Source organism: Eriocheir sinensis, unplaced genomic scaffold (genome assembly GCF_024679095.1).
Source record: "Eriocheir sinensis breed Jianghai 21 unplaced genomic scaffold, ASM2467909v1 Scaffold1382, whole genome shotgun sequence".
Classification (NCBI taxonomy): domain Eukaryota; kingdom Metazoa; phylum Arthropoda; class Malacostraca; order Decapoda; family Varunidae; genus Eriocheir; species Eriocheir sinensis.
The window spans coordinates 1-72,089 of NW_026110720.1; the positions used below are offsets into that span (position 1 = coordinate 1).

The window sequence follows — 72,089 nt, forward strand, 5'->3', positions numbered from 1 at the left end:
ACGGTGAGATCATTTATGGAGTAATTAATGAGTGAGAAAAGAGTTGTTTTAATACAAGTTGATGCAAATAAAATAAAAAGTAGGAATTAACTGCAAGAAAAGAAGGATCCAAAACAACTGCTAACCCCGGCAGTCTCATCCGAGGTAGCTCACTCTCCTGAGGACGCAAGGACTCATCACTTGTCGTGAGCTAACCAGGATTCACCAAGGGGTCTGACACACACTTACATACACATCTATTCACATACCCATTCTCACGTGTATATATATATTTGTGTTCCTTATGTGTAATTCTAACTCTCAACTTAACACCTCAGTGAACTAATATTTCGTTCCACAATTGTAATTCATATTTGGTTCCTCAAAGTCAATTCTCGTACTTGGTTCCTCATTTATAATTGTAACTCTAACTAACCACTTCAGTGAACCAAACCACTTACTCTTTTCATTATAGCATTGCCTATTTTGTCATATGTTCTCATTTGATGCCAAGTAATTATTTGTCTTATTAGGTTAAGTAAAATTACCATTTACGTTCACTTAACCTTACAATTATGTTATGTCACAGTTATTTTTTTTTTTTTTTTTTTTTTTTTTTTTTACGTTGTTGCCTATTGCGCCGGTAGGCATCTTCCTGGTGGGGCCTGATGGTCGGCCCAAGGCGTCTTCCAGGTGGGGCCTGATGGTCGGCCCAGCCCGTTCTGGCGCAGGCGAGTGTTTATAGTGGCGCCATCTTGCATTGGCTCATGCTGCCCCCCGGAACTCGTTCTTGATTCGCTTGGACGGCTTCCTCTAGAGTCCGGGTTGATGGGTGGTCTTCAGGACAGCATGTGGGTAGTTTTAAGCCACTCGGCGGTGACTGAAAAATCCGAGTGGTAGCGTGGGGATTCGAACCCGCGTCGTCCATCACGCGGAGAATGTGAGCCCATTACGCTACCACCTACGCCACCGCCTACCCTAGTTAGCTATCTTTTCAACACAAATCAACCCCTAGACGTCAGTTAACTGTATTCATAACATTTGGGGGCCTGTCCGGGATGATTTACACATAACTTACACTTTGCAGCCTATTCCATAACAACCGAGGGCTACTGACAAGCCTTCCGCAAGATGTCTAAATCTCCTCACTAGACCTATTTGGAGTTTGCATCTGAAAAGCTTCGGGTTCTTCGCCGTTGGCTCAAATCAGCCGCTATAACAACTTTTGACGAGCTTGTTAATATTTTAGCGCTGGAAGAATTCAAAAGGAAGTTACCATATTCTATAATGCTCAACATCACCAACAAGGAGGAAACAGACTTAATCAAAGCCGCCCAGTTAGCAGACGTTTTTTCCCTGATTAATCGTCCTGCCTCCTCGGGAGAGAGAAGAGCCGAGGCTGCATCAACCGTAAAGTCAGGCGCAGGTGGTTCAGGGTCGGTTAAGCCAGTAGGTAGTGGTTCCCAGACAGCTCTCTTCTGCTCATTTTGCAAACAACCGGGCCACCTCATAAAGAACTGTCCTAATCCCAAATGCAAAGCAGCTAAAGCCCAATTTTCAAAACCAGTGGCTTCTCTTCAAGTTCCCCTCATAGCCACTCCACCTAACGATCCCTTTAAGCCTTTTAGATCAACAGGGACTGTTCACCTTGACCCCAATAATGTTCATAAGGTCAGAATCGTAAGAGACACTGCCTCCGCTCAATCAATCATATTGAAGTCAGCATTTCCAGATATAGAGCAGTGTTATACAGGTGACAAGGTAAAAGTGATAGTGGGAGTAAGTGACGACTCATCCTTGCCAATTCCCAATTTTGAATTCCTACTTGCCAATGACTTAGCCGGAGGTTCAGTCCTTCCACCAGTGGAACGCCAGCACTCCTCGGGCGTGCAGTCGGGTAGCCCTTCTACGGAGGCGAGGTGGACCCGTGCGGTCATCCTCGCTTTGGGCCACCCCTCCGCGGTCAAGTCGACCAGTCGGCTGCTCGCGCGAGTACCGCTACGGGTGTCTGCTGGGCGCCTGCCCAGAGAGCCCGTGCCTCCGTCGCTGCTCGCCGGCTATTACCCGTGGCTGTGGCGGCGGCGGAGGCTTCCCTACACCCGCCGCACGCCAGGGGCGGGTTCCCCCCTGCGACGGGCCGTCGTATGACAAGGGCCCGTTCCCCCTTTTTAGGGGGTAAATCCTTAGAAAAGAAGTCCTTCCACCCATTCCTGCTCCAACCTTGGTTGAGTACGGACCTCCGCTCGCTCCTCCTGCATTCTACCTGTGGTTCAAGTCTTCGAGACTTCACACACAGCTGTTGTCTGCTGGAGTCTGAACTGTGCCAGCAAGCCCTTGTTGCTGCACCCACCTTCTATCGAGGCATTGCCTGCCTCGATGGATAACTCCGAGTCCGGGGCTTCTACACTCGAGAACGACCTCGCCATGTCTGACGATGACGACTCACCCGCAGTGAACCACTGGCCCGAGCTGCCGAACCTTGTCTCCCACCTGTCGTCGCCCACTCCCAGCCATGGTAAACCGATCACCACCAAACGGCCCGCAGACGACTCACACGACGAAGCCACTGAGGACTGCCTCCGCCCTCTGGCCAAGACTGCAAAAAGTGCCCCCACGGGTGGTGACACGACTCCTCCTCTGCCTCCTCTGCCTCTTCCTTTTGCCTCGACCCCTGCCGCCTCCCGGACATCCGCCAACCTCCCAGCTTTCGCCCCACGAGACACGTATGTCAAGCTATCCTTCCCTGGCAACCCGTCCACCGACACGAAGCTCCGATGGTTGTCGGAGGTTACTAAAGCCTTCCACCTCCAGCGCGATATGGCCGAGGTCAAGATGGCTGCCGTCACCTCCAGGTTTGTTTACATCTCCCGGCAGCGAACTGACATCATCTCCCGCGTTCAGGCTGGGAAGTTCCTGTCGCTGCCTCTCACCCCCATGGACTCACCTGACAGGCCTCGCAAGTTCCCCAGCTACATCCTTACCCGTTACCCTGTTGACGTGGACCCGCGTCTTGCTGAGGATCACCAAGGCGTTTACTCGGCAAGACGCTTCACCCAAAACGGCTCCCCCATTAACAGGATTGTTGTCGTGTGGTGCCTTCCTGACCCGCCTCCACCCACTATGGCCTTCGATTTCCTTCCATGCCTGCCCCCCTGTGAGGTGCGTAAGCTCCAAAATGATCAGCCTTGGTGTTTCAGGTGCTGGGGCGTTGGCCATATCTCCAGGTACTGCTCTGCCTCACCGAAGTGTGCCTGGTGTGCTGCTGCTCACGACATGAGGACATGCCCGGTCAAGAACGAGAGTTCCCGCCCAGCTGCTTCCACCTCCTCCGACCTTCAACCACCAAAGGATGTGTCCCTCTGGAAGTGCCCACGGTGCCTTCGGCCGGGTGTTAACGTGTGGCACGGCTGTGCTCGGCGCCAGGCCCCGCTTCGTACCTCCTCGACAGCGTCACCACCACCACCTCTGCCAACGCTATCTAATAAGACTGCTAACCCCACTGACTCTGCCTCTCCACAGGATGTGGCACTTCGCAAGGCCATTTCTTCCCTCCAGGCTTGTGTCACTACTATGGAGGACCGTTTCTCCGCCCTCGACGCCAGGATCAATGAGCTGGTTGCCGCCCATGCAGCTACTGCCTCCAAGCTTAACACCATGGTCGAAGCTCAGGAGGCCGTCGTCACCGCAGTCTCCTCCCTCACAGAAAAAATGGATACCATCTGTGGTCGACTTGAGAAGCTCTACCAGACACCTCCTGCTTCTGCCATGTCTCCCTCAGGTTGCTCGTCTACCTCCACTCCTCACCGGTCTCACTTCTCAAAGGGTAAGATTCGACGCTAATTTCCAACTTGATATCATATCTTGGAATGTTTGTGGCATCACCAACCACGCCAAGCTTGCCCAGCTCAAGGCCTATGTGTATCAACACCATCCAAACGTCATTTTGCTACAGGAGGCATTTCCAGGTCGGCCGCTCCCCGCTGGGCAAGCTCCTCCTCTCACAGGGTACGTTCCGTACGTCCACATGGTAAGGAATGGCCTCCTGACGTACATTCATTGTTCCTTGCCTCACCGCCCTCTCCGCACATCTACAGATCCTGACACGACCTTTCAGCTCTTTGAAATCACGCTTGGGGGTGGCGTCCTTCAGATATGCAATGTGTACTCTGCCCCTGCTCGCCTCAACCTTGCAGCTCTTCCACCTCCTACGGTGCGCGGTATGATATATCTCGGGGACTTCAACGCGAGGCATCCCGACTCAGGTGATCGACCTGGGTGCACAAACTACCCTGGACTACGACTCCTGTCTTACATCCGAAGGCATCATCTGACGCGCTGGGACACCGGGGGCGCCACTCACTCCCGGGGTGGTACGCTGGATCACGTCCTCACCTCTGGCCTGGTAACATCTCAGGTCCAATGTTCCTCTGTGCCGGCTTTATTTTCTGACCACGTTGCTCTTCGGTTTTGTTATTCTCTACCTTCTCTGTCAACCAATTCTGCCTCTCGACTACGAATCAATGTGCCCCCTAAGTATTGCCCGACATTTATCGCCTATATAACCCACATGTTGCCTACCTTTAACGTTACTTCACCTGATCAGTTATATTCCGCTCTTGTCTCTGCCACCCATGATTTTCACAGGTTGTATATCTCACGGCCACACCTCCAGCGTCGCCCTGCTGCTCACCCCTGGACATTAGACTTGCGCATTCAAGAGGCAAGGGAAGAAGCTGAGCGTGCTGGTCTTCTGTTTCAAGCAAACCCTACTCCTGAGCTGCTCCGTCGATACCAAGAGTCAAGGGACGCTCTTGTGGCATTACAAGAGTGCGTCATTACAGAGTACTGGCGGAAGTTCACAGACAGCATTAACCAGCAGACGAGTGTGGCCTCCATGTGGCGCCTCATCCGTCGGGTGGTTAAGAAGACTCCCTCAACTGCCCTTCACCACACTCCCGCCGCCTACGCGCAGCAACTAGTCGACACATGGGCGGAACAGTCTAACCCTGCCAGCCTTCCCGCCCACATACAAGACGCCCTCTCCTCCCGTGCTACTGTCCGACGGCTCTGTCTCATGTCAGCCTTATTGCACCCGGATGACGACGAGTCCGTGTCGATCACTGCCGGTGAGCTGCGCCGTGCTCTCTCTAGAGGTAAAGCTTCGTCTCCTGGTGATGATGGTATCACTTACACAGTACTACGCCTGCTGCAACAAGTTCCCGGGAACCCTCTGCTTCTACTCTACAATCTTTGCTTTCGCGACGGTTGTGTACCACAAGCCTGGACCAGCAGCACCATCATACCCATCCCCAAGCCAGGTACAGCAAAGTTCAGACCCATTTTCCTCACTTCTTGTTTCTGCAAAGTTATGGAACGAATCTTACTTAACCGTCTTACGTACCGCCTCCAGGACCGCCTTTCGCCCCGACTGTTTGGCTTCCTTCCTCAGCGCAGCACACACCACTGCCTCGTCGACCTGTACTCTCGTCTCTCCCGGGACAGCGTGGTGGCTTTCGTCGACCTGAAGAGTGCCTTTGATGTCGCTAACAGGGACATCATTTTGGACCAGCTCGTTGACTTTGGTATTAAGGGTAATCTCTTACGGTGGATCAGGGGCTACCTTAGTAACAGGACCTCCCGAGTGTTCTTCAGTGGTGCATACAGTCACTCGAGAAGTTTTCTCCTTGATACGCCTCAAGGGGGTGTTCTAAGTCCGTTTTTGTTTAATATTTTAATGCATCGGCTACTCACTTCTCTACCTGACATTCCTGCAGCATTACGATTTCATGTTACGCTGACGACATATGTGTTCATTCTACCTCACCAAGGGACCTTCAACTTTTTCTTGCCTCCTTCTCCGTGTCGTCCTCTAACTGTGGTATCATTGTCTCTCCTGATAAGAGCAGAATATTCTCCTGCCGCCCTCCTGCCACTCTGCCAGACTTCTCCGTCGGTGGGACTGCCATTCCCTTGTGCTCCCAGTACTGCTACCTCGGCGCACCTGTCAAGATCTCGCCAGTCGTCCCCGCCGGGCGTCAAACCCATCCTCTCATTCGTGACTTGTTGGATCGCCTTCAGAGACGGCTTCAACCACTCCAGTGGCTCACAAACAACTCTTCGGGCATCTCCATTCCTGTGGCCAGGACCATATATATTACTTTTATTCGCTCTGTCGTTGATTACCTCTCCCCTGCCTTGGTACAACTTCCCCGAACGACTTTAGAGCCCTTGGAGAAATTTCAGAACAGAGCGCTGAGAGTTATTCTTGGGTGTCCCATGTCTACAAGGATTGTAAACATACAATGCGAGTTAAGTCTTCCACCCTTGGTCGAGAGAATTTATTCCAATGTTACTCGCCTCACTGTTAAGTGCCTCCATCTCCCACATCTCTCGCCCCACTACTCGCAGCTGATCAGGATGTCGCTTGGACCCGCTCGACCTGTTCCTCCTATCTTGCCCGCAGGTCGTACCCTTATTCGAGCTGTCTCTTCCTTGATTCGCAGTCTTGATTTGGATGTCCGTGCTGCTGACGTGCCCCCTGGCCCGCCCCCGTGGATGTTGCCAACGCCAGAGGTCAGCTTAACTCCTACATCCAAGTCGGACCCGCCTCCCCTACAGCTGCAGTTGGCCCTGAAACACGTAGTGACAGTGACGTCCTCCATCGCAGCTCCACGCCGTCTCTACACTGACGGGTCACTGCAATCGGACGGTGCAGCTGGTTGTGCGGTTTTCTCACCTGACTTGGAGCCGCCTCCTGGGGGTTGGGTTGGCCGTCGCCTCCATGACCACTCCAGCTCCACATTATGTGAGCTGTATGCCATACTAGATGCTGTAAGTCTCGTTTGTCGAAGGGGAGTAAATGCTGCTATTATTTGTGATTCAAAGCCTGCCCTTCAGTCCCTGTCTGCTGTCCATCCCACCCACCCTCAAGTCGTTCAACAGGTCCTGTCCTTTTTATCTCTAATGAATGCTCGTAAGTTGCACGTCAAATTTTTATGGGTGCCATCTCATGTGGGTTTATGCCATAATGCCACAGCTGACCGCCTTGCCAAGGAAGCCTGCTGCCTACCTCCACGTGGTGATGCCCGTCCTCTCTCCCTGCCCTGCTACCTCTCCAGAGTCCGCTCCGCCGCCTTTCTTCCTGCACGGCGTCGTAGGGATACAGAGAGGCCTCACAGCATCACCATCAACCACTATGAGGCCGTCTGCCGCCACAAGTACTCGTACCGTCGCCGGGGCCTCATGGTTCGGAGACACAATGTTGTTTCCGCACGTCTGCGGTTAGGCTACCGTCCACCGTGGCAGGTCGCCGGAGTGGAGGGGGAGCCTGTGTTCACCGAATGTCGCCTGTGCCGCTCACCGCTGTCAAACACCATCGAACACTACTGCCTGGCCTGCCCCACTGTTCGTGGATTGCTACCCCAGGGACAGCCGCTGGATGCTGTCTGCCGCCACCTCCTGAACCACGACACTCTTGATATAATCCTGGTGCGCCACCCTCGATTTGGGGGGTTTTCATAGTTGTGTGTATGTGTGTGTGTGTGTGTGTGTGTGTGTGTGTGTGTGTCCATTGGTTTAGTTAAAATCCGCCCTTGATCACAATTGTATTTAACTGATCTTGTACATAATGTCTGAGGCTATTGCCTAATAAATTTATCAAACATCAGGGAGGATGTCAAAAGTCATGTTAACTCGTGTCATACTTGCCAGGTTCCTTGCAAACCTAACCAAACCTTATCCCCTCCAGCCCATCGCTGTTCCCTCGGAACCCTTTCAAAAAATAGTCATTGACATTATTGGTCCTTTGCCGAAAACAAAAAAAAGGTGACCAATATATACTAACAATTCTTGATCCCACAACTAGGTATCCTGAGGCCTTTCCCATCAAAAACATCACTTCTAAAATTATTGTCTGAAAGCTCAGTCAATTGTTCACCACGTTCGGGATTCCTCAGGAGATCCAGAGTGACCGAGGCACTAATTTCACCAGCGATCTATTTAAAGCAGTCTTGAATGAGCTGGGCATCACCCAAACGCTGTCTACTGCTTACCACCCGCAATCACAGGGAGCTCTAGAGGTGCCATCAAACACTAAAAAATCTACGTAAATTTTGTCACGAACAAGACCTCGATTGGGATGACGCTCTTCCTTACCTGCTATTTGCCATCCGAGAAACACCTAATGAGTCTTTAGGAGTCTCCCCCTTCGAGTTGTTGTTCGGAAGGAAAGTGAGAGGGCCACGAAGGGTTGTTAAAGACAAGCTACTAGACTCAAACACTCATAAGCTTGTCTCTGTCACTAACTATCTAGATCACTTAAAAGCAACCCTATCTAAAGTTCAATCATTTGCCCGAAACAACTTAAATCGCGCTCAACAAACCATGAAAGTAAATTTTGACAAGAAGGCTAAAATCAGAACATTTAATGAGGGTGATCAAGTTCTTGCCTTCATTCCAGCCCCTAAATCGCCCTTTCAAATTAAGTATCATGGTCCCTATAACATCTTACAGAAAGTAGGACAACAATTATGTCATCAGCACCCCTGACCGTCGCAAGTCGACTCAGTGTATTCATGTAAACCTCTTGAAACTATATAAAAGTAAGCATCCAGCCCCTGCATCCCAGCCAAGCACTGGTGCCGGTTCACTAGACTCAACCGAGTCATCTGAACCTGGCTCCAAACCAAATCCTGCCCCTGACTACCGATCTGTTTGTTCATATAATATTCCGCGTGTATATCATGATCACACAGTTATCTCTTTGTGTATGTCAAATACCACCACAACACACCCTACAGACACGCAACAAAACTCTTATATCCTTCAACACTTGGAGAACACCTTGCTCATCTCTCCCCCTCACAAGCTCAGGACATTGCATCACTCATCAACCAATTCAGCGCCATCTTTGGCGACAACCCAAAACTTTGCAATGTTCTCTCTAATGATGTGCAGCTACTTTCCGGAAGGGGTCTGGCTCTCTCTGCCTGGACGTAAACAAGCCCTTGAGAAAGCTCTCCTGTTTTGAGGAAGTTTTGGGACTTTTTGCCAGCTGCTGTTTTCCAGCCTTGACAGAGAGTGACAGTAAGCACCAGTCGTCAGTTTTGTGGCGTAAGGGGTTTTGAGGGCTTTGGACTTAGCTTATATTTTGCCATAAGAAATTCCCTTCCCCGGCCATACCCCTCCTGTCGGAGTTTTCCCCGTCTGCGCATGCGCAGTTCGAGGAGTGTGACGTCATGCCTACGTCACTATACTCCCACTGCTGCTCGTCACTGACACCCTGACCTGTACTGTATTGCTGAAGCAATATGGAGTCCTCTGGCCCTGCCTCCATATCCGCCGTTGAAGCCGATCTTGCTCTCAGTGACGATGAGGACATCACAGACCAACACTGGCCCCCAATGGATTTAAATACGCAGTGTTTTGGCCCCACCCCCTGGCAGCCTCAAGTTGATGTCCCCCCCTCTGCCACCCAGCCCTCCACCTCCACCAAGCGGCCCATGGATCAGACTTCGAACACGAGCGACTCGTCATCTCCCGCTCCCAAGTCATCACGGCACATCGAGCCTCCTCCTCCCACGGCTCCTATCTCTTCCCCTTCCAGCCATGATCCTCACAATTCATCCCGTGCTGGGCTTGTCCCCCCTGCATTTGCTCCAAGGACTGATTATGTAAAGCTCATCTTCTGTGCCAGCCCGGCTGTGGATACGAAGCTTCGCTGGCTCTCTGACGTCACTAAGGCGTTCCACCTTGACAGAGAGTTGGCAGAGGTTAAAATGTCAGCTGTTACCTCGCGCTTTGTCTATATTTCACGAAGGCGTGTTGACATCATTGATAGCGCCGTAAAAGGAGCATTTACTAATTCTTCCCGTGACTTCTGGCATCTAGCCAAAAATATTTCCTCCAATTTTACTTCTTCCTCTTTCCCTCCTCTCCTTAACCTTGACGGCAGCACTGCCGTCTCATCTGTCTCTAAAGCCGAACTCTTCGCTCAAACTTTCTGTAAGAACTCCACCCTGGACGATTCTGGGCATATTCCTCCTACTCATCCCCCTCTGACTCCTTTATACCTGTTATTAAGATTCTTCTAAATGATGTTGTCTATGCCCTCTCTGGCCTCAACTCTCAGAAGGCTTATGGACCTGATGGAGTGCCTCCTATTGTCCTCAAAAACTGTGCTTCCGTGCTGACACCCACCCTGGTCAAACTCTTTCGTCTCTGCCTATCAACATCTACCTTTCCTTCCTGCTGGAAGTATGCCTTTGTACAGATTGTGCCTAAGAAGGAAGACCGTTCCAATCCCTCAAACAACCGCCCTATAGCTTTACTTTCCTGTCTATCTAAAGCTTTTGAATCAATCCTTAACCGGAAGATTCAAAAGAACCTTTCCACTTCTAACCTTCTATCTGATCGCTAGTATGGATTCCGCAAGGGGCGTTCTACTGGCGCTCTTCTTGCTCTCTTAACTGACTTTTGATCATCCTCTCTTAGCCGTTTCGGTGAAACTTTCTCTGTTGCGCTAGACATATCGAAAGCCTTCGATAGAGTCTGGGACCAGTCTTTGCTCTCTAAACTGCCCTCTTTCGGATTCTATCCCTCTCTCTGTTCCTTTATCTCCAGTTTCCTTTCCGGCCGTTCTATCTCTGCGGTGGTAGACGGTCACTGCTCTTCCCATAAACCTTTCAACAGTGGCGTTCCACAGGGCTCTGTCCTATCACACACTCTCTTCCTGTTATTAATCAATGATCTTCTTTCCATAACAAACGGTCCTGTCCACTCATACGCCGACGATTCCACTCTGCATTATTCAACTTCTTTCAGTAGAAGACCCTCTCAACAGGAAGTACACGACTCCAGACTGGAGGCTTCAGAACGCTTAACCTCAGACCTTGCTATCATTTCCGATTGGGGCAGAAGGAACCTTGTGTCCTTCAATGCCTCAAAAACTCAATTTATCCACCTATCAACTCGACACAATCTTTCAAACACCTATCCCCTATTCTTCAACAACACTCATCTGTCACTTCAATCTTCATCTTCAACACTAAACATCCTCGGTCTATCCTAACCTCAAAATCTCAACTGGAAACTTCATATCTCCTCTCTCGCTAAATCAGCTTCCTCGAGGTTGGGCGTTCTGTATCGTCTCCGCCAGTTCACTTAGTTATCTCTCTCAGGTTAATACAAATACCAAATGTATTTTAACTATATTAACAGTTGAATACAAGGTTTACAGTTTACGTGAGCGAGACGCACGAAATCAGAGACAGGCACACCGCTGCAGGGCGCGGAGCGGCAGAGCACCGCTCGCCTGCCCGTCACCAGTCTTCTCTGGGTAGTTCTAAGCCACTCGGCGGCGGCTGAAAAATCCCAGCATGGTGGCACCGGGCGGGGATTGAACTCGAGTCGTCCTGAACGCGGCGCCGTCACGCTATCCATTCAGCCACCGCCTCCCCTATTATATATATATATATATATATATATATATATATATATATATATATATATATATATATATATATATATATATATATATATCCATTCAGCCATCGCCTCCCATAATATATATATATATATATATATATATATATATATATATATATATATATATATATATATATATATATATATATATATATATATATATATATATATATATATATATATATATATATATATATATATATATATATATATATATATATATATATATATATATATATATAGGGGAGGTGGTGGCTGAATGATAACGTGACGACGTCGTTCAGGACAACGCGAGTTCAGTCCTGCCCGGCTGTGCCAACCACCTATCAACCAGGACTCTAGATTCTAGGATTAAAGATGAGCTCCGGGAGGGCAGCATGAGCCAATGCAAGATAAACACACTGCCTGCGCCAGAACGGCCTGGGCCGACCATCAGGCCCTACCGAAGAAGACAGGCCCAATAGGCCACGACGTAAAAAAATATATATATATATATATATATATATATATATATATATATATATATATATATATATATATATATATATATATATATATATATATATATATATATATATATATATATATATATATATATATATATATATATATATATATATATATATATATATATATATATATATATATATATATATATATATATATATATATATATATATATATATATATATATATATATATATATATATATATATATATATATATATATATACGTCGGTAAGGCCTGATGGTCGGCCCAGCCCGTTCTGGCGCAGGCGAGTGTTTAAAGTGGCGCCATCTTGCATTGAATCATGCTGCCCTGCCGGAGCTCATATTTAATACTAGAATCTAGAGTCCGGGTTGTTAGGTGTTCATCTGGGCAGCATGTGAGTAGTTTTAAGCCACTCGGCGGCGGCTGAAAAATCCCAGCATGGTGGCACCGGGCAGGGACTGAACTCGCGTCGTCCTGAACGCGGCGCCGTCACGCTATACATTCAGCCACCGCCTCCCCTAATATATATATATATATATATATATATATATATATATATATATATATATATATATATATATATATATATATATATATATATATATATATATATATATATATATATATATATATATATATATATATATATATATATATATTTTTTTTTTTTTACAACAAAGGAGGCAGCTCAAGGGCACACACAAAAAAGAAAACAATAATAAAAAAAAAGCCCGCTACTCGCTGCCCCTAAAGTAAAACAAAAGAGGTGCCCGAAAGGAAGATCAAATACAGGAGGAGAGGTGTCCTGATACCCTCCTCTTGAAAGAGTTCAAGTCGTAGGCAGGAGGAAATACAGATGAAGGAAGATTGTTCCAGAGTTTACCAGCGTGAGGGAAGAAAGAGTGAAGATGCTGGTTAACTCTTGCATAAGGGGTTTGGACAGTATAGGGATGAGCATGAGTAGAAAGTCGAGTGCAGCAGGGCTGCGGAGGGGGAGGCATGCAGTTAGCAAGTTCAGAAGAGCAGTCAGCGTGGAAATATCGATAGAAGATAGAAAGAGAGGCAACATTGCGGCGGAATTTAAGAGGTGAAGACTATCAGTATGAGGAGGAGAGCTGAGACGATGACGATGAGCCTTAGCCTCCACTCTGTCCAGAAGAGCTGCAGTGGAGCCCCCCACATGAGATGCATACTCATATATATATATATATATATATATATATATATATATATATATATATATATATATATATATATATATATATATATATATATATATATATATATATATATATATATATATATATATATATATATATATATATATATATATATATATATATATATATATATATATATATATATATATATATATATATATATATATATATATATATATATATATATATATATATATATATATATATATATATATATATATATATATATATATTATATATATATATATATATATATATATATATATATATATATATATATATATATATATATATATATATATATATATATATATATATATATATATATATATATATATATATATATATATATATATATATATATATATATATATATATATATATATATATATATATATATATATATATATATATATAGCCCGCCAAGCGCTGCTCCAGTGACAGAAAACAGAACAAGAGGCCAAAAAAGAGGTCAATTTAGGAACAAGAGGTGTCTTGACACTGCAGTCTTGAAAGACGTCATGTCATAGGCAGGAGGAAATACAGACAAAGGAAGGCTGTTCCAGAGTTTACCAGCAGAAGGGAAGCATGCAGTTAGCAATTTCAGAAGAGCAGTCAACGTGGAAATATCGATTGAAGATAGAAAGAGAGGCAACATTGCGGCGGAATTTAAGAGGTAAAAGACTATCAGTAGGAGGAGGAAAACTGATGAGACGAAGAGCCTTAGACTCCACTGTGTCCAGAAGAGCTGTGTGAGTGGAGCCTCCCCACACGTGAGATTCATACTCCATACGAGGGCGGACAAGGCCCCTGTATATAGATGGCAATTGCGCGGGGGAGAAGAACTGGCGGAGATGATACAGTACGCCCAACCTCGAGGAACCTGATTTAGCGAGAGAGGAGATATGAAGTTTCCAGATGAGATTTTGAGTTAAGGATAGACCGAGGATGTTTAGTGTTGAAGACGGTGACAGCTGAGTGTTGTTGAAGAATAGGGGACAGGTGTTTGGAAGATTGTGTCGGGTTGATAGGTGGAGAAATTGAGTTTTTGAGGCATTGAAGGACACAAGGTTCTTCTGCCCCAATCGGAAATGATAGCAAAGTCTAAGGTTAAGCGTTCTGCAGCCTCTAGTCTGGAGTCGTGTACTTCCTGTTGAGAGGGTCTTCTATTGAAAGAAGTTGAATAATGCAGAGTGGAGTCGTCGGCGTATGAGTGGACAGGACAGTTTGTTATGGAAAGAAGATCATTGATGAATAACAGGAAGAGAGTGGGTGATAGGACAAAGCCCTGTGGAACGCCACTGTTGATAGGTTTAAGGGAAGAGTAGTGACCGTCTACCACCGCAGAGATAGAACGGCCGGAAAGGAAACTGGAGATAAACGAACAGAGAGAGGGATATAATCCGAAAGAGGGCAGTTTAGAAAGCAAAGACTGGTGCCAGACTCTATCGAAGGCTTTCGATATGTCTAGCGCAACAAAGTTTCACCGAAACGGCTAAGAGAGTATGACCAAGAGTCAGTTAAGAGAGCAAGAAGATCGCCAATAGAACGCCCCTTACGGAACCTATACTAGCGATCAGATAGTAGGTTAGAAGTGGAAAGGTGCTTTTGAATCTTCCAGTTAAGGATTGATTCAAAAGCTTTAGATAGACAGGAAAGTAAAGCTATATGGCGGTAGTTTGAGGGATTGGAACGGTCACCCTTCTTAGGCACAGGCTGTATGAAGGCGTACTTCCAGCAGGAAGGAAAGATAGATGTTGACAGGCAGAGGCGAAAGAGTTTGACCAGGCAGCGTGTCAGCACGGAAGCTGTCTACTCGACTCGATCTTCTAAACACATATACACTATTCATCGATAACACTCAGCTGTCACCTTCTTCCACAATAAACATTCTCGGACTATCCTTAATTCAAAATCTGAACCGAAACATCATATTTCCTCTCTTGTTAAATCTGCTTCCTCAAGTTTAGGCGTTCTGTATCGTCTCCGCCAAGTAAATTCCGTCCCTCAGATGTTGTCCATATAACAAAGCCTTGTCCGTTCCCGTATGCCTCATATGGAGTATGCATCTCATGTGTGGCGGATCAGTCCGCTAGACAGACTAGAGCAATGGTTCCCAAATCTGGGGAGGTGCCCCCCTGGGGGGGTGTGAGCTGGATACAGGGGGGGACGTGATTCCGTCTGCAAAAAATTGCAGTTTTGCACCCCCCCCCCCCCCCCCCCACACACACACACACACATACGGAGTAACACTGTTTGAATCATCCTCACGCAGGGTTGTTTGATTTAAATCAATTTCATTTTAATCACTGATTTAATTCAAGATTTAAATCAAATGATTTTTTTAAAATCGTTGATCAAGATTTATATTATTATTTTTTTTTTAATGTCACTGATTTAAATCTTGATCTTATTGCTGAGCAACAACATAAAATGGAGAAATAAACAAGGGAAACACTAACTTTGATATCAATATTTTCCCTGTCAATTTTACAGTATTTTTCCTTAGCTGGTTAGTTATATATATATATATATATATATATATATATATATATATATATATATATATATATATATATATATATATATATATATATATATATACATATATCTTCCATCAGCCACACATGGACCGTCTAGTGTCCTGGAGCAGAACAAGACACCTTTCTGACGGTTTCTTGCCGAGGCAGTGTGATAGTTTCAAAACTATTTTACAACATGAACCACATGTTCTTCTATGTTACCAATTTCCAAATCATGAGCCAAAACATTTAGAATACGTTAAGTGTAACCATGGGTTAGCAACTACAGTCATTGTTCATTTGCTTGATGTAACTGTTTTCTCATCTTGTTGACATTGGCTGCATTAGATGCTAAAGTTCGTCCTTATATAGCAAAGTTTTTCACCCCTTGGATCTTTTTTTTATGCCTCCATGGTCTAGTGTAGAGAATATAGAGCTTTATTCATTTAATTTTAAATTTAAAAAATCAACAACCCTGTGACCTCACGTGAGTTTCAATATATATATATATATATATATATATATATATATATATATATATATATATATATATATATATATGTATATATATATATATATAGGTATATATATATATATATATATATATATATATATATATATTTTTTTTTACAACAAAGGAGGCAGCTCAAGGGCAACAAAAAAAGAAAACAATAATAAAAAAAAAGCCCGCTACTCGCTGCTCCTAAAGTAAAGCAAAAGAGGTGGCCGAAAGGAAGATCAAATACAGGAGGAGAGGTGTCCTGATACCCTCCTCTTGAAAGAGTTCAAGTCGTAGGCAGGAGGAAATACAGATGAAGGAAGATTGTTCCAGAGTTTACCAGCGTGAGGGATGAAAGAGTGAAGATGCTGGTTAACTCTTGCATAAGGGGTTTGGACAGTATAGGGATGAGCATGAGTAGAAAGTCGAGTGCAGCGGGGCCGCGGGAGGGGGGGGAGGCATGCAGTTAGCAAGTTCAGAAGAGCAGTCAGCGTGGAAATATCGATAGAAGATAGAAAGAGAGGCAACATTGCGGCGGAATTTAAGAGGTAGAAGACTATCAGTATGAGGAGGAGAGCTGATGAGACGAAGAGCCTTAGCCTCCACTCTGTCCAGAAGAGCTGTGAGTGGAGCCCCCACACATGAGATATATATATATATATATATATATATATATATATATATATATATATATATATATATATATATATATATATATATATATATATATATATATATATATATATATATATATATATATATATATATATATATATATATATATATATATATATAAAGGCGTGAGGATTTCTTAGAAATCCATAGGGGGCATCATGTAAAAAAGTTTGGGAACCACTGGACTAAAGCCAGAGGCTTTTCGTTTCAAACTCCCCTCATCTTACCGACAGTCTTCTACCTTTTTAAATTTCGCCGCAATGTTGTATCTCTTTCTATCTTCTATCAGTATTTTCATGCTTACTGTTTTGAACTTACTAACTGATGCCTACCCCCCTCCCGCGGCCCCGCTTCACACGACTATCTAATCTTGCTCATCTCTACTCTGTCCATATCCCTTATACAAAAGTTAAACAGCATCCCCGTTCTTTCATCACTTCCGCAGGTAAGCTTCAGAACAGTCCTCCTCACATTTCCTACTGGCTACGACTTGAACTCTTTCAAGATGATAGTATCAAGGCACTTCTCCATCCGAATTTGACCTCTATTCTGGCCCCTTACATTTTTTTTTTTATTGGAGCTGCCCCAGTGGGCGTTTTTGTTGTTTTTGTGTGTCCATGAGCTGCCTCCCTTGCTGTAAAGAAAACTCCTGGGGAGCTCAGAGGTGTATGGTTCGGCACTCGATGCCACACTGAGTCGGTTGGATGGATTTCAGAATGAATGTTTGTGTGCCTTGGGGCCCTACGGTGTGCACCTACAGCTCGACTTGAAGCGGAGGCAAATGTTCCAGTCACTGGCAACGTGGCCTGCGCTTCGTGGGTGAAATATATGTTTTTTTACAGTATCGAAAATAGCTAAAGGACAAAGACAAAAAGAAAGAACACAAAGCCCGCTAAGAGCTCTTCCTTTGAAGAGAAAAGAATTCCAGGCCAAGAAGAGAGGACAGTTTTGGATTGGGAGGTGTCTTGACACTCCTCTTGAAAAAGTTCAAGTCGTAGGCAAGAGGAAATACAGACGAAGGAAGGTTGTGAAAGTGAAAGAAATGAAAGAATAAAGATGCTAGTAAACTATTCAGAAAGGGATTTGGATAGCATAGGGGTGAGCACGAGTAGTTGGTCATGTGTCATACACACACACTCCTCCATCCTGGGCGGAAAGGGTGTGGTTGGCGCTCCCGAGCTGCCAAGGCCAGCTTGTTGACCTCATCTGCTTCCGCTTTCCCCTTCCCCTCAAGAGAGTGACCTGGTTTTCTAATGACTCCAAGCCCACGAAAAAGAAAATGACTCGACTACGTTACAGCAGAAGTGCATTACTTTCCTTTCCCGAATCTGACCTTGCTTTTGGCCACCTCTTCTGATTCTTTTATGGGAGCAGCGATTAGCGGGCTTTTTTTTATTATTGTTTTTTGTGTGCCCTTGAGCTGCCTCCTTTGTTGTAAAAAAAAAAAAATAATAAAAAATTGTTGATACTCTACCAGTAAAGTTATCCAAAAACTAAAGCTCCTGAAACTTTCACGCTCGTGGCAGCAAACGAGGGCGCCATGTTCATGGCATTATCACCGTCATTAAAACAAGAAAGATGAAAGCAGAAGCAAGATTTGACAAACCATACAAACACCGTGAAGATCCTTGTCTGTAGTACAGTCTCCCTAAGCTTCCTAAGTCCAACGTCACCTCCTTGAACAATGATCTGGAGGAACTACACCCCACAATCACTTCCATTTTCACCAGGTACTGTAGCCACCACAGAATCTTGGCAGATTCCCCAGATGCCATACAAATCCCTAACTACACTCTCTTTCACCACCTACGTACAAACAAGAGGGGCGGCGGAGTGGTTTTGACATGCCATAACGACCTCTCACCCTCTTCCGTCAACGTTCAAGTTCTGGAGGAGGAGCTGAAAGTGTTGTGAGTGCGAGTCATGCCGCACCGACACTCCAGCCACGTCGCCTCCATCATTTGCAGTGTTGTTTACCACCCTCCTCGAGCCCCCATCAAACAACTCCTGGTGAACCACCTCACCAACACTTCATACCCAGCCTCCAGGATTATCATCTGTGGTGACTTCAACGACCTCAATTCACACGACCTACAGACTGACCTCTATCTCACACAAGTTGTAGACTTTCCGACTTACGAGAACAACACCCTGGACATAATCCTAACAGATGTGCACGAGTGGTACCTTCCCCCACAACCCAGACGCACGTCAGTGCTGTGGCTGCCATCTCCGACAGTGTCCCTACCACTTCGTGGCTCCATCAGTAACTACAGGTCACTGAAGCAGTCCTCCATTATTCAGTTTGGACAATGGATCACCCACTACCCATGGATTGATGTCCTTACAGCGGTTGACGTGCAGGGGAAGTGGCAAAACCACCTCTCCACCATCACTACCACCTTTCAACATTTCTTCCCTGAAAAGTGCCTCAACACCCACTCATCAGACCTGCCATGGATCACGGGACGCATCAAACGCGTCATGCAAGAGCGAGACGTAGCATTCCGATCCCAAAACACAACCAAATATAGATCATCAATTCAGTAATGCAGAAATGTAGTTTTCCGGGAAATAAAGCAAACCAAAAAGTCATTTTACCCCAACAAACTGAAAAACCTCCATCCCAGTCAGTGGTTTGGTAAACTACGGGAATTATGTGGTTTGACCCTTCGACCAGGTTCGTTCCCATGCAGCAGCTTGAAACTTGAACCCGGGGGAAGCAGCCGAGGCCATTAACAACCACATCGCCTTGCACCCCCTGGACCCCACCCTCCTTCCCGCCTACCTGCCAGCACGCACCACACCACCAGTTGTTAACCAGTTAAAAGCAGAGGTGGGCAAGTGCGGTACTTAGTGCGGTAGTGCGGTAGTGCCGCATCACAAAAAAGTACCGCACTACCGCAAAATTTCTGAAAATACCGCACTACCGCGGACTGCACTAAAAAATTCTGCGGTACTTTTTTGCGGTACTTTGAAAACTATCGAAGACGACATTTGCAGCGCGGCATGCTCAAGGAAGTTTTTTTTTTTTTTTTTTTTTTTTACAGTGAATCGGACTCAATCAGTTAATCGGTATCAGTCATCAGAATCAATGAGGAGGAGTGCTGAGGTCTGAGGAAACTGGAGAATATTTTTCTATTATATATAAAATATGATAAATATTAAATAAATTGATTCCAAAAGTGCATTTGTAGCTGTTTGATTTATTATTGCTTTTATTTTGGGAAAATCTATTGTAAATTAAGGCAATTGTACTATTTTAATCATGTTTTCTTTGTTTGGATAGCCGGGATAGGTACTGAAGTATTTTTTATTTTGACTACCGCTACCCCAGTACCGCACACCACGTACCGCACTGAGAAAGAAAAAACTGGGACCGCACTACCGCAACCGCACTACTCCGGAAAAAGTATCGCACTACCGCAACCGCACTACTGATTTTTCAGTACAGCGCCCACCTCTGGTTAAAAAGGTACCGCAGACTACTAAATTTCAGAATTAGAAGATCAACCACCCCCACAGACCTACCAAAATTTACACCAGAACTGGCCACTCCTCTGACCTCCATAATCAACGCCTTACTCCAACAGTCCAAGTGCCCATCCACCTGGAAGTCATCTTACATCAGCCCCATTGCAAATAGGACCAACCCCCCCACCTTCAGCGACCTGCGCTCCATTGCCATCGCTCCACTGCCCAGCCCCCTGTGCGAGAGCTTCGTGGCTGACTGGGCGTACGAGGATCTGGCACCCGGGGTTGAAGCACGGCAGTTTGGCAACATAAGGGCTTCCTCCACCACACACTGCCTTATCAGCTTCCTAGATTTCATATACAAAAACTTAGACAAACGAAAAACATCTGCCGTCTGCACCGTCATTGACTTCCGTAAAGCATTAAATTTTCGATCTAGTGGACCACACAATAATCCTCTTCAAGGCAGCATCCACTAGCATCAGGGAGTGCCTCATCTCCTGGCTAGCCGATTTCCTCTCCGGTCGCCGCCAGGCAGTACGTGTGCAGGGAGAAGTGTCCATTTTCCTGCTTCTTACGTGCAGGGTGCCCCAGGGTACCAGGATGGGCCCTTCGTGCTTCCTTCTCATCAACGACGCTCTCTTTGACACCGAGCATCGTTGGAAGTACGTTTGAGGACTCAACCATCGCCACGGCCATCAACAACAACCACCCAAACTATAACCACATCCAGAACATCCTTGACAAGTTCCTGAACTGGACCACCAACAACAACGTCACCTTCAATCACCAGAAATCAGTTGCTATGTTGTTCTATTTTTCCAACACCCCCGCCCTGCGCCCACCGTCACTCTAGGCGACTCCACCTTGAACATGGTCCGCTCCACCAAACTCCTTGGAGTTACACTCGACGACAAGCTAACCTGGGACCCGCATGCCAATAGCGTAATGAGCTCTGCCTCATACAGGCTCCACATACTGCGGCGGCTGAAATTCCTCGGTGTTACAGCCCCTGAACTGGCAACCATTTTCAATATGTTCATGCTTCCAAAATTAACATATGCTTCCCCTGCCTGGTCTCCCTGCCTCACCGCCACCCAGCTCGGCTGCCTAGAGAGGACTCAGAAAAGGGACGTCAAGATCATCCTGGCACCTCCTACACAACCTATGACGCCGCCCTCGCAACTCTGCACATAACTACCCTCGCTGCCCAGTGCACCACCAGCCTTGAACAGTTTGACCTCAAACTCTTCAACAACCCCCGCCACCGCAACCTGCTGCCACCCGACACACCACCACCACAACGAGCCCTACGCAACTCTAACAAGCTAGTTCCCATTAGAGCCCGTACCGACCCTTATATGGACAGCACCGTACCCACTCTAGTCAGGGTTGTTAACCACCATTGATGCTGGTTTTACTAGTCATCTTATTTCATTGGTCACTTTTATATTTTTTTAACTATAATATCCCCCAATCTTATCACTAAGTATGTTTCCTATTGTATTTTATATTTTACCTTTTATCATACATTTTACAAACCCTTTTACATTGGTACTCTTTTACTGTTCTATTACTGTTTGTTTGTTTTTAATTCTAATGTATATTTTCAGCCGTTGGCTGCCTATGACCCTAAATAAACCGTTAATTATTATTATTACTATTATTATTATTATTATTATTATTATTATTATTATTATTATTATTATTATTATTATTATTATGTGCAGTGGTGCCGCGGGAGGGAGAGAGGCATGGAAGTTCAGAAGAGCAGTCGGCATGAGAATATCGATAGAGTATAGAGAGGCAACTCTTTTGACCTCTTTCGGCCACCTCTTTTGATTCTTTTTTTAGGAGCAGCGAGTAGCGGGCTTTTTTTTTTATTATTGTTTCCTTTTTTGTGTGCCCTTGAGCTGTCTCCTTTGTTGTAAAAAATAAAAAATAAAAAATCTGCGGCTGAATTTATGAGTGTGATTTATTACCAAGCCCCAAACCCACGACACCGGAAGTGGAATCCACCAACCCTTCCGTACTCTGCTCGCCAATCACCAAAATTTCAACCACTTGCACACTGACGGCTCCAAGGTGGATGATCGAAAGAATTTGCCTTAAAGTATCGGGTGCTGAACCACACGTTTGTCTTTCTCTCAGAGCTTTTTGCATTTGATAAACCCATAGATTATGCTATAACCTCTCACTAGAATCCATTCACTTCACTCAGTGTTTGTCCTTCAAGCCAGTGAGTCTTAAGAACGGACACAAATGAAACACGGGGTCACATTATTGATAAACTCCACTCATATCCCAAGTCCATATCGTTGATCTGGATGCCTGATCCCTGCAAGGCAATGAGCAGGCAGATGCTTAAGCTAAATCGACTGTCGAACTCGAGGGAACCTGGAAAGTACCTCGTGATCTTTAGACGTGAGTCTCTTTCGGGAAAACAACAGTACATCTTCTTTGGTAAAGTCAGTGGACCGACCTGGTATTATTAATTACAGTAAAAACAACTCTTGGCGAGTGGATCACCGCCAATCGTATCACTTGCCGTGAAGAAAAGGTCCTGAGTCGGGTGCATAACCTGATCTTATACGTTAATAGAACATTTTCACCCATTTGTCAGACATGTATTAATATTCTATTCGTCAGTCACCTCCTTTTGTATAAAATATTAAGGGAGTTTCCTCGAATCGTAAAAACTTTTTTATTATTGTCAGTAGAAACTTCTGTTCCAGTAGTGATGAGCATGGAAAGAAAGTTTTATTGATATCTGATTATTATTTTTAACATGGATTTTTTTTCAAATTTTAATTTCTATCTTATAAATATTTGCAGAACATTTTACTTATCATTTTGTAATTGGTATAGTTTCGAAAGTATGAATAAATAAGTAAAAATATCACATTTTTTTAAGAAACTTTATTTTCAATAGCATCTATTTTAAACAAGATCAACAAAAAATTCCAATTAAAACCATCCTTTATGTTCCACTAAATTAAAAAAAAACGTAAAGAAAGTAAGAAATTATATAAGTGGTGATGAGAAATATCCAATCAAATAGCAGTACTTCACTGAAATTCACATTTTAAGAAAATGGCGTTTAAAGGTTTACATGGAAATTTTACATAGTAATAATAATCCTACAGTCTTTTTGCACATATAATGATTTCTTCAGACTTTTATCAGGTACCCAATGCATTCATTGTTTTGTGTGCAAATAAAAAAATAAAGAAAGAAAAGTGGAAAATGTTCATGCCTCTAGAAGTCACCCTGCGTTTTCTCAAACTTACCCTCACCCATATCCCTCAACCTTTTCATCATGGCATGTCATTAGTCTTTTGCTCCTTGGAAGGGATATTTCCATTGACTTTTGTAGTCTTTTCTTTTCCTGTTTCACCTTCGTTCCACGTTCTGAAATCCCTCCAAGGATTTCATGGTGCAAGGAACTTTTAATGTATCCTGCGTTATATTCCAAGACGCTCATGTAAAACTCAAACATTGTTGTTAATCAATCAATCAATGGGGGCATACGCCGTGGGGCGCGTCGCCTCGCCCACCCTACGACGCCAAGCCCGGGGGTCCTTCCGGGCGAGTCTCCATGCAGGCTCCCATCCCAACCCGAGTACCTCCCGGCAGGATCTATCGACTTGCTCCAGCCACGAACTCAGTGGGCGTCCCCTTGGCCTCCTCCACTCAGGACAGAGACAACCCGATGAGCAGGATCAGCTTCCGGAAAACGTGCCACGTGCCAGTATAGCCGGAGTTGAAGTTGATAGACTATGCAGGTAATATAATGTCGAATCAGTCTCACGGAGTAGTCGCCGGTTTGACACAAAGTCATTCCAGGGTTATCCCATGATTCTGCGTAGACACTTATTACCAAAGGCATCAATCCGCCTCTCCAAGTCCCCATTTAATGTCCATGTCTCACAACCATAGAGTAAGACAGGGAGCACAAGGGACTTGAAGATCCGGACCTTTGTCCTTCTGCACAGGTACCGACAACGTCATATACTCGTGTTGAGCGAGTCCATAACACCGTGGGCCAGACCAATCCGCCGTAAGACTTCCTGGCCAGACTCACCGTTGTTATGAACTACGCTACCAAGATACTTGAAACTTTCTGAGATCTCAACGTCCTCGCCACACGCATGAACAAACTGTACTGTGTCCAGCAAGCCTCCAAACACCTGTACCTTGGTCTTGGCCAAGAAGACCTGGAGTCCCAAGGGCTTCGCCTCCTCATGCAGTGCCTCGAGAGCCATCACCAAAACCTCCAGCGACTCCACCAGGATTACTGCATCATCAGCAAAAACAAGGTCGGTGACCCTGGTATTGCCAATGACTCTGGCCCACAATTTTGCCCAGTACCCAGTCCATACAAGTGTTGAAAAGCGATGGGGCAAGGACACAGCCCTGCCTCACTCCCGCATTCACGGGAAAGAAGCTGGACAAGCACCCCCCCACACTTCACAGCACTCTCTGTCCCAGAATACAGGCCGCTCAGCAGACCAATAGTCCTCGCAGGAATCCCACGGAGTCGCAGAAGATCCCAGATTGCCTCACGATCCTATGATTTAAACGCCTTCTTGAGATCGACATAGGCTGCAAGCATCCCCTGTCGAAACTCACGTCGACCCTCCACCAGTACACGAAGCGCTAGGATACGGTCAGTTGTTGACTTGCCAGGCGTGAACCCAGACTGTTCAGGTCTCTGCAGCTTCAGCAACTGGCCGCGAATTCGCATCAGCAATAGGTGGGCAAGCACCTTGCAATGGCACACTGCTAGAGCACCATGCAACTTAGTTTTCAAACATCTTCTCCACAGTTTGCTATGGAATGATTCATTTTTGTTTTGTGTTCTCCCTTTCAAACATCGTGAGAGAAGAGTAGGCTCTGTCAAGTCGATATAGATAGATATATCACTTTTGTGCATAACGATTCCACATCGTTCACACATCACTGTGATGCAGCTGTTTATCATCAAGCGCTCAACAACAACTTCACGCACTACATTTTATTAGCTTTCCAAGTTTTCCAGCTCACTGTCACTAACTAGATTATTTTTCCTTTTCACACGTGTCTGGAGACATTTTTTCTGATAGCAGCTCCCTTCTGATTGATGCACAGCTGGGATTTGCCTCAAGAGGCGTGTGGTCGGCCTCAAGAGGCGTGTGGTCGGCCTCAAAAGGCGTGTGGTCGGCCTCAAGAGGCGTGTGGTCGGCCTCAGGAGGTGTGTGGTCGGCCTCAAGAGGCATGTGGTCGGCCTCAAGAGGCGTGTGGTCGATCCATCTGAGACGAGAATTCTCCCTCATCATTCTTTCCTCTTTCATTTCATTCGGCTTGGGCGTCCCATGCTTGCTGTTAGTGAAAACCAGAACAATAGATAATTAATAACACGTACATGTATACAGTATTGTTGTGCTGGAAGCTTCCCCCGGCGTCCATGTGGCTCTAGAAGGCTCCGGGAAGAGCGAGCAGGGGGGCGGGGAGCAAAGCCTCGTCCGCGCCCCGCGGGGCGCGGCCAGGCGCCAGACGGGAAGTGTTGCCAACTCGCACATACTTTTGCTACATGTTCTTGTATGCTCTAAAATATACTGTAACATTCTAGACTGTACTGTTCTGGATATATATAGGAGAAGAGGGAGAGAGGAGTCCAGTCCCAGTCATAGTAAGCTAGTGGTCAGTGAAGAGTCAGAGTGAAGTGTACTACTAAGGAAGAATATTAAACTACAGAAGCTGTGCAAAGTGCTTACATATCTCCCTCCCACGGAGTCTCCTGACGGCGACACGGAACCCAAGTAACACGTCCGGCATAACATTGGCGTCAGGAGTGTAGCCATTTGTTTTTTTCGCCATGGAGACTCGTTCCCAAGCTGCCCAGAGGGACGACATGTTGACTGAACTTTTGGAAGCCTTGAAACTACAGGGGGAGAAACAAGAAATAGCACTCCAAGAACTCAAAGAACAACAAGAAAATGCACACCAAGAACTCAAAGAACAACAAGAAAGAGCACAGCAACAACAAGAAGGAACACTCCAAGAACTCAAAGAACAACAAGAAAGAGCACAGCAACAACAAGAAGGAACACTCCAAGAAATCAAAGAACAGCTAGAAGATCGCTTCACAGGATTACAGCTACAGCTAAAAGCAGTACAAGATGGAAGTGAATCAGTGCGAAGAGAAATGACTGATGTGACCACGAACTTGGGACAACGCCTGATAGAAGTGGAGAAAGAACACACAAATCTTCAACAAGAGATGGAGGTGGTACGAGAGACGACACACAAAGAAATATTAGAAGTGCAGGGAAAGGTGAACCGTACTGAACAGGCAGTTTGTTATGTAAGTGACAGAGTGAAGGCCCTTGAAGACTGCTTGGCTGGAAACGGACAGCCAGTGCCTGCAGGGGCTAGTAGTACCCAAGATGCTTCTCTTACGCAAGTCCGGGGTAGTTTGAGCCCCTGCTTACGTGAGTGTTAACATTGCCTCCAGAGGGAAAGCGTCCAGAATATGTGCCGCCGCACTACAGTGGAACAGACAGCGGAGGTGCCATGGGAAGACTTGGGAAAACTGCAGCGGGAGGACCGAGATCTGAGACCAATTATGGAGTGGCTGAGTCAGTCGTCAACGCGACCTGGGTGGGAAGTAATCTCGAGAGAAAGCCCTACCACCAAGAATTACTGGACTCAGTGGGACACTCTTCGGATAAACGACGGGGTGTTGCAGCGACGCTGGGTCTCTCATGATGGTCTTGACCACTACTGGTCCACGGTGCTACCTGTGAAGTCCCGGGAAGGCGTCTTGAAAGAAATGCACAACAGCATCACCAGCGGACACCTTGGGGTAAAGAAGACACTGAGTCGCCTGCGCCAAAGGTTCTACTGGGTTGGCATGAGGAAGGACGTGGCAGAAAGGTGTCACGCGTGTGAGGTGTGCTGTGCAAAGAAGGGCCCCAAGAAGCGTCACCGTGCCCCATTGCAACTATACCAGGTTGGAGCCCCCATGGAACGGGTGGCAGTGGATATAGCAGGACCCTTGCCTCTAACGACGAAAGGAAATAGGTACATCTGCGTCACAATGGATTACTTCACCAAGTGGCCGGAAGCCTACGCCATCCCTGACCAGGAAGCCACTACCATCGCTAAGGTATTGGTGGAGGAGTTCTTCTGTCGCTTCGGTGTGCCTAACGAGCTCCATTCCGACCAGGGAAGGAATTTTGAGTCAACAGTCCTTGCTGAGTGCTGCAAGCTTCTGGGTAACAAGATGACCCGGACCACCCCTCTGCACCCACTATCAGATGGAATGGTGGAGAGGTTTAATTGGACGTTGGGCCAGGAGTTGGCCAAGCAGTGCAACAATGATCAGTCTTCATGGGATCAGAAGCTGCCTGCGCTTCTCATGGCCTACAGGTCTGCCGCCCACAAGACTACGGGGTATTCACCGGCAAAGCTGATGTTTGGACGTGAGCTGCGATTGCCGGTGGACCTACTGACAGGAAGGCCTCCTGGGGAAAGCCTTCCAAGGGACGCCTCCAGTTTTGCCCGTCAACTAGAGGAACGGCTGGAAGAGGTGCACCATCAAGCCCGTGGTGCCTTGAAGTTCTCCGGGGAGGCCATGAAGCGCGGTTACAATACAAGGGCAAGCCACGTTGACTTCAAGGAAGGAGACCTAGTCTGGCTTTACAACCCGCAGAGGAAGAAAGGACAGTCTCCGAAGTTACAGAGCCCCTGGGAAGGCCCTTTTACTGTGCTAGAACGCCTCTCCGACGTGACTTACCGAATCCGGAGAACGGAAAGGACCAAGCCGAAAGTTGTCCACGTCAACCGCCTATGGAGGTACCACGGTCCGGGAAACTACACCTGGAACAACTACAGACAACCAGCAGCCGACGAAAACGCAAGGGACTTCCAGGACCGAGAGGAGGTCGACGACGACATAGGCCTTCTGGACCTTTCAGCCGAGGGAGATAACCTCCCGGCTTCGGCAGATGTTCCAGGGACACCCCAAGAAGCGGACGACAACGAGGCTCACCAGGAGACAGACGCGCAGGAGACACCGAGCAGAAGACAGAGACAACGCAGGCGTCCACAGCGATACGACGATTATTATGTTTTTGATTAATTATCTTATGTTTGTATATAGTTAAGTGTGTGTTCGGGACGATCACAATTGTCCCGATCACAATTAAGAGGGGGGGATAGTGTTGTGCTGGAAGCTTCCCCCGGCGTCCATGGGGTTCTAGAAGGCTCCGGGAAGAGCGAGCAGGGGGGCGGGGAGCAAAGCCTCGTCCGCGCCCGCAAGTACCAGGCACCAGGCGGGAAGTGTTGCCAACTCGCACATACTTTTGCTACATGTTCTTGTATGATCTAAAATATACTGTAACATTCTAGACTGTACTGTTCTGGATATATATATAGGAGAAGAGCGCGAGAGAGTCCCAGTCCCAGTCATAGTAAGCTAGTGGTCAGTGAAGATTCAGACTGAAGTGTACTACTAAGGAAGAATATTAAACTACAGAAGTTGTGCAAAGTGTTTACACATCTCCGTATGTATGACATACAGAAAACAAAAGGACATTTCACATAAACCTGAAGAAAACAAACTGTCAAGGTTCAGAGTTGGGTGCTGCAATCGAAAGGGATAACAATAAACAAGATAAATGGTTAGACACCAGTTTACTTTAAATAAAGTAGAAACCCCAAAACAACCTCACAATACTGAAGTCTCCAACACGAAGGCTTCAGCACGCCAGACTCAGCAATGACCCGTTGCACGGCTTCTTCCTCCTCTTGGCGACTCGTCCTTTGAGTGGCAATCTAGCCAAAAATATCTCCTCCAATTTCACTTCTTCCTCTTTCCCTCCTCTCCTTAACCCTGACGGCAGCACCGCCGCCTCATCTGTCTCTAAGGCTGCAATCTTCGCTCAATTTCTGTAAGAAATCCACCTTGGACGATTCTTGGCATATTCCTCCTACTCATCCCCCCGCTGACTTCTTTATGGCTATTATTAAGATTCTTCCTAATTATGTTTTCTATGCCCTCAATGGCTTCAACTCTCAGAAGGCTTATGGACCTGATGGAGTGCCTCCTATTGTCCTTAAACACTGTGCTTCCGTGCTGACACCCTGCCTGGTCAAACTCGTCTCTGCCAACAAGAGAGGAGATAATGATGTTTCGGCTCAGATTTTGAATTAAGGATAGACCGAGAATGTTTATTGTGGAAGAAGGTGACAGCTGAGTGTTATCGATGAATAGGGGATAGGTGTTTCGAAGATCGTGTCGAGTAGACAGCTCCCGTGCTGACACGCTGCCTGGTCAAACTCTTTCGCCTCTGCCTGTCAACATCTACCTTTCCTTCCTGCTGGAAGTACGCCTTCATACAGCCTGTGCCTAAGAAGGGTGACCGATCCAATCCCTCAAACTACCGCCCTATAGCTTTACTTTCCTGTCTATCTAAAGCTTTTGAATCAATCCTTAACCGGAAGATTCAAAAGCACCTTTCCACTTCTAACCTACTCTGATCGCTAGTATAGGTTCCGTAAAGGGCGTTCTACTGGCGATCTTCTTGCTCTCTTAACTGACTCTTGGTCATCCTCTCTTAGCCGTTTCGGTGAAACTTTCTCTGTTGCGCTGGACATATCGGAAGCCTTCGATAGAGTCTGGCACCAGTCTTTGCTTTCTAAACTGCCCTCTTTCGGATTCTATCCCTCTCTCTGTTCCTTTATCTCCAGTTTCCTTTCCGGCCGTTCTATCTCTGCGGTGGTAGATGGTCACTGTTGTTCCCCTAAACCTATCAACAGGGTGTTTCATAGGGCTCTGTCCTATCACCCACTCTCTTCCTGTTATTCATCAATGATCTTCTTTCCATAACAAACTGTCCTGTCCACTCATACGCCGACGACTCCACTCTGCATTATTCAACTTCTTTCAATAGAAGACCATCCCAACAGGTAGTACATGAAACAGTGTGTGTGTTGTGTGTATGTAGTGTGGTGTGGAAAGAAAGAGGATCTGTCTTTAGAGAGCATGCTGAATTACTCTCTGGTGTTGATGAGACAATACGAAAACGGAAAATGAGGACACGGGAAGGGTCTTTGAAGGGCTTCATTACCCTCTTCGCTTCCCATATATACCTCACCGGGAGTGGCTTACGCCAGTTTCGGTAGGTGTCTTCCTACTTACTCTCTTCCTCACTTCTACCTGTCCTTCCTCCCTTCTACCAGTTATTCCCCCCTTCTACCAGTCCTCCCTCCCTTCTACCAGTCATTCCTCCCTTCTACCAGTCATTCCTCCCTTCTACCAGTCATTCCTCCCTTCTACCTGTCCTCCCTCTCTTCTACCAGTCCTCCCTCTCTCCTACCAGTCCTCCCTCTCTTCTACCAGTCCTTCCTTCCTTCTACCAGTCCTTCCTCCCTTCTACCAGTCATTCCTCCCTTTTCCGGTATGCGGGTGAAGTGTTTTCACCTCAGGGAACTAGACGTCCTTGCCCTGCATAGTATCAGGTCACCCTTGGACAAGGTGTAATACCTGATCTGTCTCCCGTGCCAGGGTCACGGTGAAACCTCTGGGCAGCAGCAGTGGTGGATTGGACGGCAGGCAGAGGATCTCTTTATGAGACAATGGCTGGAGTTTCAGGGTCCTAGTCAGCTGGACAGTGCCTAATTATTTAGGCCTGCGGTGTAGAGGAGTGTGGCGACCTCTACACTAAAAAGCCTCCCTGGGAACCAGTTGTCGGTGTGAGCTCCCCGTCCCTCCCCTCTATCGACGGTACTCCCATCCCTATTCTGCATAACAGCTGGTTCTTGTTTTCTCCTGAAAGAGATGTCTTCCGTGGGCCATTTGAGGTTGTACCTTCCGGCTTCTAGGTGGAGTTTCTGAGGGTTTTTCTTATACTCAAGGAATATTTCAGCTTTTTGGTCTCTCAGGAAGGGCGTCTGATACGCTCTAGAGTTGGTGGAGAACACCTGGTGACAGGTGCCACTGGCCAGGCCTCGAAAGGGTCGCAGAGTTGGGTTAAACGTTTCGGAAAGTGGGAACAAATTGCTGGTTCCTCTCTTCCCTTGCCAGCTCTGCTCTGTGTGACTACGCCGGCCCCGTTCTATGGGACAAAACTTCGAGGACAATAGCTGAAAAGCGCCGGGTTGTGAAAGTCTCTCTCGTGACCGAGGCTCAGGACAAGCGATTGGTCTTTGAGGCGTTTTCAAGACCCTGTGGGAGCGAACTCCCAGTGTTGGAGGCATCTAACACAGCAGTATCTAATTTCCATGCACAATTTTTATCCAACTCAATTTATGATCACAATTTAAGTTATTTCGAAAGCGCTTTTAATATTTGCCCAAACTGTAAACTCGCTTAAATTTCTAACAATGCCTTCGAACCTTAAGTGTGACGTCTGTCCCGGACGATTTGCAGCTCAGTTCTTCCAGCTGAGTAAAACTTGCCGCCTCTGCGTTCAAAGATTACAACTTCAGAAGGCTGTGACTGAATGGAAAGTCAAACATAATGATCTTGAAAAGAAATTCGAAGCCCTTCAGGAATTTGTTTCAAATAATGTGGCAGTGACTCCACCATCGATGGTGGAGAGGCCCTCCACCGAGACTGTGCCCTCTCCAGACGAATCTCCTGCTTCTCGGGAGGACGTGTTACCTGCCTCACAGGTTGACTCCCAGCCTGCCTAACAGGCTAACCCCCAGCCTGCCTCACAGGCTAACCCCCAGCCTGCCTCATATGCTAACCCCCAGCCTGCCTCACAGGCTAACCCTAGCCTGCCTCACAGGACAACCGCCAGCCTGCCTCACAGGCTGACCCCCAGCCTGCTTCACAGGCTAACCCCCAGCCTGCTTCACAGGCTAACTCCCAGCCTGCCTCACAGGACACCTTCCAGCCTGCCCCACTTAACGCTTCTCTTCCTGCATCACAGGATGTCGGGTTCCAACCTGTAAGGAATGGAGCCAAACCGAAGCAGGCAACCAAGAATTTACTAACCCCCACTACCTTCAATATGTTCCAGGTGCTGGCAGACACCATGAAGGATGAGTTTGAGACTCGCCTAGTTGGGGATTCCATGGTGCGTGGCCAGTGGTTGAGTTCTGTGGTCGTTCATCAAACGGCCGCAGAAAACGTTACTGCTATCCAGGTGCCAGACTGGACGACATCACCGCAGCGTGCGATGATGTCACGAGAAATGCCGACCGAAACACCCTCTTTGTCATTCACTCGGGGACGAATGACGTAAAGACAACCCTTTCTGAGGAACTGCTTGAGAAATACCGCCGCATGATCAAGCAGTATAAACGTAAAACGGATGCCAGTAACATCATAATCTCAGGAATCCTCCCGAGGGTCGGTGCCGAATCTAGCTTTTACAGTAAGGCCTTCAGCACAAACAATAGACTTCAGTCCCTTTGCTCACAAGAAAACGTCCAGTTCGTTAACTTGTGGAACAGTTTTTACTACGATTCAGACCTGTTCCTTGCTGATGGCATCCAATTAAACCCTGTTGGAGCAGCCTGTTTCGGGAGGCTGCTCTGTGACCAAGTGGATCTTCGAAAGCCAAAAAACGCGGAGGCGAGAACACCAGCAGGTCCAACGTAAGGGAGCACTCAACCTGCGAAACCCCCGACTCGAATCACATTAAAGCTTGCTATGTAAATGCTCGTAGCCTACGTAACAAATTTGAAGACTTAGAAGTCCTCGCAGCTACAAATCATTACCACATCATCGGAGTCACAGAATCTTGGATAGACACTTTAAATAGAGATTTCATTGCGGAATATAGATTACCGGGTTATACCATCTTTAGTCATGAAAGAGAGAACAGACAGGGTGGAGGCGTTATCTTTTATATCCACAACTCTCTCCACCCAGTATCTGTGAAAACAGATATTATAACTAATGTAGACACGGTCTTCATTGAAATTAAAAATAAATCTCGTAAAATAGTAATTGGACTTATCTACAGACCGCCAGGGCAGACTCTCGATATCGACCACGCATTAAGTGAATTATTATTAGAAACAAGTAGCAGTTGCGAGACAGTAATTGTTGGGGACTTTAACTTGCCAGTGAAAAGATGGGGTGAACCGTTGAACTGTCATACAGGGCTCGACCTGTACACAAATTTACTAGAAAGTGATTTACATCAACACGTTCAAGAACCGACTCGAGAAAATAATATACTTGACCTTATCTTTTCAACGACAGCTGATCTAGTTAACGAAGTAAATGTTGGTCCAATTTTCAGTTCTAGCGATCACCGAACAATCACATTCAGCATCAATATGAAAGAAAGTAAAGTAACTCCTAGTAAAGAAAAGGTGCCTGATTATCAGAGAGCGAATTTCGTAAGACTTCGATCAATTCTAAATAATTCTGACTCTGATTCTGAAATCTCGGCGGAAACAGATATTGATAATTCTTGGGGGCCTTCACCACAATATTGAACAATGCCATAAGCATATGCGTACCCTATCGTAACAAACGTTCAGCTTTTAAAAAGAAACCCAAATGGTTGAATAACGAAATTCAAAATAGCCTATCTCTTAAAAAACGCGTATACAGTAGATACATATCAACTCAGAGTGAGGCTGACAAACTAGAGTTGGACATAATTCGCCGCGAAACCGAGAAATTAATAAAACGAAGCAAGAAAAATCTTGAAGAATATATAGCGGAAACGAGTAAATCTAATCCTAATTTTTTTTTAGCAATGTAAATAATAAAAAGTCACTCACTTGTGGTATCGGACCGCTTGCTAATGATAACGGTAACCACACAAACGATGAAAATGAAATAGCTACAATCCTAAATAACTTTTTCGCATCCGTATTTACCGACGAAGATTGTTTATCACCTCAACCGCCGGAGGTTAGAAGGACCGAAAAGATGTTAAGTGGCGTGCACATCGTAGAAAGTGACATTTTACGCACAATTGAAAATATTAAAGTAAGCAAAGTTCCTGGTCCAGACAAAATTACCCCTAGGGTCTTAAAAGAAATCAAACATCAAATTTGTAAACCGCTCTCCATCATATTCAATAAATCTTTAACAGCTGGAAAAGTTCCGTCGGATTGGAAACTTGCAAATGTCACACTAATTTTCAAAAAGGGGGACAAGTCTCATCCAGGAAACTATCGACCAATTAGCCTGACATCGATTGTTTGTAAGTTAATGGAGACTATCATTCGCGACAATATGGTGAAATTCTTCGAAGAAAATAATATGATAAATAATTCGCAACATGGCTTCCGTTGTAAGCGTTCGTGTTTAACTAACTTACTTGATTTTTTTCATTATATTTTTGAGGTGTTCGATGAAAGCAGATCAGTAGATATCATATATCTGGATTTTCAAAAGGCATTTGATAAGGTCCCCCACCAACGATTGCTCAGCAAACTATTGGCGCACGGTATCTCGGGTAACATTCACAATTTTTTTTTTTTTTTTTTTTACAGCAAAGGAGACAGCTCAAGGGCACAAAAAAGTAAACATTCATAAAAAAAAAGCCCGCTACTCGCTGCTCCTAAAAAGAATCCAAAGAGGTGGCCGAAAGATAAGTCAGTTTCGGGAGGAGAGGTGTCCTGATACCCTCCTCTTGAAAGAGTTCAAGTCGTAGGCAGGAGGAAATACAGTTGAAGGAAGATTGTTCCAGAGTTTACCAGCGTGAGGGATGAAAGAGTGAAGATGCTGGTTAACTCTTGCATAAGGGGTTTGGACAGTATAGGGATGAGCATGAGTAGAAAGTCGAGTGCAGCGGGGCCGCGGGAGGGGGGGAGGCATGCAGTTAGCAAGTTCAGAAGAGCAGTCAGCGTGGAAATATCGATAGAAGATAGAAAGAGAGGCAACATTGCGGCGGAATTTAAGAGGTAGAAGACTATCAGTATGAGGAGGAGAGCTGATGAGACGAAGAGCCTTTGCCTCCACTCTGTCCAGAAGAGCTGTGTGAGTGGAGCCCCCCCACACATGAGATGCATACTCCATACGAGGGCGGACAAGGCCCTGTATATGGACAGCAACTGTGCAGGGAGAAGAACTGGCGGAGACGGTACAGAACGCCCAGCCTCGAGGAAGCTGATTTAGTAAGAGATGAGATATGAAGTTTCCAGTTGAGATTTTGAGTTAAGGATAGACCGAGGATGTTTAGTGTTGAGGAAGGTGATAGCTGGGTGTTGTCAAAGAATAGGGATAGTTGTTTGGAAGATTGTGTCAGTGGATAGGTGGAGAAACTGTTTTTGAGGCGTTGAAGGACACCAGGTTCTTCTTGCCCCAATCGGAAATAATAGTAAGGTCTGAGGCTAGGCGTTCTGCAGCCTCCAGCCTTGAGTCGTTAAGTTCCTGAAGGGTGGGTCTTCTATTAAAAGAAGTTGAATAATGCAGAGTGGAATCATCGGCGTAGGAATGGATAGGACAGTTCGTTTTGGAAAGAAGATCATCAATGAACAACAGAAAAAGAGTGGGAGATAGGACAGAACCCTGTGGGACACCACTGTTAATAGATTTAGGGGAAGAACAGTGACCGTCTACCACGGCAGAAATAGAACGGTCAGAAAGGAAACTGGAGATAAAGGTACAGAGAGAAGGATAAAAACCGTAGGAGGGTAGTTTAGAAAGCAAAGATTTGTGCCAGACCCTATCAAAAGCTTTTGATATGTCCAGCGCAATAGCAAAAGTTTCACCGAAACGGCTAAGAGAGGATGACCAAGAGTCAGTTAAGAAGGCTAGGAGATCACCAGTAGAACGACCCTTGCGGAACCCATACTGGCGATCAGATAGAAGGTCAGAAGTGGAAAGGTGCTTTTGAATCTTACGGTTAAGGATTGATTCAAAAGCTTTAGATAGACAAGAAAGTAAAGCAATAGGACGGTAGTTTGAGGGATTGGAGCGGTCACCCTTCTTAGGTACAGGCTGTGTGAAGGCATACTTCCAGCAAGAAGGAAAGGTAGATGTTGACAGGCAGAGGCGAAAGAGTTTGACCAGGCAGGGTGACAGCACGGAGGCACAGTTTTTAAGGACAATAGGAGGCACTCCATCAGGTCCATAAGCCTTCTGAGGATTGAGGCCAGAGAGGGCATAGAAACATCATTTTGAAGAATCTTTATAACAGGCATAAAGGAGTCAGAGGGGGGATGAGTAGGAGGAATATGCCCAGAATCGTCCAGAGTGGAGTTTTAAGAAAAAGTTTGAGAGAAGAGTTCAGCCTTAGAGATAGATGAGACGGCAGTGTTGCCGTCAGGACTGAGAGTGGAGGAAAGATGAAGAAGTGAAGTTGGAGGAGATGTTTTTGGCTAGATGCCAGAAGTCACGGGAAGAGTTAGAGAAAGCAAGGTTTTGACATTTTCTATTAATGAAAGAATTTTTGGTTAGTCGGAGAATAGATTTGGCACGATTTCGGGCAGAAATGTAAAGTTCATAATTAGCATTAGTTTGAAGGCTCTGGTATCTTTTGTGAGCTACCTCTCTATCATTGACAGCACGAGAACAAGCGTGATTAAACCAAGGCTTTTTAGCGTGAGGAGTAGAGAAAGAACGAGGAATGTATGCCTCCATTCCAGAGACAATCACCTCTGTGATGCGCTGAGCACACACAGAGGGTCTCTATCCTGGAAGCAATAATCATTCCACGGGAAATCGGAAAAGTACATCCTCAGGTCGTCCCACCGAGCTGAAGCAAAATGCCAGAAGCATCGCCTCTTCGGTGGGTCCAGAGGATGTACAGGAGCGATAGGACAGGATGCAGAAATAAGATTGTGATCGGAGGAGCCCAACGGAGAGAACAGTTTGACAGAATAAGCAGAAGGGTTTGAGGTAAGGAAGAGGTCTAGAATGTTGGGCCGATCTCCAAGACGGTCAGGAATACGTGTAGGGTGCTGGACCAACTGCTCTAGGTCGTTGAGGATAGCAAAGTTGTAGGCTTGTTCACCAGGATGGTCAGTGAAAGAGGATGAAAGCCAAAGCTGGTGGTGAACATTGAAATCTCCTAGGATGGAGCTTTCGGCGGAGGGAGAGTGGGTCAAGATGTGCTCCACTTTAGAATTCAAATAGTCAAAGAATTTTACATAGTTGGTAGAGTTAGGTGAGAGATAAACAGCACAGATGTATTTAGTAATAGAATGACAGTGAAGTCTTAACCAGATGGTGGAAAATTCAGAAGAGTCAAGGTCGTGGGCACGAGAGCAAGTGATGTCGTTGCGCACGTAGGCGCAACATCCAGCTTTGGATTGAAATTTAGGATAGAGATAGTAGGAGGGAACAGAGTAGAGATTGCTGTCAGTAGCCTCAGAAACCTGTGTTTCGGTAAGGAAGAGAAGGTGAAGTTTAGAGGAGGAGAGATGATGTTCCACAGAATGAAAATTAGAGCGAAGACTGGACTGGCTCTCTGAGCGGAAACAGAGAGTAGTTCTAAACGGTGTTACATCTAACTGGCTCGACGTCAGAAGCGGCATACCTCAAGGATCAGTGCTTGGCCCCATGCTCTTCTTAATTTATGTTAATGATATCGATGATGGGCTCACTTGCAAGGTATCAAAATTTGCTGATGACACAAAAATTGCTAGTAAAGTAACTGCGACACTCAACGAAGAAGCTTTACAATCAGATCTAGATCGACTTGCACGTTGGGCCAATCAATGGCAAATGAAATTTAACGTTGACAAATGTAAAGTGTTGCACATCGGAAAAAATAACAATCGCGTTCGGTACGTAATGAATGGCCAACAACTTTCTGCAGTAAGTAAAGAAAAGGATCTTGGAATCACTATATCAAGCGATTTAAAGGCCGGTCTGCATTGTTCAGAGGTAGTTAAAACTGCAAACAAATTGGTTGGCTTCATCGGACGAGTCTTTAAAAATAAATCGGAAAAAGTAATATTAAAACTGTATAATTCGTAGGTTCGACCCCGTCTAGAGTGCTGTGTACAGTTTTGGTCTCCCTATTACAGAAAAGACAGAAAAGTTGGAACGGGTTCAAAGAAGAGTAACAAAGATGATTCCTAGGTTGAGAAATTTATCATATGAACAAAGGCTTAATGAAGTAAATTTATTCAGCCTATCAAAACGAAGAATGCGAGGCGATCTAATAGAAGTGTTTAAAATGTTTAAAGGATTCAGTGATATTAATGCGAAAGATTACTTTACAATTGATCGATCAAATAGAACAAGAAGAAATCACAATTTGAAGATAAGTGGTAAAAGATTCCTGTCGCACGAAGCTAAACACTTCTTCTTCAGTCGAGTTGTTAATGTTTGGAACTCTCTACCCTGTGATGTCGTTGATAGTACAACAGTTACGGCCTTCGAGAATAGATTAGACAAGTGTTTTGAGTCCAACCAGCAACTAAGATATTACTCATTGTCGTAATAACGTTAAGTTCTTTCGAATACTGGTGTCCTTGTCCGCTTTTATCGCCCGGTTAGTGGTAGCAGTAATGGTAGTTCTTTCCTCTTTCCTACATAATTTCCATGCAGTTTTTCCATGCTGCATGGATCTTTTTCCTTTCCTGCCAGCTTTGGCTGGAGGGATGGGGGGTGGGGAGGAGCCTTCGCCTTTGCTGTCCTTCATCTTCCACCTTTGATTAGATAGTTAGTGTAGCTTGTCACAAACAGCCTCGTAAGGACCAGCAGGTCTGCTGTTGTTTGTTCTTCCTTTGTGTTTCTTTGTGTTACCAGTCATTCCTCTCTTCTACCAGTCATTCCTCCCTTCTACCAGTCATTCCTCCCTTCTACCAGTCATTCCTCCCTTCTACCAGTCATTCCTCCCTTCTACCAGTCATTCCTCCCTTCTACCAGTCCTCCCTTTCTTCTACCAGTCATTCCTCCCTTCTACCAGTCATTCCTCCCTTCTACCAATCATTCCTCCCTTCTACCAGTCATTCCTCCCTTCTATCAGTCCTCCCTCTCTTCTACCAGTCCTCCCTCTCTTCTACCAGTCATTCCTCCCTTCTACCAGCCATTCCTCCCTTCTACCAGTCCTCCCTCTCTTCTACCAGTCCTCCCTCTCTTCTACCAGTCATTCCTCCCTTCTACCAGTCCTCCCTCTCTTCTACCAGTCCTCCCTCTCTTCTACCAGTCCTTCCTCCCTTCTACCAGTCCTTCCTCCCTTTTACCAGTCATTCCTCCCTTCTACCAGTCCTTCCTTCCTTCTACCAGTCATTCCTCTCTTCTACCAGTCCTTCTTCCCTTCTACCAGTCATTCCTCCCTTCTACCAGTCATTCCTCCCTTCTTCCAGTCATTCCTCCCGTCTACCAGTCATTCCTCCCTTCTATCAGTCCTCTCTCTCTTCTACCAGTCCTCCCTCTCTTCTACCAGTCATTCCTCCCTTCTACCAGCCATTCCTCCCTTCTACCAGTCCTCCCTCTCTTCTACCAGTCCTCCCTCTCTTCTACCAGTCATTCCTCCCTTCTACCAGTCCTCCCTCTCTTCTACCAGTCCTCCCTCTCTTCTACCAGTCCTCCCTCTCTTCTACCAGTCATTCCTCCCTTCTACCAGTCCTCCCTCTCTTCTACCAGTCCTCCCTCTCTTCTACCAGTCCTTCCTCCCTTCTACCAGTCCTTCCTCCCTTTTACCAGTCATTCCTCCCTTCTACCAGTCATTCCTCCCTTTTATCAGTCCTCCCTCTCTTCTACCAGTCCTCCCTCTCTTCTACCAGTCCTCCCTCTCTTCTACCAGTCATTCCTCCCTTCTATCAGTCCTTCCTCCCTTCAACCAGTTATTCTCCCTTGTACCAGTCCTTCCTCCCTTCTACCAGTCATTCCTCCCTTTTACCAATCATTCCTCTCTTCTACCAGTCATTCCTCCCTTCCACCAGTCCCTCCACTTTAGAAGTCCTTCCTTCCTTTTACCATGCAGTCGCCCCACATTTCTTCCATTTCCCACTTTTTTCTACCATTCTCCTTTCTCTTCCCTTCTCCCTTTTTATACTGTCTTTCTAGAACGCCCTCCCTCACTCTCTCCTTTTACCACTGGCTCCCACGCAACACATCCATCCCTTCCTCCCCGACCTTCTTCCCTTCACTTTCCTTTCCATCTGTGTTTATTACGCACCTTTCTTTGAAATCTCTGTTGTCTCATTTAGGGATCCCAAGCCCCGAGAATATTAGAAGGACTTTTATACTAGTCTATTAAAAAGTTTTGTTGTTCTCCTCCTCTTTTTATACTCCTTCTCCTTCTCCTCTTCCTCCTCCTCCTCCTCCTCCTCCTCCTCCTCCTATTCATACTCATACTCTTTTTGTATTTCTCCTCCTTTACCTTTTTTTATGCTCCTCCTCTTCGTCTTCCTTTACCGCCTCTCTCTCGAGGTTGGGTAATTTGAAGCTATTCTAGGGGCTTTGTCCGATGCCTGACCACGTTTTTCCCATCCAAGTGATCACCTCCCCGAACAACATACACTAACGGGAAATGAGAGAAGCGGACGAGAGACGTCCTTTTTCCGCTCATTTTTCCCCCCATTTTTTTGGTGCCTGATATGTTGTATGCCAGCCTCTAGTGTTGAAAGATTTAAAAACAAATGGAGGTTATTCTTGGAAACTAATCATTCTTCTCTCTTTCTCTCCCTTCTTATTTTTTTTCTTTGTTACTTGCATACCTCCTTATTTTTGTCTCTTATCCTGAGCGTTCACTATCGCTGTCGTCCCACACATTTATAAATCATCAGGACTTCAACGTGTGCACTACAAATATCTTTGTAACACAAAATTGTGTTACTCACAATTTCTGTGTCACTCATTAATAAAGGATTCACAACACGGTTTCCGAAACAAGAGAACTTGTTTTCTAACACTTTGACCTATTACAACGACCTCTTCTCAATTTACGACTTAACCAAAACACTGAACGTAATTTATCTGGATATTAAGAGGCATTTCATTTTCATAAATTTCTACACCATTTTTTCTTACGTTCGGCTTATAGCGCAGCTATATATGACTTTCTTGATGGGCCCTGCTGATATTTATAACCAACACCCTTTTCCAGTCAAGAGGTATGACACCGGACTGCCACGCGGCAGACAGCACCGCATGCAACCAGCGGATTATGGCTTCACCCCCAGCTTTCAACATATCTTTGCTGATATTACAGATCCCAGCTGCCTTTCAACTTCCTCACAGCCTCTCTTACTTCCGCAAGAGAGGGTGGAGTCTTGTCTATTGGTAGATCAGCAGCCGCCATTTCCAACCCAGCCAGGGACAGGGTCCGTTTGGTGGCTCTGCCGTGTACAAATGCCCAACGTACTCTGCCTCACGATCCCGGTACCCATCAGCATCTGACACTATCTGCCCATCAGTCGTTCGGATAGTACTCATCTGAGATGTGGATTTGGAGCGGAGCTTCTTCAGAGCTCGAAAGGCAGGTCTAAGGTCGTTTGCATTTAGACGACCCTCGGCATCCTCAGCGAAACCTCAGACGTATCATTCCTTATCCCTCCTCAGAAGGGTTCTAGTCCTTCGTGACAGAGTCCTATATGGCTCCGATTCCCTCTTCCCAACCACTGCCACCCTTAAATTAATCTAGAAAATCAAACAACTTGGTATTGAAGTACGAATGGAACACGAATGGAAAGCAAACTGGCTGAGCAACAAACAACAACGGGCAATGATTAATCGAGCTGCCTCAGAGTGGGCACTTGTCATCATCGGTATCCCTCAGTGCTGAGTTCTTGGTCCCGGACTGTTCATAATTTACATAAATGACATCGACGTTGTTTGCCTCAATAAATTAATTACTAACTTTGCTGATGAGTCGGTCCTCGCAGAGCGAGCAAGACAGAGAAAGCCTTTAAAAAGATTTGTGTATTCAGCTTGGTCTAATAAATGGGAGTCCATTTAACTTAGGTAAAAGTCAAAGTTTTTAATCTAAAAAAAAAAAAAAAAGCGAGATTTGAATATGAAATGTGTGGTATGAAACTTAAAAGTGTACCCTGTGTTAAGGACCTGTGTGTCAAAATGGCGTCAAGTCTCAAATTTCCCCAGCGATTCGTTGATGCAGCGAATAAAGAGAACCGAATTTTCGGCTGCATAAAAAAAAAATCAAGAATAAAGGTGTAATACTGACACTATACAATACTGTAGTCAGACCTCACTTAAAAAATACGGTACAGTCTTGGTCTCCACACCATGCGAAGGACATAGCGAAATTCGGTATTCAGCGTAGGGCAACAAAGATGATATTTTCCGTAATCAAATGAGCTTATTATAATAAACTTTTACTTAACATGTTCTTTGGTGAGAAACATCGCCTCCGTGGGAAACTGATCATATGTTTTAAAATACTTAACAGCTTTACAAATGTATACGAAATCAAACTGTTTATATGACAAAACATCCCAAACAAGAAATAATGTCACAAAACAAGCAATTAAGATTGCATCATTTTTTTCTTCACCATTTTTTTTTTCACCAACGTTACATCATGAAAATGGAATAAAATCCTACCGTCAGTGACTCAATTCAAACTCGATTGCCATTTCCACATTGTAATGTTCGCTCAGAGAAAAATAAATGTATTGATGTCCATTCATTGAAGTTTCTTCTAAATTTAAAGACAGACCACTTAAACTGGGAATACGGTCTGTGTGGTCTGAAAATTTTTGTAAATCTATGAAAATTCTCTCTCTCTCTCTCTCTCTCTCTCTCTCTCTCTCTCTCTCTCTCTCTCTCTCTCTCTCTCTCTCTCTCTCTCTCTCTCTCTCTCTCTCTCTCTCTCTCTCTCTCTCTCTCTCTCTCTCTCTCTCTCTCTCTCTCTCTCTCTCTCTCACACCATCGATCTTTCTTCTTCCTAACCCTACCTCTTATCTAGTTCCCTGGATCGTGTTCTCGCTTCCTCTTTCCGCTTCCCTTCATCCCTCTCGTCGATATTTCCTTTCTTGCGTTGCCTTCACTTTTTCTCAGAATTATTTCGAAAAACGTACAGGCAGGTATTATTTGTATTAATCACTGCTTTTTGTGTAAGAATTCTGCTCCACGTTCCCTTAATGACGGAGAGAGGTCACGAACGGGAAGGGGAGAAAGAGATAGATATACATTGATCTACATAGATACCCAGACCTCATAGACCCTATGGTCCAGACTTAAATCTGAGCCAAATTGTATGAAATCAACTGCCACTAAGACTTTCCATTTTTACTTTGGCAAATATCAAGTTGAAGGAAGTGTTTGTCGAGCTTTGTTTTGAGTTAATCAATCGTGTTGCACTGGACCACTGAAAATGGAAGTTTATTCCATTCTCGTGCTATAACGTTTGTGAAGAAAAATTTGGTGTACTCTGAAATTATTTATTTACACTTAAATCTTGAGCCATTATTTCTTGTTTGAGATGCATCATTGATCATAAACAATTTGGGATTGTCTACATTCGTAAAGCCATTAAGTATTTTAAAACATTCCATCAGTTTTCCACGGAGGTGACGTTTCTCAAGGGAGAACAGATTATCAAGAGATGAGATTCTTTCATCGTAAGGTTTGTTGTGCAAAATGATCATCTTTGTTGCCCTACGTCGAACACCTAATTTAGCGGTTTCCTTCGCATGGTGTGGAGAGACCAAAACTGTGCCGCATATTCCAAGTATTCCAAGAGAGAGAGAGAGAGAGAGAGAGAGAGAGATTTACATAGATTTACATAGAAAATCAGACCACACAGACCCTATGGTCCAGACTAGGTGGCCTGTCCTTAAACCTAAATGATTCTACATTAATCAGATGGTTCCAAAATGTTGTATTTCTACTCTAGTTAATATTAAGTTCAAGGAAGTGACGGTCGAGCTTGTTTTTAAAGGAGTCAATCGTGTTACACTGGACCACTGAAGGTGGGAGCTTATTCCATTCTCGCACTACAACGTTGGTGAAGAAAAATTTGGTACAGTCTGAATTTACATGTCTACATTTGAGTTTTATGCCATTGTTCCTCGTTCGCAAAGTGTCATCGATCATAAACAGTTTTGATCTGTCTACATTCGTGAAACCATTAAGTATTTTAAGACATTCGATCAGTTTTCCTCGGAGGCGACGTTTCTCAAGAGAGAACATGTTAAGGGTGGAAAGCCTTTCTTCGTAGGATTTGTTGCGCAAGGAAGGGATCATTTTTGTTGCCCGACGCTGAACACCTTCTAATTTAGCAATGTCCTTTGCATGGTGGGGAGACCAAAACTGTACTGCATATTCCAAGTGGGGTCTGACTACACTATTGTAGAGCGAAAGTGTTACATCTTCATTCTTGAATAAAAAGTTTCTTTTAATGAAGCCCAACATTCTGTTCGCTTTAATTGCTGCATCGATGCATTGCTGTGAGAATTTGAGGTTTGACGCGATTTTGACCCCCGGGTCCTTAACGCATTGAACCCTTGTGAGTTTAACGCCGCGCATTTCGTAATCGAACTTCTTATTTCTTGTTCCAACTTGAAGGACCTGGCACTTGTCTACGTTAAAGGGCATCTCCCATCTATCCGACCAAGCTGAAATTTTGTGCAAATCCTCTTGGAGGCTTTGCCTGTCTTCGTCATTCAGAACCGAGTTACCAATCTTTGTGTCGTCTGCAAATTTACTAATACGATTATTGAGTCCAACATCCACATCGTTGATGTAAATAATGAAGAGTACTGGGCCAAGAACCGAGCCCTGAGGGACGGCACTAGTGACCGGCGCCCACTCTGAGTTAAATCCGTCAATCACCACTCTTTGTTGTCTGTTGCTCAACCAATTCGCGAGCCGTTGGTTTACTTGACCGTCAATACCTATTTGGTTTAATTTATAAAGCAATTTATGATGTGGGACTTTATCAAACGCTTTCTGGAAATCAAGATAGACTACGTCCAGTGATTTGGTTACGTCATAAACTAAGAAGAGGTCGTTATAAAAGATCAATAGGTTTGATAGGCAGGATCTTTTGTTACGGAAGAGAGAGAGAGAGAGAGAGAGAGAGAGAGAGAGAGAGAGAGAGAGAGAGAGAGAGAGAGAGAGAGAGAGAGAGAGAGAGAGAGAGAGAGAGAGAGAGAGAGAGAGAGAGAGAGAGAGACCTTTATCTACTAATATACATGTTGATACGCTATTATTTTGCTAATTAAGCTGTTATAAATCCCAGCTCTCATAACTTTCGTTTCTACCTTGGCCATGGCCTTGAGGTGCGCGTGGGCATCTCCCAGGCAGTCACTGATTGGCCACCTGCTGACCCAGTCAGTTTCACTGTTCCTGATCTGCCATTGGAAGCGTCCCTCTGAGGTCTGCTCCCCCATCGTCGCCTTGAAACGAGCTTTGGCCCGACCTATTGATTCACACTTTTTTTAATATATTTTATCACTGGTCTATTCTTATATGTTGGGGAGTCTTGGTCTCTGCTGACCACGAGATACCTCGCTTTCCATTGTGCCTTGAGTCACTTGCATGTTTTATTTATCTTGAAATATTCATTTACTTCTTCTTTTTACTGAATTCCCAGAGTAGCCTGTGAATTCTCTACATGCGTCAGTCTCCGTCTCTCGTGAGACCACATAATTATTTGATTGGCAGCATTTTCTGTTAACCAGTAGTCATCTTAAATCATTGTTGTTAGATATGTATTAACTACTTTTCAAAGTCTTTTTTAGAAATCTCATCCTTATTGTTAATAAGGAAAATATTCACATAACTCTTAGTGTTGCTTATGTTGATAATTAATTTATAACCATCTCACGTTTTGTTGCTGATTATTTACTATAGAGTATTCCATGAAAAGATATATTTTGTTTTTAAGCATTATATGGGACTCCCCAACACATGCCAAAGACACTCCCTCCACCACCGTCCTCACTGCTTCAGGATACCCCCTGAAAGTAAGATCTCCGGTAGATTAGATAAGAAAGTTAAGCTCCTTATCTTCCTCTTTCCCCTCCTTGTGAACGAGTCTTCCACTGAATCTTCTTAATACGCTGCCTCGCTCAAGAAGTGCTTGATGTAACACTCCCCTCACCTACTTCGTTTTCCGTATCCATCAAGCTCCCACCAACTTTTGCTAATTTCTTATATTTGGTCCGATTGTTACCCATCTATGTGTGTGCTTGCATCTGAAGTATTCCCGTAGAGTGCGGAGGAGATACAGAACTTTATTGGACTAAACCTGACCGGACAAATCTCACCTCATGCAAATCACCACATATGTAAACGAGGACAGAAATTCACCCGATTAATGCTATTCAAATTTCGAGAGAATGTGAAACGAAACGCAAGCATAAATTTTGTTCCTGTATAATGTGTTTATTTTTTATTGCTTATGCTGTGAAAGTATAAAAAAATTACATTATTCATTTCAAACTTTGCTTTTGTGACATGTATGACAAAATTCAGCGATTAACCAATTTTTTTATGTAAAAAATAGGCAAGTTTGCGCATTTTTACTTAAGATATGAGTAAAACAATAGATGAATAAAAAATTTACATATATTTATACTAAAATCATATAAAAATCAACAAAAAGATTCAAAAGTTCGAGATTTGTGACTGTAATGTAACTCATTTCCTCGTTTCAGGACCTAAATACTGTCTCCCATCTTGTTTCCATTATACTCTCATTGATAGTGGCGTTCAAAGTCCACTATATTTTGATGGAAGCGCTCTCCTTGCTCTTCTGAGTGTACTCCCATGTTCATGAATTTATCAAGATGAGCGTCAAGAATATGTACTTTTAGGGACATCCTGCAGCCCATTTTGCCTCAACCAGTTCCACAGCAAGGGAGGCAGCTCAAGGGCAAAACAAATACAGCAACAAAAAAGCCCGTAACTGCAAAAATGAAGCTGTCTTAAGCTTCATTTTCTTCCCTGAGCTTTCCTGAGCCCACACACGCACAAGTGGGAAAGAGTAATGTGGCAGTCTTCGAATCAAACATGCAGATGACGAGATTATTTTGTGCCAAGAGAGAGAGAGAGAGGCGGGGTGGACGTACTCTTCCACAGTGATAGCGATGGCTGAACCACAAAAGGTTGGTCAGATGTCCAATACCCTCGCCTTGCCCTTCCCATTCCCCCAGGAGAGGAATGTGGGGAATAGGAAAAACTATGTCTTCATGCTACAGACAGGAATGGAAAAAGAGACAACAGAAAGTGAATGAAAAAGAAGAAAAGGAAATTCAACAGAGAAAAAAGAAAGAAAAGGTAAAAAGAAATGTTAATGAGCAGGAAGCTGTAACAACCAACACAATAAATACACACACACACACACACACACACACACACACACACACACACACACACCACCCTTCCCCACGTCCCCATTCCTCACCACATGAAGCTCATTGTATGGTATTTTTGTGTATTTTCAGCCTTATGGCTGCCTACAAATGAATAAACCATTTATTATTATTATTATTATTATTATTATTATTATTATTATTATTATTATTATTATTATGCACACACGCACAGACAGAAAAAAATTCATAGCCGTCAAGCGAACAAGGTCTCCCTCTTTGGCCTTTTCCATCTTTTCCTTTCTCTGATTCCTTCAATTTGACTGCTCTCTCTTCCTTTTCCATTCGTACTCCACCTCCCCTTTTCATTCAGCCGCATCCTCTTCTCCAACTTTTTCCCCGAGCAGCCTCCCGCCGTAAAGATTCTTCCTCGGCGTAATGGCTTAACTTCTTTTTACGCTCTTTATTTTGCAGACGAAAACGAGAACCTAGACCCGGAAGCACAATCAGCAGCCAAGTACGGGCGAAGACGGAGCCGCGCAGTGTTGTACCAGCTGTCAGGACACTACACACAGGATAAGGGCAAGAACAAGCTGAAGCTCAATAACGTGAGTAAACGTTGTAACTTTGTGTCTGAACGCGAGGAGGCAGGGAAAGAAACGGGAAGAGTGTTACAGGAAGGAAAGAAAAGAGAGAAAATAGGGGGACTGGTTGTGTCTTAGCTAAGGGGCCGAGGTTGGTAACAGGGAGAAAGAAAGGAAGAAGAATGGAAGGGAAAAAAAGTTTGGTCCGAGTGAGGTAACGAGGGAAAAAAGAAGAAAAAGAGAGAATAGGAATGAACGGAAGTAAAGATTAAAAGTTTGGGGTAATAGATAGGGGCAAAGATGAGAGAAGAAACATAATACAAGAAGAAGTAAAGGAAAGAAAGGGGAAGATTGAAAAAGGAAAGGATATAGTAGCAGCATCCGGAAAGAGAACGAATTACAGGAGAAAAGGGAGAGATAAAAAGAAAAGTTTCAATGAAAACGTTGCCTCTTCCTTAGCTTAATGAACCGAGGAACTGGAAGAAGAGGAATGTTGAAGAGGAAAAGGAGGGCGATAGATATCAAGACAAAAAAAAAAAGAAAACTGAGGGAGCTAAGATTTCAGAAAAGGGAGGATGGAAGGAAACAACTGGAAAAAGGTGTCGGGTGACTGAGAGTGAGGAAAAATTGGTCATTATAGGGCATTATTTTATTATTATTATTATTTTAAGTAGTAGTAGTAGTAGTAGTAGTAGTAGTAGTAGTAGTAGTAGTAGTATTTTCATTATTATTACTATTATTGAGATCCATAGAAGGGCATCAAGGGAAAAAAAAAATCTTGCGATCCAAACACAGTCCCCTCGATGACTAGATATGGATATGAGAAATATAAGACAGTGAGAGTAGAGCAAGGAGATGAACGAAAGAAATGTGGGAATAAAAACAGTACGTAATAAGTTAACAGGTTGGTTTTGACTAATCTTTTAAATTTATCAATGTCAACAAGAGAAACAGTCACATGTAGAAGTTAATTCCACATTTTAATCAAACTGGGGATACATGAACGAAAGAAAATGGCTGTTTGTGAAGAAAAAAAATGGTTGAGTGCACGCTCACTGAATTGTAAACTAAACTGGTTGAAATTGATCCAGATAGTGTTGAGAAGAGGGTGATCATTATCATTAACATTCTAAAAAACAAGGTTTATGCACCAGCCATTCGACGATAATAACTTTGCATGTTGAGGATGGATAGTAGAAACCTTATTGCGTTAAAGAACGACCTAAAAGTTTGAGATGAGATGAAGCTGCCGACATCCAAAGTGGACCACAGTACTCAAAAAGGGCAAAATAAAGGGAAAAAACTGCCCTGCATTTCCTTAACAGACCATCCTTCTGAGAAATTAGAGAAACAGTTTTCCCAATGTGATCCTCAAAGGTCAACTTGGAATCTAATTTTACCTAAGCAATTGATAAGTTAGTGGATAGCTTACTCTGATGTCAATTAAGATATCAGGATGTAGTGGATTGCTGGTCCTTCAACGACTGAATGTAATACTGCTAGTCTTGATGGGATTTGATTGCATGCCCCAACGCTAACACCACGAAAAAATCGATTAATGATCCGCGCATTCAACTGAGTGGCCAGAACTTTGAGGATCAGGAAAAGGACAGAATAAAAAAAATATATATCATCGAGATAAGCAAATAAATGAGAGGAAATGTCGTGCCACATATCATTCGTATAGAAAAAATAACATGCGGACTGAGAGTACGGCCCTGAGGAACACCAGACTTGACCTGAGCAGAGCTACTCGTACTAAAATATTCATCAATGGCAATGCGTTAGTGACTGCCAGATAAGAAGTCAGGTAAAATATTATAAAATGAGAAACAAGCCTAGTCTCCGACCCAGCATCCAGAGGAGCTAGAACCTGATGCACCAAGGTCAAGAGCATCACAGGTACCCATTAATTATAAAACAAAAAAGGGTTTCTGGTAACAAGTTGTTAAAATTCAAGAAACGAGAGAAATTTAGCAAGTAATCGCTCAACACTTTTGATAGAACTGGAGGAATGGATACTGGCCCGTACTCTTTGGGCGAGGTGACAGCTGAGGATCCTTTAGGGGTCGGCGTAACATTCGCAATATGCTAACAAGAAGAAAATATGGAAATTAAAATGAAAAAAAAAAAAGTGATGCCTCAGGGGATAGGATTGTGGCAACATATTTTTTTAATGTAGAAACAGAATTTGACAATCCATAATCACCATGGGAATCGAGTTCAAGCAACAAATTGTGAAGCTCCGAAGACTTAGGTTTGATAATGTTAGGAGAGGTTTAGGAAAACAATTATTATAAAAAAATATATATATAGGTAGAGCAACCTCCTCTTAACTTGCTTGAAAAAAAGGTTGGAAAAAAAATTCAACCTTCTCTTAAAGGATAGGAGGCAAAGGTCACATCTCGTTTACTGATAAGGGACTAACTGAGTCATGACCAAACAAAGAAGACTTTTTAATGAAGCCCCCCAGATACGAGCTTGGGATGTACCAATGAGGATATCTTTCAAGCGATTCGAATAATTCCATTCTGCAGCCCTATAAACTTGTCCCAGAGTTCTACGAGCATGACAGAAGTTCCCCTAACTTTAACCTGAAGGACCAGAGTTGATAAGCAGTTAATTTATACCAAAAAGCCTCTTTACATTATGCAATAAACCATTCTTTTCTTTGGATCGACTCATAATAGTCTTAGATGGAGCTCTCCTATCAACAATATCTGTGAGTTTGGAATGAAAAGTCGATACAAAACACTCAACAAGACAGATATTTCTCTAAACAATAGCTGAAATGTCGTTAAGAGCGAGCTTCCTTTTTCTCTTACGTCCTGGCCTAGAGCGCCGGTAGGTTTTCTTTAGGGGCCTGGTGGTTGGTCAGAGTCCGTCAAATCGCAGGCAATTGTTTATACGTAGTGGGGCCATCTCTTCTTGGCTCATGCTGTCCCCCGGAGCTCATTCTTGATTCCACTTGGACAGTTCCTCTAGAGTCCGGGTTGATAGGTGGTCTTCAGGACAGCATGCAGGTAGTCTTAGGCCACTCAGCGGTAACTGAAAAATCCCAGGTTGTAGCGGCGGATCTGAACCCGCATCAATAAGAACGCAGCGAATGCGGGACCGTCCCGGCGCGTTAACCACTCAGCCACCCCCTCCCCTCGAGATTTAAAGTAAACCTAACGTGATAAGATATTTCGCCGGTATAAATTCAAGTGAACTGCAATATCTATGAAACTGTGATCAGAGGAACCAATAGGGGGACCAACACTAATGCAAACAAGTCCAGGAATATCAGTAAATAACAAATCAAGTTTATTGCCAGCATCATGGGTAGGAGCACTAATGTCGTCCACAACCATGTACACCATGTACATGGAATACACATAACGTGTTGACGATGCCGCTGACACCCGGTGTGTGTGTATGTGTGTGTGTGTGTGTGTGTGTGTGTGTGTGTGTGTGTGTGTGTGTGTGTGTGTGTGTGTGTCTGTAATAATAATAATGATAATGATAATAAACGGTTTATTAAGTGATTGCAGCTGTAAAGCTGAAAATATACACGTTGAAAATACAATTTTTTAAATATAATAGAAAAAAAGGGAAAATGTACAATATGAAAGGGGTACAGGGGGTCTGGGGTGGTGGGGGGGAGGTGAGGTGGTGGAATGCAGTGCGTAGGTGCAGTAGGAGGCGGTGTGGTCTTCTGGGTCAGGTCAACCCCAGGTCAAAAAAGGGTCAGGTCGCAGTTGATGGCAGGGGTGCAGGTAGAAGCGGTGTCTGCCGTCACTCAGCTTATGGTCTTAGCGATGACCTGCTAATCTATCCTGCCGGTGAGACAAGATAGGAAGAGGTGGACCGAGAAGCAGTAGGCGTGGGAACGTCTGCACTGCCTCGTATGTTGAGCGGCGTGCTGATTGCCTCCACCTGAGTGACGGGCCTCAACACTGCACTGCACCTGAACCGAATTCTCCCAGCAGCATGATGATCGGGCTGGTGTACCTGGGGTTCCTGGGGCGTCGGCTGGATGATAATAATTAAGGCCTCGTCGACGCCACACTGGCCATTGCTACTCTTCAGTGTCTTCAGGGCACCACAAACGCACTGCACTCACTGTCTGTCATCATGATTAAGCTTGAAGTCACAAAGGTTTCTTACGGTGTTGGTTTTTTTTTTTTTAAAGGGAGGAGAAGTTGGGGGGGGCCAACAGGCTTGCCCCTGGCTGCTTCTTTCGGAGCGCCGTGACCCACTTCTGACCTCGGTCAGGTCTGGGTCACAAGTGTGTGTGTGTGTGTGTGTGTGTGCGCACGCGCGCGTTGAGAGCAGAGGGAACTGTTCTTAAATTATACCCGTAAGGGACAGTTTATTTGGTGATTAAATTTTAATTATATATTGGTGTTGCTTCAAGCGTGGGGGTGGTGGGGGTGGTGGGGGTTGTGCCGGTGTGGCCGGGTGATACCAGCGAATACTAACCACCCACTGCCACCACTTACCACCAGCCTCGCCTGGCCTCCGTACACTCTTCCCGAATGAGGTGATGTAATTAAATTCATCAATTATACATGAATGCTTCGTAAGCCTCCTGCTGTGGAAACACCGACATTCCCTTTTGTCGAAATGATCCCGGGAAAATTAAGTTCCGCCTCCATAACGTGAAGGAAAGGGGAAGATAGAGAGGAAGGGAGGGAGGAAGGGAGAAAAGGAACAAGATTGGAAGGAAATTGCCGGAAGGGGAATGGAGGGAAGAAGGCAGAGGTGATATGGTTCAATATTTGTTACAATTTCCCTTACAAAGCCTAGACATACATCCTTCCCTCCCTGCGCCTGTATAAGCTTCTCTGCCCCACCTTTTCCCAACTCCTCACTCACTCAGCCTTTCCATCAACTCTTTCAACTAACCAGCGTCGCTCACCCCCTCACTCACTCACTCAAGCACTCCTTCCCATCCACCTTTACCTGAACACTCAAATACCGAAAAATCGGCCTTCTACAATAAACCACAATGCATGTGTGTGTGTGTGTGTGTGTGTGTGTGTGTGTGTGAGAGAGAGAGAGAGAGAGAGAGAGAGAGAGAGAGAGAGAGAGAGAGAGAGAGAGAGAGAGAGAGAGAGAGAGAGAGAGAGAGAGAGAGAGAGAGAGAGAGAGAGTCATTGAATGACTCAAGAAGAAAAGCGAGAAAATTCCAAACAAGATAAGTGTTTGGTAAGATGACATTAACTTTTTCTCCATTAGAGTGGGGTAACATGGGAATCAAGACAGATGATGAATAAGTTAACAACTTTAGGTTCTTATATGACGTAGCCTTGCTAAGTGATTCTGATGAAGATCTACGAAGAATGATCAAGGAATTCCACAGAGAGATTTGAAAGTACGTACCTATGTCTGAAGGCGAATCAGAAGCTAACATAGGTAATGTTCAACGAAACATGTGTGAGAGTTGAGAAACTGAATATGTAGGACAAACAACTAATGTAAACCTAGCCTACGAAAAAGAAATCAGAAAGCGAATGAGGTGTATTCCAGAGTTGCCAATTAGCGGGTATAGGGTCACAGGGCCCACGAAGCTTGAGCTATTCTTTCAATTATCGTAAATTATCTGTGTTTCTCTGGGTCTTGTAACAATTACACTTCGATACAATAAGTGACATTTGTTAATAAAAATGTAGCTGATCATTCTCGTTGCTTTATTTATTGGTAAACGAGAAAAAAATATAAATGCCGTCCGGCAGCCTCTCCTCGTCCAAAATCGTTCTTTCATGAAAGCCCTGCGAAATCAAGCAGAAATTAGATTTTTTTTTAAATATTATTTACATTACATTATATGCTGAGTACCTGCTTTGGGTGCTTCAGTGTCGCCTTCGGCGAAATTCATCTAAAAACATTAGGGCGTCAGGCATCTCGACAACCCTCTCCTTCACAACAATAGAAAGAGTGGAACGCCAGCACTCGTCGAGCGAGCAACTCTCCTGGCTTCTCCGCCAGCTTGTGGACTGTTGAGTTGCTCGCTTGGCCCTGCTACGGGCTGCCTTGTGGGCCCGTCCCCCGCTCGGCACGCCAGCCGGCGGGTTCATCCCTTACCCCACGCCCGAGGAGTAGCATTGCCTCGACTCTCCGCAACGGGCCGCCACATATGGCAAAGGCCCGTCTCCCTTAAGGGGAGATATCTTCAAGAAGAAGAAGAACAATAGAAAGGCAAGTGTTTGTGGCTCAGTGAGGTCACCGGCTTCCGATTCCAGCATATTATGCTCCACCCTCAGCTGACCGCTGGTTGTTGTGTGAGATGAACCAAGACCTTGAGTGGATGCCTGCCTCTACCAGGAGCGTGGGCAGGTCAAAGGTGATGGCGTTTAAAGCCAGGAGTTGAGGGTGAAGGGAAACACTATTGGACGGAAGCCAATGTCGCACACGGACAAAAAACAAAGGAGGCTCGCTTTCTGTCGAGATGCCTGGCGCCCAAATGTTTTTGATAAATTTCGCCGAAGGCGACACTGATGCACCCAAAGCAGGTACTCAGCATATAATGTAATGTAAATAATATTTTTTTTAAAGCTCATTTCTCATTGATTTCGCAGGGCTTTCATGTAAGGACGATTTTGGATGAGGAGAGGCTGCCGGACCTATAATTAAAACAACGAGAATGATAAGCAACATTTTCATTAACAATAGTGTCACTTATATTGGCGTGTAATTGTTGCAAGCCCCAGGGAAACACAGGTAATTTACGATAATTGAAAGAATAGCTCAAACTTCGTGGGCCCTGTGACCCTATCGCTGGTGACACCTGCTAAGAATGAATATACTTCATAGGAGTGGGATGGAGCACTTTTCGTAAACAAGGTAATAAGAAAAGTAATTTACCATTTGATTTTGACCATTTGATCAGGACTGAGTACACTAACATCAGACAGAAAAAAAAGGAAGACGGTAACAAAGCCCTTTGACCTGCAGGAAACGAGTAATAGCTGTTGATGATGATGATGAGAATACACCCGTCTCATCCACGTTTACACCTCCCCTCACCCCTTACCTATTTGCAAAACAACACCCCTCATTTGGACTCCCCCTCTCTCCCAAACACGAAAATCCCTCACATTTGCCCTCTCGCCTCTTCAACCATTACGTCTTCATATTCACTCTAGAGCCAGTAATTTGTCGACTCGTTCACAAAATGTCAAGAGAGGGGAAGTAGGGAAAAATTACATGTTTCCAGTAAAGTAAGGACTGGACTATGCATTAGTATGTAATGAATTGTGTATGAGCGTAGATTTTTTTATACATCACCCGCTCACCAACTAATTGGAGAGTGAATAAGAGAGCGGTAGATAGGGGAAAGCTTGTTGAAGGAAAAGTAGAGGTGGCATGGAAGAGGACAAAAGTAAAACGAAACAGAGATGGAGAGGAAGAGAAATTCATTGTTAAAGAAGATCAAGGTGAGGTGTTCATTTACTTTGATTTCCGACTTCACTGTCTTCATCTCTCTCTCTCTCTCTCTCTCTCTCTCTCTCTCTCTCTCTCTCTCTCTCTCTCTATATATATATATATATATATATATATATATATATATATATATATATATATATATATATATATATATATATATATATATATATATATATATATATATATATATATATATATATATACCTATCTTTCTATCTGTCTATCTTTCTATTTATCTATCTATCTATCTATCTATCTCTATCTATCTATCTATCTATCTCTATATCTATCTATCTATATCTATATCTATCTATATCTATATCTATATATATCTGTCTATCTATCTATCTATCTATCTATCTATCTATCTCACACACACACACACACACACGTACACACGCACACGTACACACGCACATGCACAAAGGCACACACGCTCGCACACACGCACGTACGTACGCACACAAGCACGTACGGGCGCACACACACACACACACACACACACACACACACACACACACACACACACACACACAGAGAGAGAGAGAGAGAGAGAGAGAGAGAGAGAGAGAGAGAGAGAGAGAGAGAGAGAGAGAGAGAGAGAGAGAGAGAGAGAGAGAGAGAGAGAGAGAGAGAGAGAGAGAGAGAGAGAGAGAGAGAGAGACAGAGAGAAGGTCATTACGCTCAGTTCATCCCCGTTGGAATTCAATCAGAGGGGATGCCGCCTCATTATATTTCAATTAGCTTCACAGAGTCGCGAAGAATTAAGTTTTTTTAGTGTTTGCCATTGTAGGTCATACAGCTTGGACAGAGTTAGGACTGCGTGTGTGTGTGTGTGTGTGTGTGTGTGTGTGTGTGTGTGTGTGTGTGTGTGTGTGTGTGTGTGTGTGTATAACTCACTATGGTCTGATCATGCCCTGGTCCAGACTAGGTGGTCTGTCCTTAACCCCCAGTGAATCTACACTAATCAGATGGCTCCAAAACGTTGCTTTTCTACTCTAGTTAATATTAAGTTCAAGGAAGTGACGGTCGAGCTTGTTTTTAAAGGAGTCAATCGTGTTACATTGGACCACTGACGGTGGGAGCTTATTCCATTCTCGCACTACAACGTTGGTGAAGAAAAATTTGGTGCAGTCTGAATTTACTTGTCTACATTTGAGTTTTATGCCATTGTTCCTCGTTCGCAAAGTGTCATCGATCATAAACGATTTTGTTCTGTCTACATTCGTGAAACCATTAAGTATTTTAAAACATTCGATCAGTTTTCCTCGGAGGCGACGTTTCTCAATAGAGAACATGTTAAGGGTGGAAAGCCTTTCTTCGTAGGATTTGTTGCGCAAGGAAGGGATCATTTTTGTTGCCCGACGCTGAACACCTAATTTAGCAATGTCCTTTGCATGGTGAGGAGACCAAAACTGTACCGCATATTCCAAGTGGGGTCTGACTAAACTATTGTAGAGCGGAAGTATTACATCTTTATTCTTGAATAAAAAGTTTCTTTTAATGAAGCCCAACACTGTTCGCTTTATTTGCTGCATCGATGCATTGATGTGAGAATTGAGGTTTGACGCGATTTTGACCCCCAGGTCCTTAGCGCATTGAACACTTGTGAGTTTAACGCCGCGCATTTCGTAATCGAACTTCTTATTTCTTGCTCCAACTTGAAGGACCTGGCACTTGTCTACGTTAAAGGGCATCTCCCATCTATCCGACCAAGCTGAAATTTTGTGCAAATCCTCTGGGAGGCTTTGCTTGTCTTCGTCAGTGAGAACCGAGTTACCAATCTTTGTGTCGTCTGCAAATTTACTAATGCGATTATTGAGTGCAACATCCATGTCGTTGATGTAAATAATGAAGAGCACTGGGCCAAGAACCGAGCCCTGAGGGACGCCACTAGTGACCGGCGCCCATTCTGAGTTAAATCCGTCAATCATCACTCTTTGCTGTCTGTTGGTCAACCAATTCGCGATCCATTGGTTTACTTGACCGTCAATACCTATTTGCTTTGATTTATAAAGTAATTTATGATTTGAGACTTTATCAAACGCTTTCTGGAAATCAAGATAGACTACGTCCAATGATTTGGTTACGTCATAAACTGAGAAGAGGTCGTTATAAAAGGTCAATAGGTTTGATAGGCATGATCTTTTTTTTTTTTTTTTTTTTTTTTTTACGTCGCGGCCTATAGCGCCGGTAGGCTTCTTCCCGGTGGGGCCTGATGGTCGGCCCAAAGCTTCTTCCCGGTGGGACCTGATGGTCGGCCCAGCCCGTTCTGGCGCAGGCGAGTGTTTATAGTGGCGCCATCTTGCATTGGCTCATGCTGCCCTCCCGGAGCTCATCTTTAATCCTAGAATCTAGAGTCCGGGTTGATAGGTGGTCTTCTGGACAGCATGTGGGTAGTTTTAAGCCACTCGGCGGTGGCTGAAAAATCCCAGCTTGGTGGCACCGGTCGGGGATTGAACTCGCGTCCTCCTCAACGCGGTGCTGTTACTCTGTCGACTCAGCCACCGCCTCCCCATGTTACGGAAGCCATGTTGTGAATCCCCAATTAATGAGTGGCTTTCGAGGTAACTCACAATTTTGTGTATAATTATGCTCTCAAGTAGCTTACCTACAATTGAAGTTAGACTAATGGGTCGGTAGTTACCTAGTATTTTTTAGTCTCCTTTCTTAAAAATCGGTGTCACGTTAGCCTTTTTCCAATCCGAAGAGACGATGCCTTGTCGCAAGGACATATTGAATACGGTTGTGAGGGTGGAGACTATTTCGCTCTTTGTTTCTTTAAGCAGTATAGGATATACTTTATCGGGTCCGGGACTTTTATTTGTTTTAAGTGAATGGAGAGCTTTAAAGACTTCATCGGTTGTTATTTCAAAATTAGGCAATGCATGCTCGAGATTTACATTAGTACTGGTGCTGGTGGTAGTGGGAGGAAGACTGTTAGTATTAAACACCGAGGAAAAGTAACTGTTTAAGAGGTTTGCAATGTGTTGGCTGTCAGTCACTAGTGCACCGTCGCTGTTTGTTAAAGGTCCAATTCCACTTCTGATCGCCTTTCTGTTGTTTATGTAACTGAAGAAAGATTTCGGATTATTTTTACAGTTGGCTGCAAGAGAGAGAGAGAGAGAGAGAGAGAGAGAGAGAGAGAGAGAGAGAGAGAGAGAGAGATGAGGGGGATGGGGTCAGGTCAAGGAGGAGGGATTCCGCTGCGCAGGAGAAAATCCCTCCCAGGAGTCGCCTGAGAGGGGTTCCCCGGGGGATTTCCTTGCTACTCACGTCTGGCAGTGGGCGCCACGTGGGGCGCGCGCGATGAAAGGCCGAGGGAGCGGCACGCCGGAGTATGGACGGCGCAGCTGGGGGAAACGGGCGGGATGCGGGCTCCGGCGAGGGGGGGGAGGGGGGGGAACACACACAAAGACACGAAGTCGTAGAGGCCGCTTACAGTACCATGGGCGTAGCGACACACACTGCCCGTAGTCGCAGAGGATGCCCACGGCGACACGGGAGTCGAAGTGAGGGGACGGCAGCCGACACTAATGCACTACCTGTAGCCGTAGAAAACCTCAAGAGCAACACGGACGTCGAAACCAAGGCACGGCAGCACAAGCTAACACAGTGCCCGTAGCCGCAGAGGGGCGACCACAGCAACACGGGCGTCGAGGTGATGGGGCGGCTGCACTCACAAGCCACAGAGAACGTCCACGGCGACACGGGTCTCGAGGAGGGGACGGAGGCTGACACTAACGCACAACCTGTAGCCACAGTGAATGGCAACAGCAACACGGACGTCGAGGTGGCGTAACCGCAGAGAACTCCCACAGCACAGCGGGCGACGAGGTGAGGGTGGCCGCGCAGGGGCTGTAAGTCAGCTCGGCCTGACCTGGCCCGAGGGAGCGGGAGCACGGGTCGACACGTGTGACCCGGACGACTGCTCGTGTGTGTGTGTGTGTGTGTCTGTGTGTCTCCTTTGTTGTAAAAAAAAAAAAAAAAAGTGTGTGTGTGTGTGTGTGTGTGTGTGTGTGTGTGTGTGTGTGTGTGTTTAATTCACCACGGCCGGATCACGAGTTGGATTCGCTTTCGCCAGCAGGTACCCACAAGACGTGAGCAAGTACTCATTATCGTCGATCCCTGGGAACTGTCAGGACCTCACACACCACATATGTGTGTGTGTGTGTGTGTGTGTGTGTGTGTGTGTGTGTGTGTGTGTGTGTGTGTGTGTGTGTGTGTGTGTGTGTGTGTGTGTGTGTGTGTGTCATATCCACATTTTCCTGCTTTACCTTGGTGCGTGGTGGGAAAGGTAGGTGTGTATTTAAAATTGTTGGAAGATTGAACTGGGTAGGTGGACAAATGAATTGGTGTCTGAATGTTTACAGAGGTAAACGAGTATGTAAACACGCAGGTCAGCAGCTTGAAAAAATATACACAAATGTATAAATAAATAAATAAATAAATTAATAAATAAATAAATATATATATATATATATATATATATATATATATACATATATATATATATATATATATATATATATATATATATAAACATCTATATATATATATATATATATATATATATATATATATATATATATCTATATATATATATATATATATATATATATATATCTATCTATCTATATATATATATATATATATATATATATATATATATATATATATATATATATATATATATATATATATATATATTTACAACAAAGGAGACAGCTCAAGGGCACAATATGAAGTAAACAATAATAAATAAAAAAAGCCCGCTACTCGCTGCTCACAAAAAGAATCCAAAGAGGTGACCGAAAGAGAGGTCAATTTCGGGAGAAGAGGTGTCCAGATACCCTTCTCTTGAAAGAGTTCAAGTCGTAGGCAGGAGGAAATACAGATGAAGGAAGATTGTTCCAGAGTTTACCAGCGTGAGGGATGAAAGAGTGAAGATGCTGATTAACTCTTGCATAAGGGGTTTGGACAGTATAGGGATGAGCATGAGTAGAAAGTCGCGTGCAGCGGGGCCGCGGGAGGGGGGGAGGCATGCAGTTAGCAAGTTCAGAAGAACAGTCAGCGTGGAAATATCGATAGAAGATAGAAAGATGGCAACATGGCGGCGGAAATTAAGAGGAAGAAGAATATCAGTAAGAGGAGGAGAGCTGATGAGACGAAGAGCCTTAGACTCCACTCTGTCCAAGAGAGCTGTGTGAGTGGAACCACGCCACACGTGAGATGCATACTCCATACGAGGGCGGACAATGCCCCTGTATATGGATAGCAACTGTGCGGGGGAGAGGAACTGGCGGTGACGATACAGAACGCCCAACCTCGAGGAAGCTGATTTAGTGAGAGAGGAGATGTGAAGTTTCCAGTTAAGATTTTGAGTTAAGGATAGACCGAGGATGTTTAGTGTTGAAGAAGATGACAGCTGAGTGTTGTCGAAGAATAGGGGATAGGTGTTTGGAAGATTGTGTCGAGTTGATAGGTGGAGAAATTGGGTTTTTGAGGCATTGAAGGACACAAGGTTCCTTTTACCCCAATCAGAAATGATAGTAAGGTCTGAGGTTAAGCGTTCTGCAGCCTCCAGCCTGGAGTCATGTAATTCCTGTTGAGAGGGTCTTCTGTTGAAAGAAGTTGAATAATGCAGAGTGGAGTCATCAGCGTATGAGTGGATAGGACAGTTTGTTATGGAAAGAAGATCATTGATGAATAACAGGAAGAGAGTGGGTGATAGGACAGAGCCCTGTGGAACACCACTGTTAATAGGTTTATGAGAAGAACAGTAACCGTCTACCACAGCAGAGATAGAACGGCCGGAAAGGAAACTGGAGATAAAGGAACAGTGAGAAGGATAGAATCCGAGAGAGGGCAGTTTAGAAAACAAAGACTTGTGCCAGACTCTATCGAAGGCTTTCGATATGTCTACTGCAACTGAGAAAGTTTCACCGAAACGGCTAAGAAAGGATGACCAAAAATCATTTAAGAAAGCAAGAAGATCGCCAGTAGAACGCCCCTTGCGGAACCCATACTGGCGATCAGATAGAAGGTTAGAAGTGAAAAGGTGCTTTTGAATCTTTCGGTTAAGCATTGATTCAAAAGCTTTAGATAGACAGGAAAGTAAAGCTATAGGGCGGTAGTTTGAGGGATTGGAATGGTCACCCTTCTTAGGCACAGGCTGTACGAAGGCGTACTTCCAGCAGGAAGGAAAGGTAGATGTTGACAGGCAGAGGCGAAAGAGTTTGACCAGGCAGGGTGTTAGCACGGAAGCACAGTTTTTAAGGACAATAGGAGGCACTCCACCAGGTCCATAAGCCTTCTGAGAGTTGAGGCCAGAGAGGGCATAGAAAACATCATTAGGAAGAATCTTAATAACAGGCATAAAGGAGTCGGAGGGGGGATGAGGAAGAGGAATATGCCCAGAATCGTCCAGAGTGGAGTTGTTACAGAAAGTTTGAGCGAAGAGTTCAGCCTTAGAGATAGAAGAGACGGCAGTGCTGCCGTCTGGGTAAAGAAGAGGCAGGAAAGAGGAAGAAGTGAAATTGGAGGAGATATTTTTGGCTAAGTGCCAGAAGTCTCTGGAAGAATTAGAGAAAGCAAGGTGTTGACATTTGCTATGGATAAAGGAGTTTTTGGTAAGTCGAAGAATAGATTTGGCACGATTCCGGGCGGAAATCTAAAGGTCATAGTTAGCGGGAGTTCGAAGGCTCTGGTAACTTTTGTGTGCTCACCTTTTGAAAGCACGAGAAAAAGCGTGATTAAACCAAGGCTTTTTAGCATGGAGAGTAGAGAAAGTACGTGGAATGTATGCCTCCATTCCTGAGACAATCAACTCTGTGATGCGCTGGGCACACACAGAGGGGTCTCTATCCTGGAAGCAGTAATCATTCCACGGGAAATCGGAAAAGTACATCCTCAGGTCGTCCCACCGAGCTGAAGCAAAATGCCAGAAGCATCGCCTCTTCGGTGGGTCCAGAGGGTGTACAGGAGCGATAGGACAGAATACAGAAATAAGGTTATGATCGGAGGAGCCCAACGGAGAGCACAGTTTGACAGAGTAAGCAGAAGGTTTAGAGGTAAGGAAGAGGTCTAGTGTATATACATATATATATATATATATATATATATATATATATATATATATATATATATATATATATATATATATATATAGTGGCCGAAGTGATAGCGAACTGGACCCACATTCGCCGCGTGATTCGAATCCACACGCTACCACTCGGATTTTTCGGTCACCGCCGAGTGGCTTAAAACTACCCACATGCTGTCCTGAAGACCACCCATCAACCCGGACTCTAGAGGAAGCCGTCCAAGCGAATCAAGTACGAGTTCCTGGGGGCAGCATGAGCCAATGCAAGATGGCGCCACTATAAACACTCGCCTGCGCCAGAACGGGCTGGGCCGACCATCAGGCCCCACCTGGAAGATACCATCAGGCCCCAAAGATGCCTACCGCAATATATATATATATATATATATATATATATATATATATATATATATATATATATATATATATATATATATATATATATATATATATATATATATATATATATATATATATATATATATATATATATATATATATATATATATATATATATATATATATATATATATATATATATATATATATATATATATATATATATATATATATATATATATATATATATATATATATATATATATATATATATGTACATATATACACATATATATATACACACATATATATATATATATATATATATATATATATACAGGAAAGGAAGCAGCTCAAAGGCAACAAAAAAAAGTGTAGAAAAAAATGTCCGCTAATCGCTGATCCTAAAAAATATAAAAAGTAAAGAGTGGCCAAAAGAGAGGTCAATTTCAGGTGTAGAGGTGTCTTGATACTCTTCTTTTGAATGAAGTCAAGTCATAGGCAGGAGGAAATATAGATGAAGGAAGGCTGTTCCAAAGTTCACCAGTGAAGGGTATGAAAAAATGAAGAATCTGGTTAACTCTTGCATAAGGGGTTTGGCCGGTATAGGGATGAGCTAGAGTAAATAGTCGAGAGCAGCGGGGCCGCGGAAGGGGGGCAGACATGTAGTTAGCAAGTTCAGAATAGCAGTCAGCATGAATATATCGATAGAAGAGATGCAACATATCGGCGGAATTTAAGAGGTAGAAAACTGCTAGTAAGAGGAGGAGAGTTGATGAGACGAAGAGCCTTTGACTCCACTCTGTCTAGCAGAGCTGTGTGTGTGGAGCCCCCCCACACATGAGATGCATACTCCATACGAGGACGGACAAGGCCTCAGTTATACGGACAGCATCTTTGCGGGGGAGAAGAACTGCTGGAGACGATACAGAACGCCCAACCTCGAGGAATATATATATATATATATATATATATATATATATATATATATATATATATATATATATATATATATATATATATATATATATATATATATATATATATATATATATATATATATATATATATATATATATATATATATATATATATATATATATATATATATATATATATATATATATATATACAAATATATATATATATATATATATATATATATATAAAAATAATAAAAAATATGAATGAACTTGTCTACATTTGAGTTTAGCGCCATTATTTCTCGTTCGCGTCGAATCATCCATCACAAACAGCTTGGTCCGATCCACGTTAAGTATTTTAAAGCACTCGATCAGATTTCCTCTCAGGCGGCGTTTTTCAAGAGAAAATAGGTTTAGATGTGACAGCCTTTCCTCGTAGGGTTTGTTTCGTAATGAAGGAATCATCTTGGTTGCTCTACGCTGAACACCTTCTAATTTAGCAATGTCTTTCGCATGGTGAGGAGACCAAGAGAGAGAGAGAGAGAGAGAGAGAGATATATATATATATATATATATATATATATATATATATATAGATATATATATATATATATATATATATATATATATATATATATATATCAGCGTAGAGCAACCAAGATGATTCCTTCATTACGAAACAAACCCTACGAGGAAAGGCTGTCACATCTAAACCTATTTTCTCTTGAAAAACGCCGCCTGAGAGGAAATCTGATCGAGTGCTTTAAAATACTTAACGGTTTTACCAACGTGGATCCGACCAAGCTGTTTGTGATGGATGATTCGACGCGAACGAGAAATAATGGCGCTAAACTCAAATGTAGACAAGTTCATTCATATTTTTTATTTTTTTATTTTTTTACGTTGTTGCCTATTGCGCCGGTAGGCATCTTCCCGGTGGGGCCTGATGGTCGGCCCAAGGCTTCTTCCAGGTGGGGCCTGATGGTCGGCCCAGCCCGTTCTGGCGCTGGCGAGTGTTTATAGTGGCGCCATCTTGCATTGGCTCATGCTTCCCCCCGGAACTCGTTCTTGATTCGCTTGGACGGCTTCCTCTAGAGTCCGGGTTGATGGGTGGTCTTCAGGACAGCATGTGGGTAGTATTAAGCCACTCGGCGGTGACTGAAGAATCCGAGTGGTAGCGTGGGGATTCGAACCCGCGTCGTCCGTCACGCGGTGAATGTGGGCCCAGTACGCTACCAGTTCGGCCACCGCCGAACTGCTGTCGTTCGAGATTGGAACAGATTACCACCATAAGTGGTACAGTGTAACTCGATTGCATCGTTTAAGAATAATCTTGACCGCTATCTCCTCCATCTATATGTTCACTAGGTCAGTTTCAACGCCATGGTGGCCGCATAACAACTGTCACTTAGGTTTAGAACAGACCACTTAGTTTGGGCCTTAGGGCCTGTGTGGTCTGGTTATTTCTGTAATTTTATGTAATTCTCTCTCTCTCTCTCTCTCTCTCTCTCTCTCTCTCTCTCTCTCTCTCTCTCTCTCTCTTTAATGCCTCAAAAATTCAATGTCTCCACCTGATAACGCGAAACAAATTTCCAGACATTTATCCCCTTATTATAAGCGCCTACGTGGTGTAGGGGTTTGGATGCCTAGTTGCGAATCCACGGAATTGGGTTCGAATCCCAGCCTAAGTAGTCGGAGTGCTGTTATTCCCCCCCTTTGATCTGGTCGATAAATGGGTACCTGAGGAAACCTGAGAAAAGTAAACTGCATGTTGTAACCCTAACGTTGCACTTGACCTGCGTCCCGGGATAATGGATTCTCACCCACCAAAGGCTTAAAGGTCATTGGGTCGGAGATTAGCACCGTGGCCACGCGCAGTTATAGCGTCATGTAGATTTCTCTCTCCTAGGAGATGGGGCGACGAGATGGAGTCGAAAAGGAAGCATCATAAGTGAAACGAAAGTTGAAGGGATTGTTTCATGAGGCTCGCCTTCTGAGATGTTGCCATTATACTTGCGATGAATCACAACCTTTGCCCATCTACAGAGCTCACCTGCACACTTAGTACCCCAAAAGTACATTTATATAACACTGATTCATAACCTTAATTCGTTATGTACGTATATCGCATTCTGTAAAAACTCTTTCAAAACGAATACGAAAGCATAAAATATAAACACCAAAATAAATACTTCTTCGTATTTCTACTTCAACGTAACGTGTCTATATTTTATGACATAAATACTTGAGATATTTACGTGTCGCATTGAGAAAGAGCACTTTTAAAGGAAGTTGAAAAATTTCGTGTCCTATGTTTTCTATCACAAGCCCGAGTCTTACGAGCGGAATTCATCGCAATGGTTACAGTGTACCGCCACGAACCTCTCCCTTCAGCGGGGCGGTGAATAGGGTGGGCTGGATTTTTATGTCGTTGTGATACAGAGAAATTAAAGGCAATTCAGCATTCATACGAGAGTAGAGAAAACGAAAGTCCAATTTTCATGCAATATCTATAATAAATTGTTATGCGATTCGTTGTCCTTGGGTAGTTTCTCTCTCTCTAACTCTCTCTCTCTCTCTCTCTCTCTCTCTCTCTCTCTCTCTCTCTCTCTCTCTCTCTCTCTCTCTCTCTCTCTCGCCCCCCCCCCCCCCCACCCACCCCTCGTGCTTCAAAGGAGGGGGAGGAGGAGACCAGGTCAACGGAGATTCAAGTACCGTGGCGGCATTACGACGTCGTTTTCAAGCAAATTTAGTGAGTGTGTACAGGTCGCGGGACGCTGGAGGGGCAGGTGTGCATCCCCAGGGCATGAAATATGTATAGAGTGCTGCAGTGTGTGTGTGTGGAGAGAGAGAGAGAGAGAGAGAGAGAGAGAGAGAGAGAGAGAGAGAGAGAGAGAGAGAGAGAGAGAGAGAGAGAGAGAGAGAGAGAGAGACCGTAGAATACGCATGACAGACTCGTTTCTTATAGTCCATTGCTGGCGTTCCAGTGCAGCGGAAGATGAGGAGGGGTAGGGGTGGGGATAGGCAGTATGGAACGGTGAGAAGCAGGGGATAGAAAGCATAGTGGGGGCAAGGCAGGGAAGAGGGGAGGAGAGGGAAATGTTGGTCAAGATGAGGGGAAGGCTTGTGGAAGAAAGTCTGAGCTGGGTTGGATATAATGGGGGCGGAGATAGGAGTTGTGGGCTGGAGGTGCGAGGGGCTGGGCTACACATGACTAGCCGAACACAGGAACGTCACCTTTAACCCGAGGCGCCTTGTTTCCCCACCTGATGCTGCGTTCAACCTGTTACTCTCACTTTCGGTTTCCTTTCTCCGGCCCCTTCTTTCCCTCCTCACCTACTAACTTACTTTCCACGAACAACAACAACAACAACAACAACAACAACAACAACAACTACTACTACTACTACTACTACTACTACTACTACTACTACTACTACTACTTCTACTACTACTACTACTACTACTACTACTACTACTACTACTACTACTACTACTTTTTTTTCTACTACATAAATGATACCTCCACCCATGTTTATTTTCCCGACACATAATCATGGAGGGCTCCATAGCTTGGAGGTCATTAGCCCCAACTCTGTTTGCTAATGACTGTGGCATCCAACCATGTCACTAATACTACCTGACACTAAATCACCTATCATCTATTACGTCCAGATCCCCCTTTCCTTCCCTACTCAAGTCACTCCCGACCCATCCTAATGTCACTCTCCATCACTGTGGCTTCATAGTCCATATTGGAGATGTTGGTGGCTTTTGGGCCAGAGTGTCTGGTGCCCCTGAGACATAGGATGGCCGACCTGAGCAGGGAGAACGAGAGGCGGCACCTCATCCAGGCGACAATGTGGCTCCTTGGCTGATGCTTCTTTTCTGAGATTACTTCCGCGAGGAGTGCGTAGAAGCATTGGGACCTGGGACCCATCCCGCCGGATGTGGTGAAGACGAGGGGGTTGAAGCTGCCCTGATCCACATGTTGGATTCTTTCACCGTATGCCCTTGTCTTCTCCTGCTCGTTCCTGTGGTGGGCGGCTTCCAGGGGCAGCTCACGGTGACAGGCAGCCATCGGGTCGAATATGCGGATGTCCATGAACGCCCGCTTTCCGCGCACCCAGAATCCGCGGGCACTTACATCAACCCGTACTTTCTGTGAGGTATTGGCCGTCCTGTACCGAAGGTGTTCGCAGTCCAGGGGAAGCAGTGCCGGCTCGGTAGTGACGTCTTGGCATACCTCCCCGAGCATGCTGGCTGTCAGATCCCTCACTTCATCGTGTCGAATACAGACGAAGCCTCCTTTTTTACATGTCATGGTGTGGGTGACATCATTTGGTGATCAACATGCACAGAGATCAGGCAGTCCCTCAATCGGCCAGCCATATCTCAGAGCAACGGCGTCGACAAATTCTTGTTTGTTGAGGCTGAAGCCCTTTGCTCTGATTGGTAATGACGTTAGCCAGTTAGAGGCGCCTGCCTCCTGTGCTGTGTGTATTTTTCTACCCATTTCTGTGGACTACTAATAATAATAATATTTCTATAGCTACTACTACTACTGTTATAACCACCACCAATATAACTGCTACCAGAGCTGGGACTACCGATTGACATTTGGGATCGGTACTACCGGCGGTAGATTACTGCTACCGGTACCGATCATTCGGTATTTTGAAGAAACTACCGAATACCGCTACCGATCGCATGATTGGCAGTCAATCGGTATCGGTAGATTGAAAAAGCGAGCGCGTAACTTTTTTGTTAAGACTTAAGAGAAGACGACCCCGGCAAAATGAAACGGACAAGTTTCAACACGTTCGAGCGCATCTATGGGAAGCAGTTAGCAGGAAATTCCAGGTATTACTTTGACGTCATCACGCTTAGCCAATCACCGGCCGTTCTGGGCGTTCTCAGCCAATCAGAGGCAGCCACGACCTGAATCGCCGCTCCCCGCCAAAGTTGGAGGGCGCCCCCCCACAGCCACGACCTAGCAGATTCGCTCCTCGCCAAAAGTTTTGGCGGAGCCCCACTTGTTTGGCCTGCCGACGCGAGTAGCCTACACCTACGCTCGAGCTCATACGCTCTCGACAAAGTGCTCAGCCTCATCGCCTAGTGTTTTAAGTGGCAGTGTTTTTAAGTCCACCCGCCGCGGCAGCAGCACTTAATCGTTTTGTGCTTTTAACTTTTCAAGTGATTTTCCTTTTTTAAACTTTATTTTACATTAAAAAAGTTTTGATCAAGTCAGTGAACTATTTAATCATATTGTTACGAACCAGAGGTTAGGATATGCTGTGTGTTGAGTGAGTGTTTTGTATGTGGCGCGGCGGGGCCCGTGTGTAGGAGTGTGTGAACCCTGTAAGAGGGACGCGGCACTTAAAAAAGGTATTAAAAGACTCTAATTTACTTCTATTCTTAAGTTAACCGAAATAAGAGAGAAATAACTTAAAAAGTGTGTTATGGGCCTTTAAAAGCATTTTTTTATTATATAATTATAGAGTTTTTTAATCTACCGATACCGAATCTATACCGATCGGTAGATTTCTGAAAAATCTACCGATCTACCGATACCGATTGGACGCGGCTCGCTACCGACTACCGATACCGGTGGTAGATTTTTTCTACAGAATCGCAGCTCTGACTGCTACTATTACTACTACTACTACTACTACTACTATCACCACCATTATTACCATAGCTGGGCACGATAACAGAAAACCTTATTCCCGATAACCGATAACTGATAATGAAAAACCTTATCGGTGATAACCGATATTCGTTAACTTGAGACACAAATATAGGCGATAACCGATACCGATATAAATCCACAATTTCGATACTAGCTAGCGATAAGTCCGATAGGCGAAAACGATACTATATTGATATTTCAAATAGAAAAACATATATGAATTCAGATTTTCATTATCTGTATTTTAGAAAACTTACAAAACCTGAAAAACACACGCTGACACGTACCTATGGACGGTAATACTAGAAACGCCTAAACCGGTGTTGTGTTATTTGCCATCCCCACCGTCAAACACTGGTCTGTCTCGGCGCGCATGCTGTACAAGCGACCTGTACAAAGCGCTTTTTAACTGTAATTAAGAGTTGCTGGAATGCTGAATCAGACAAACAGTAACACAAACACCATCCCCGCTGTTTCTAGAACGACACTCTGTACGAGTTGTATTTATATGTACAGTGTCGTTCTAGAAACAGCGAGGATGGTGGTACTGTATGTCTGATTCAGCCTTCCAGCAACTCTTAATGTGTTAAAAAGCTTTGTGAGACTGTACTGGGCTACGGTTACTGGTCTGAGCATGCTCAGTTCACGAGAGAACAGTGTTTGTAAGCAAAAGCGCCAGCTTTTGACGATGGGACACCAAATAACACAACACCGGGTGCCTTCAATACCATGGCATACTCACAAATGAATAAGGAATATTAAATTTGAGGCAGTGAATAATCATTTTGGGGACAAAGTTAAATGATTTTTCTTTTTGATGTATTGATTTTTTAGTAACATGAAAATATAACCAAGTGTTTTAATGTTGATGATCTAAGTATGAAATCTCTTCCACGAAGATATTTCATACCCCGAAGTTTGTTCAAACAACACTGGGCCACGCATGCGCAGTAGGGAGGAGACAACGTTTTTTTTTTCTGAGAGGCGGAAAAAAGTAGCGATTATTGCTAGTTTGGTTACAAAAGTAACGAAGATACCGATATATATTTAAGTAAATAGCGGATGGCCGATAACCCGATTTTGTTATCAGCGATAAAGTATCGCGATAACTTGTCGCGATAACGCCCAGCTATGATTATTACTACCATTGCTGCTGATACTACTACTACTACTACTATTACTACTATTACTACTACTACTAATACTAATACTACTCCTACTACTACTACTACTACTATTATACCTGCTTTTTTCTATTATTAATGCCATTGCTACTATTTTATGTCTTATTATCACCAATAACAATATCGTTACTCTTACTACTGTTACTATTTCTACTACTACTATTACTATAACAACATCTACAACTACTACTACTACCACTATTACTACTACTACTACTACTACTACTACTAATAATAATAATAATAATAATAATAATAATAATAATAATAATAATAATAATAATATTACTACTATTATTGCTACTACTACTACTACTACTACTACTACTACTACTACTACTACTACTACATCATCATTTTCTTTCAAAGTGCATCCACACTTGGGCCACGTGATCTCACTCTCCAGCACTCTCTGATTAATCTCGGTATGCTGCCGATTTATCTCCACATTTCATTATTTTACACTCGTCAAGGCTTGCCTGCGCTATCCCTGTACTAAACAGGGCCAAAGGAATACGTATTCCTTTGGCCCTGGCATTAATGGACCGTATCGGCTATACAGGCAGCGCCACATGTGGCCACTCAACTCTAAGCTGTCCTTCCAATAGAGTTCAAGTTATAGACTAGAGTGCGTCTGAGGCTGTCTCCGGGAATCACGGTCATGGTGCCGCCATCGCTCAAAGCCGATGATTGCTCACACTTCACTCCAACCCGATTTCAGTTTTTCTCTATGTTAAATAGTAGTCAGGAAATCAGGTAGGAGTAAAGTGTGTGCAGTCGTTCGCTTGGACCGGTGGCGGTACCAAAGCCCTGTATCCTGGAGGCAGCCTCAGACGCACTCTAGTACAGAACTTGAATTCTATGGGAAGTATTCACAGAGTTATATAACTGTGGAAGTACTGCTTTGACAGTTCACCGACTGGCCACGTGTGGCGCTGCCTGTAAAGCCAATACGGTCCATTAAACATGTACTATCACACTCCCTGCTCGCTCCTCAAACACCCACCTGTTGTCTGCTTGGATTACATGACTACAGCAGCCCCTTCATTGATAAGTATTAATTTAAGCTTTTACTGTTGCTGTGTAGTGCAGTGTCTTCAAAATTTTGACTGTATATGCAAATGGGGGGAAGGGGAATGGGGGATTTGCATAACTCGGAAAATTGAATAACTCGGCAAACTTGAATGATGTCAAACAGGCTGGATATATGTCGATGTATATATATATATATATATATATATATATATATATATATATATATATATATATATATATATATATATATATATATATATATATATATATATATATATATATATATATATATATATATATATA

General features: G+C 44.3%; 1 protein-coding gene across 1 annotated transcript; it reads left to right on the forward strand.

Moving 5' to 3' along the window:
- The first annotated feature begins 5,741 nt into the window (after positions 1–5,741).
- On the forward strand, positions 5,742–21,202 carry LOC126989940 (uncharacterized). Its single transcript, XM_050848534.1, has 4 exons — positions 5,742–6,784; positions 7,016–7,467; positions 20,466–20,649; positions 20,931–21,202. Exons 1-4 carry the CDS (start codon positions 6,256–6,258, stop codon positions 21,200–21,202), a joined length of 1,437 nt encoding a protein of 478 aa, XP_050704491.1. The 5' UTR covers positions 5,742–6,255.
- The last annotated feature ends 50,887 nt before the right edge of the window (positions 21,203–72,089 follow it).

What these genes read in the sequence shown, in the direction of transcription:
- LOC126989940 (XM_050848534.1), top strand. Translation starts at nt 6,256, where the DNA reads ATGTCTACAAGGATTGTAAACATACAATGCGAGTTAAGTCTTCCACCC. An exon ending in ACACTCTTGATATAATCCTG is followed by an intron (nt 7,468 to 20,465) that starts GTGCGCCACCCT and finishes TTACTCCAACAG; the next exon opens with TCCAAGTGCCCATCCACCTG. An exon ending in GGTTGAAGCACGGCAGTTTG is followed by an intron (nt 20,650 to 20,930) that starts GCAACATAAGGG and finishes TCTTACGTGCAG; the next exon opens with GGTGCCCCAGGGTACCAGGA.